The sequence below is a fragment of the Apium graveolens genome, chromosome 2 (genome assembly GCF_009905375.1).
Source record: "Apium graveolens cultivar Ventura chromosome 2, ASM990537v1, whole genome shotgun sequence".
In the NCBI taxonomy this organism is placed as follows: Eukaryota; Viridiplantae; Streptophyta; class Magnoliopsida; order Apiales; family Apiaceae; genus Apium; species Apium graveolens.
This window is the reverse complement of record NC_133648.1, coordinates 200,338,347-200,410,435: the sequence shown is the minus strand read 5'-3', so window position 1 is coordinate 200,410,435 and position 72,089 is coordinate 200,338,347. Positions and strand designations below refer to the sequence as shown.

The 72,089-nt window shown below is 40.1% G+C and overlaps 2 protein-coding genes and 1 long non-coding RNA gene across 3 annotated transcripts in view; 1 reads left to right on the top strand and 2 right to left on the bottom strand.

Moving 5' to 3' along the window:
* The first annotated feature begins 26,632 nt into the window (after positions 1 to 26,632).
* Positions 26,633 to 37,842, top strand: LOC141708063 (replication factor C subunit 1). Its single transcript, XM_074511534.1, has 23 exons — positions 26,633 to 26,756; positions 26,878 to 26,907; positions 27,032 to 27,133; positions 27,298 to 27,849; positions 27,935 to 28,002; positions 28,206 to 28,281; positions 28,369 to 28,430; positions 28,517 to 28,665; positions 29,099 to 29,265; positions 29,408 to 29,596; positions 29,703 to 29,824; positions 29,914 to 30,121; positions 30,789 to 30,842; positions 31,562 to 31,731; positions 32,392 to 32,482; positions 32,846 to 33,027; positions 33,103 to 33,142; positions 34,143 to 34,267; positions 36,466 to 36,538; positions 36,621 to 36,713; positions 36,795 to 37,035; positions 37,265 to 37,324; positions 37,441 to 37,842. Exons 2-23 carry the CDS (start codon positions 26,905 to 26,907, stop codon positions 37,575 to 37,577), a joined length of 2,964 nt encoding a protein of 987 aa, XP_074367635.1. The 5' UTR covers positions 26,633 to 26,756; positions 26,878 to 26,904; the 3' UTR covers positions 37,578 to 37,842.
* A 26,498-nt stretch (positions 37,843 to 64,340) lies between these two features.
* LOC141708062 (uncharacterized) lies at positions 64,341 to 69,421 on the bottom strand. The gene is made up of 4 exons (XR_012569349.1): positions 69,284 to 69,421; positions 67,647 to 68,088; positions 66,995 to 67,242; positions 64,341 to 64,801 (listed from the first exon to the last, which is right to left on the bottom strand). It is a non-coding gene; the product is annotated as an uncharacterized LOC141708062 (long non-coding RNA).
* Positions 69,422 to 69,813: 392 nt separating this feature from the next.
* The window catches only part of LOC141708061 (dnaJ protein homolog), a 2,585-nt gene continuing 309 nt past the window's right edge, over positions 69,814 to 72,089 (bottom strand). The window contains exons 1-6 of the mRNA XM_074511533.1: positions 72,048 to 72,089; positions 71,314 to 71,479; positions 71,040 to 71,181; positions 70,681 to 70,957; positions 70,392 to 70,590; positions 69,814 to 70,312 (exon numbers count right to left, since the gene is read on the bottom strand). The exon at positions 72,048 to 72,089 is cut by the window's right edge and continues 309 nt beyond it. Of these exons, the coding sequence (XP_074367634.1) occupies positions 69,990 to 70,312; positions 70,392 to 70,590; positions 70,681 to 70,957; positions 71,040 to 71,181; positions 71,314 to 71,479; positions 72,048 to 72,089 (1,149 nt within the window). The 3' untranslated portion in view covers positions 69,814 to 69,989. The remainder of the gene's footprint in view (positions 70,313 to 70,391; positions 70,591 to 70,680; positions 70,958 to 71,039; positions 71,182 to 71,313; positions 71,480 to 72,047) is intronic.

Below are 72,089 nucleotides of genomic sequence, written 5' to 3'. Positions count from 1 at the left end.
ACAGAGTTTTCTTTACTTCCTTTTATATCCTCTGTGGCGATTGCCTGTGTGTGGCGACTAAGACTTCTGTGAACACAGTCTTCCAGGCGGTGACACTCTGTGCGCGTGGCCGAATCGAAAGGAGACGGCCAGCAGAAGGCGCATTATTTTGTTCCCCGCGCGTGACACTGCAATCCACTTGTGTCTCCCTTTCTTTTTTTTGCGCGAACTACAGTTGAGATCAAGTGGATTAGATGCCAAACAAACAAATTCATGTGCGTGTAGTACTAAGTTCTACACAGGACATCAATTGGCAGCCTGTTACAACCAAATTTCTGATGAGGGTAGAACGTCCTTCGATTATGTGAAGCATCCTTCGGTCTGACCTGCAAGGAGAAGAATGCGAGGGTTTGTCCCCCCGATTCACCTCCGGTGTGAGAATCAGTAATCGGCCTTTCATGAGTAAGATGGAACGTACAAGTGCTATGATTGTACCAAAATTAGTGTATATGCCATTGTTGTTAAAATTGTGTCTATTTATCCAAACCTCGGATATAAATGTTTCGGCCGTTACATTTAGGAGGAACATCAATGTTGAAGGGGGTTACTTTTCTTTGATTTACTAGTCCAACGGTTGGCCCATGGTTGCCTTATGGGCCTTCGGCTTTTGGGCCTCATAAGTCGGGCCACTATAACTAACATGTCCCTGTCTATTGGTCAGACTAGTGTGTGGGTGATAAACAATGTGTGTGGCCCATTTTTGGGTAGTAACACTAAGGCCACTTGTCATATAACGCTCAGCCAAGGAGATCGAAGACAAACGGAAGCTGGGAGAGGATCTAGAACAAACCGAAGAGTGGTGTTTCCATTCGGATTTGACGATGCTGTTGATAAGGCTCGTGGCCTTTCCTGGAATCACGAGCTCTTTCTGGATGAAGTAATGGAAGATCTAGTCGCTCGTGCTATAGAAGACGGTCCTCGTGCAATTTTTTTTTTTTGGAGAGGATGAAGACCTTTCTGAATTTGATTTTTATTTTATCAATCTCCTGCCTTTGGGCTTGTAACTTCTGCCTTCGAGCTGTTATATTTTAATGCATCTTTCATCTTTTGTCAGCATTGTTTCTGTCTTTTATTTTAGCCGCGTATTCGGCTGACATTTACCTTAAAAAGTTCGGCTTTATTTATTCGCCATAGCGATTTTTAATAAAACGAACTGTATCTTCAGCTTTATCGTTTGCCTTAACAATTGCAATGAATCGCGTCTTCGACTTTATTCATTCGCCATAGCGATTTTAATAAAACGAATTATATCTTCGGCTTTATGGTTTGCCTTAACAATTGTAATAAAATGAATCGCGTCTTCGACTTTATTCATTCGCCATAGCGATTTTAATAAAACGAATTGTATCTTCGGCTTTATGGTTTGCCTTAACAATTGTAATAAAATGAATCACGTCTTCGGCTTTATTCGGCTGTCATTTGCCTAAGAAAGTTCGGCTTTATTCATTCGCCATAACGATTTTTAATAAAATGAACTGTATCTTCGGCTGAATCGCATCTTCGGACTTATTCATTTGTCGTAGCAATTTTAATAAAATGAATTGTATCTTTGGCTGAATCGCATCTTCGGCTTTATTCATTTGCCGTAGCAATTTTAATAAAATGAATTGTATCTTCGGCTTTATGATTTGCCTTAACAATTATAATAAAATAAATCGCGTTTTCGACTTTATTCGGTCATCATAGCGATTTTAATAAAACGAATTGTATCTTCGGCTTTATGGTTTGCCTTAACAATTATTCAATTTTCATCGCATCTTCGGCTTTCATTTCGCCTCAACAATGGTTCAATTTTGCATTGCATCTTCGGCTTTTATTTCGCCTCAACAATTTATAAGTTTTTAGCATCCATCTTCGCCCCAAGTGTTTGAAGTACTATGGCCATTGTTCGGAAATGATGTTAGCTTTGTTTGCCCCTTTTCCGAAAGATGGGTCATGTTTTTTAAATAGTTGTTGTAAATTTCATGGTAAGTATAGGCGATACAGAGACGAAGGACCTATTATCTTCGGGTAGCCCCTAAATAGGTGTTTCGTCCAGTTTCTAAATCTTAGAAAGGAGTGGGGGAATAGATGAACTATGTTCTTCGGTAGCCCCTATATAGGTGTTCGTTCGCCCCCTTTTTAGAGATAATGTCTTGTGTAATGTTCCCTTCGAACGAAGGAATATTGGGAGGACGAAGAACTTATCTTCTTCGGGTGGCCCCTGGATAAGTGTTTCGTGCGGGAGATAAATTTTTTAAAGAGGGACGGACGAAGGATCTATCATCTTCGGGTGGCCCCTAGATAGGTTTCGTTCACCCTAGCTAGTATAAAAAGCATGTTTATCTATAGATAATATAGATTTAATATGAAGCGACTTTGTATATGCCTTAGCATATTTCAAGGAAATTTTACGTTACTTCGGCTATTTTCATATCTTGATAAAATTTTCATCCTTTACGCTGCTTCGGCTACTTTGGTGCCTTAGCGTAATTTAGGAAATTTTATATGTGTCTTCGGCCTAACCTTCAAAATTGTCATTTTTGTCCCCGAGTTTTTAGGGGACTGAATAGTTCAGATTCAGAACTTCGATTTTTGACCTAGCATAATTTATTTTTATGCTTCTTCGGTCTCCATTCTATATTTCAATTATTTTACATTTTTTCGGTTTTAACATTTACCTTAGCGTAATTTATTTAATTGACACATCTTTGGTATGTTTATTAACCTTGGCATAAATTGTTTATTTTACTCATCTTTGATATTTAATCTAGAGTATTTTTTTAATTTACGCATCTTCGGTGTTTACCTAAAATATTTTTAGTTACGCGTCTTCGGTTTTTGACCTGGCGTAATTTTTAATTTTCACATATTCGGTATTTTACCTAGCGTAATTTTTAATTTACGCATTTTCGGTATTTAACCTAGCGTATTTAATCAATTTGTGCATCTTTGGTATTCGACATCGGCACAATTTTAAATATTGTTCGGAATTACCTTCTTTCGCCCCTAAGTCTTTAAGAGACCGAGCGTTTTAGATTCAGGACTTTCATTTTATTGGGTTGATTTTTGCCCCGTCCCGAATGTGATTGTTCGGTGTTTTAAAAACTTGTTTAAGCAAGTTCATCTATCTTATTGGGGATACTCCTCAAATAGTTACTTTTTTAAGTTATTTGTTTAATAATGTGCTTAATTCGAATAAATGCACTTAAACAAGATAATATACTTAATCCGCATAAATTTACTTCAACAAAATAATGTACTTAATCCGAAAAATTGTACCTTTGATGAGATCAAGTTTCGATAGAAATTGAGTCGAATCTTTTTAAATTCAACCAAGTTGTAAATCAGGAATTCACGACATGGTTTTCAACATTGCGGCAATTTTGTTGCCCATCCATTTGGAGCTTCTCCGTCTTATTTTCAATGATATTGTCCCTTCTCGCTGTTTATTTTACTGATTTTGAGCTGATTTTCGGTGCAAATTTCCGCAAATCAAGTAGCAATTTCCAGCAGATTTATAGGCAGAGTTTGACTGTTTTGTGCCTATTTACTGCATTTTTTGTCGAATTTCAGAGCTGATACAATTGATTTTCATAGTACATTTCATCTGATTTTCTGGTCTTTTTTCAGCACCTTGTCAGCTCATTTTTCAGCAGCGTTTCTGGACAATTTTCTGCAGGTTTTTCCAATAATTTTTTTTTGCAGATTTTCCGGTAACTTTTCTGCAACGCTTCTGATCATTTTCCAGCAGCTTTTCTGGTAGTTTTCTGCAGATTTCTGATCACTTTTCTGCATCGTTTCAGATCATTTTCCAGCAGCTTTTCTTGAATTTTCAGCCGCGTTCCAGGTTCTTTTTTCAGCAGCTTTTCTGCTTGTTTTTCAACAGCGTCTCAGCTTGTTTTCAGTAGCATTTCTGCTATTTTTTCTGCATGTTTTCTGCTGGTTTTAGACCCTTTTAAAGCAGCTTGTCAGGCCCTTTTCCAGAAGACTTTCTTGTAATTACAAAATATTTTCTGGAGATTTTCAGGCCCATTTCCCAGCAGTTTCTTCTAAACATTTTCCGAGCAGGTTTAGGCGAGTTGTCTCCTTCTTTTCCTGTGATTTTTCTACAGATTTTTAAGCTTGGAACAAGCAAAACTCATGCCCTTTGTCTCTTACTTTTCCAACAGTTTTTATTTTGCTTCGGGTTGTGATCTAGCCAATGTTGCTTCAGTATGTGTCCTTTTTTTGATCACAATGCCTTTAAGTTTTGGAAGTAACTTTTTAACAGAAGCTTCAGATTTAGATGTGACTTTCTCTGATTTAAGTCTGGCTTCTTCTTCCTTTAAACTTTCCAAGTCCATCCCTGGATTTTCTTGAAAAAATAACTGTCTTGACATTTCCTCATCAAGATCTAGAAGTTCATCAGAACTTATCCTTTTACCAGCAGCAGAACTTATTCTTTTCCCAGTATCAGAACTTGTTCTGTGACTAGCTTGTCTTGATGTAAACCTTCTACCTTGACTATGACCACTACCCATTCCAGAGTTTCCTTGGTCATCTTTTCCATCATCCTTTCCTTGCAGTGTCTTGTTGGTTTTGCATTTGGACTTAATTACCTTCTCCCCCTTTTTGGCATCAGCAGGTAATAAAAGAGAGATAAGTAGTTCCACTGAGGTCTGGATTTCAGTAAGTTGCGATTGCTGAGAAGCTTGATTTGTCAGAATTTGATCAATCTGAGCTTGTTGTTTCTCTTGAGTTTTCTCAATATAAGCAATCCTGTCAATGGTAGGTTGAAAGAACTTTTTCTTATCAATTTTCCAAACTTGTTCCTGTTTGATAAAGTTCTCCTGAATCTTGTGTAGCTCTGCATGAGTATTGGAATGAAGACCTTGTAGATGTTTAGTACTCAATGCAGTGACTCTAAGCTGGGTTTTAAAATCATCAGAATTTAACATTTCATCAGCTTTAGTCAAGTGCGCAGCAAGATGTAAAGCATTTGGAACACATGAAACTGAGTTCCATTCCTTAGTCCATTCCCGACCTGCAGGAGTTTCACTCCAAGGCACTAGTGCATCCCTGATAACAAACTCCTTTACCAGTTCAGACTTAGGAAGAGTCGGTGGAGGAGTATGTCCTGAAGGACCTGCTTCATCAGCATCTACAGTTGTAGCAGCTTCACCAGTATCTCCAACATTTGCAGCATCAGAACTTAAAGAATCAGTATCTTCTTGATAAGACAATAGTGTGAGTAGCAATGGAGGCTTCAGCATCCTCTAATTGCTGATCTGATACTAAGTTCTGATCAACAGCCATATCCTGATGCTCACCTAAAATCTGATCATCAGCATCTTGATGCAGAGAAGGTGTTATTGATAACTCTGGAGTTTGAACAGCATCAGTAACAGGTGTTGTGGAAGGATTATTTGTTGTTGGAGCTTCTAAGAAAAGTATTGTAGGCACAACCAGGTTCTGAATATCAATTTCAGCACTTGTGCCTGGATCAACAAGAGACACAGATGGTGAGTTAGCCTTGTCAGATACAGCTTCCTGAGATGGAGTTGATGGAGAAGAAGTGACTGGAGCAAATTCCTTGTCTTGTGAGATCAGAGATTCCTGATCCCCTTCCTTAGCTGCTTCCTCCTCATCATCTGAAACTGGCCTTTGTGCCCTCTGTTTCTTGTACTTCCTTGTTGATTTGGATTCCTTGGGAGTTTCAGGAACTATCATACGTCTAAACCTCTTGAGAAGCCTAGAACCCCCAATTTCAGAATCCTTCTGAGAAGTTGTTTTCTCAGCTTCAACCACCACAGGTTCTGAAGAAGGAATCTGTTCCTCAGAATCTGATTCATCTCTCAAAGTAATTCTCCTCCTCTTTTGAGGTGTTTGAGGAACAATCTTTGTTCTCTTTGGCTTAGAGGATGTAGGCTTTCACAGTAGGTGCTGAAGAAGAAGGTTGAGCAGTCTGTGAAGTGGAGAGATAGGATTTGAGATAAGTTCTGAGGGTAGGTTGAGTAGAATGAGAGGTAGGTACTGAGGTTGATGGATTTTGGGTGGTTGGAGGTGGTTGGACATCAGAGTAAACAGATCTATAAGTATCAGGATCAGCATTTACCAGGATCTGTTTCACAGACTTAGGAATCTGTAATGGTCTAACCACTTTCTTCTTAGTATCAGCATTTACCAGGTCATTAAAGTATCGTTTTGCAACCTTAAAAGGTGGGGTTTGAGTGCTGACTAAATGAGGTTCATCAGTACAGTAAGTGTAAATAAGTTGACAGAATCTAGCAAAATAAACAACATCTCGATCCTCTATCATCCTATCCCCAATAAAACCAATTATTCCAGTTGCAAAATCAAAATGAGTTTGATGGATAATAGCATACCCTATGTGCTGACTCAGAATTGGGATAACATCAAAATTTGAACATTTGTTCCCAAAAGCTTTGGTGATGCAATCAAAGAAGAAACTCCATTCTCTTCTGATATTAGCCCGTTTCAACTGTCCAAGTTTCGTCAGACTCTTTTCATATCCCAATTCAGCCATTAACTCCCGAAGGGCTGAGTCCTCTGGAATTGAGAAAGTACAATCCTCTGGAAGATGTAAAGCCCTGCGTACTGTACCAGGAGTGACTACAAAGGATGAATCACCCACTTGGAAGATAATACTGGGAGTTCCACGGTTACCACCATCATCAAAAACTCCAGTCCTCCAGAACCTCAGAACTTGTTGACTTGAAAATAATTCAGGCTGAGTTAAGGCGTACCCAACCTCACTATGTGCAAGAAGATCTTGCACAAAGTGCAATTCAGATGGAGCGTCAGCATGATCAAGAATTGCAGCATAGTTGTTTGGAACAAACTTTGCTCCATCAATGATTAAATCCTTTGGTGCCATGTGAAAAAAATATTGAGTTTCAAGGATGCCTGTGAGGTGTTTGAGATAATGTCTGTATGAAAAACCAACGTGAGAAAGAAGAGAAGGAGAGTAAAAGTAAGGAGAGAGATAAAGTATAAAGAAAATAAAAGATTAATGAAATCTTCTCTCTGTTGTACTTATACTCTGAACAAAAATGTTACCGTTGGACACCTGTCAGACATGCAGTAATAACGGACAGTTACTGGGCTCGAGAAAACAGGAATCATTACTTACCCAGTTGCCTAGTTTCAAGGAAAAACCGTTCCATTTATCAAGAGAAACAGTTTTAATTCAAAATTTAAACCGTTAGCACTGATTGAATTATTTTTCATTGCATCATTGAAATTCTGAAAATACATCACATGAAAATGACCAAGATAAATTAGATATATAAGTGCTGAAAATGAATCAGAACTTAATATAAAACAAAAGTTATATGGTCATCAGAATATCAATCAGGATTTATCAACACAAGATAAAATAACTCAGAGACAAAATCTTGAAGTAAAAACAATTTTCATTAATATATCAAGACAATACATTTATGAAATAAAAATTACATCAATACTTATACAAGATTTTCCCTAAGCTCCTAATCCTAACATCAACAGCTTTAGTCCTAGTTAAAAAGCCTGACAAAGCTGAGGATGAAGAAGAACAGGAAGAAGACGAGATTAAGTCATCTTCCTCTTCCTATCTTCGACGAACAAGATGGCGAGTCGTATGATTCGCTCTTGCTGACGGATAGCTTCCCGCCTTTCCTCCTCCAATCGCTCCAGATGGCGATGGTAATCCATATAGAAGAATAGAAGGTGAGTTAGCACCTCCTGTGGGACAGAATCCCAGATCTCCTCAGGAATGGCTGTTACATGCCACTCCTGCTGCCACTCGGCACAACTTAGCTCCATAGTGAAGGTTTGGTTGTTCAAAAACATGTTGTATCGAACCATTGTGTTTTTGATAGAAGAAGGAGGATAAGTGTGTGAGAAGAATGTGATGGAAAGACTGATGTGAAGTGGTTGCTTATATAGGCAAGAGAATGCCAAGAAACGCAAAGATATTTAATGCTGACAGGTAGAATTAATTCTACCTCGTCTCCCTAGACTTTGAAAAAGAATAACAGTCATTGGAAAGGGGAATCATGGTCTAGACCGCACAAGACACAAGAAACAGTGGACTGTTCAAGTACAAATACCATTAATCCTTAGCATAGTGACTATTAATCTTCCACTTCAACATATTCGAGTTCGAACTGAGACTGTTATCAAATTTTATTCACAGATAAGCCAAGTAAAGGATTAGACTGAGAAATCAGAACTTAGACCTATACCAGAACTTAACAGTCATCAGAACATAATTTCTTAACTCGAAAAAGGAATGCCCATCTTAGTAAATACTCATACAAGTTCTGAGTTATGGACGTCAGAACTTAATCATCAGGACGTGTAACTTAGAACTTGTCCTCAGAATTTATGCAATAATGACACAATGACTGTTTATCTAAAATAACATATACCACCACAGAAATTTTCATCATTCAGATGGAGTGATTAGTGTGTGCATTAAGCTAAAAACAGACAAAGAGTAAAGTCTGATTTACTTCAGTACATCTTAGAAATAAGGCATAACTAAAATTTTGCTAAAGATCTGTCATTGTCCTGAAACCTACTGATGAATGAGTTCATGCTAGAGTCCATCTCAACTGTTTTGTGCTAATTTTATGCATCTTTTGCAATTCTGTTTTACAGTGGCTTCTCAGTGTAAGTGAGTCACGACTGTTTATCAGAATTTATGCTATTTTCAGAGTATTTCTCCAGTAATCATAGAGTGTGAAAAGTCACCAAGAAAATATTTTGCTTTTCTGATGCATATTTACTTAATACCAGCAATGCACTTGGGTCGTCCCTTCCATATTTTTACTCTAGATCTCAAAGGAGTATCTGATTTTAATCTTTGATCTTTTTGCTTTTTCTTTTGATAAGAGAGGTCTATCAGCACTTAGTACATTCAGCAGTTTTACTAGTATCAGAACTTAACAGATGAGTAGCATTATTCTAATTTGTGACTCAGTAATAAGATATACAAAGTAAACTTAACTAAGCTCAGTTATCAGAATTTGCTAGTGTCATAAGATTTCCACTGAAATAATTACTTTTTCCATGGAATCATTTGTTTATTGAAGACTACTAGGTCAGTATCTAGCATAATTATCCTCATAGGAATGAATAGGTACTAGAACAAACATATCACTTATCATAGTTTAGAAACATATATCAGACAACAGTCAGTACTTAAAGACATTTATCAATTAAGCACAGAATATACAATGAGATTAATTCTGTAAATACTGAGCATAAAGTCTGATTCATAGAACAAGTCTAAGCAGATTTAGAGAAAGAACCTGAAACCATTCCAAGTTCATTTACCAATCTTGTAAAAGTAGCTTCACATAATGGTTTTGTGAAGATATCTGCCAATTGTTGATCTGTGGGAACAAAATGCAATTCCACTGTACCTTCATCCATATGTTCCCTGATGAAGTGGTACCTGATGCTGATGTGCTTTGTCATTGAGTGTTGAACTGGATTACCTGTCATAGCAATAGCACTTTGATTATCACAGTAAATAGGGATTTTGAAATATGTTAACCCATAATCCAGTAACTGATTCTTCATCCAAAGAATCTGTGCACAACAGCTTCCTGCAGCAATATACTCTGCTTCTGCAGTTGATGTGGAAATTGACTTTTGTTTCTTGCTGTACCAAGAAACCAATCTGCCTCCAAGAAATTGGCAGCTTCCACTTGTGCTTTTCCTGATAAGACACTAAAAATACTGCTTATAGCTGGGTTGCGTGTGAGAACAGATTTCTGGAAGCACCTGCAAGGGAAGGACCCTGTATCACTAGCTGACGTGCTTGCGCAGGCGGAGTCGTTCAAAGCAATTGAGCAGTCGCTTGCAGAAACAAAAAAGAATGACAACACCCATAAGTCCAAGGGGCGATCCAAGAGAAGGGACAGATCCTTTAGCCTAGATTATCGGCGAAATGTCAGAAGCTCTAACAGGGTGAACACCGTGAGCTCGCGAAGAGAATGGAGCCCACTGTCGAACTACGAGAGAAGGGTTAGCAATTATACACCACTGGCGGCGTCCATTGATCATATCTTTGAGGTAAATAAGGATAGAGGAATCTTCAAGAAGCCCGACCGTCTAACTTCATGGCAGAGCAGAGATAAAAAGAAGTATTGTGACTACCATGAGTCTACTGGCCATGACACGCATGAGTGTCGTCACCTGCGGGATGAGATTGAGGAATTGATCAAGGCTGGATACCTAGGAGAATGGATTGACAAGGTGAAGCGACGCAGGGGACTTGATGACAAGGGTAAGGATGAAAGACAGCCCCCGCGGGTGGAAAATGTTGAAAAAACAGCAGAAGTCAAGTTTCAGAGGGCTGGCAGCATCAGAGCAATTTTTGGAGGACACCCTTTTGTTGGCGATAGTAATCGAGCACTGGAAAGAAATGCGAGAGAAGCGCGACATCCACCACTCACCAACGTCCACAGCTTGGAAGACAGACCCCCGAAGGTCTTTAAGGGAGAGTCTGCTGATATTACGTTCAAGGAAAAAGAATCAAGGTGGGTGCATCACCCTCACAACGATGCGCTGGTGATTACCATGCTTATTGGGGCAATGAATGTACATCGGGTCTTCTTGGACAATGGGAGTTCTACGAACATCTTGTACTATAGCACTTACAAAAAGCTGGGTTTCCCGGATAGCGACATGTATTTCGAAGATGCGCACGTCTATGGCTTTACTGGGGAAGCAGTGAGAGTTATGTGTTCGGTCAGGCTTCCCGTCACACTCGGAGAAGGGGCTTTGTCAGTTACTCAAATGATAGACTTCAAAGTGCTAGATCAGGATTCCGCGCACAATGTGTTGGTCGGCAGACCTTGGTTGCGAGCGTTCAGGGTGATAACCTCGATACATCACTTAATGATAAAGTTCCCAATGCCAAACGGAGTGGGCAGTCTGAGAGGGTTGCAGTATGAGTCACGTGACTGCTATCACAAGGCTGTTAAAGAATTCCGCAGAAGAAGGTATGAAGGAAAAGGTCTGCCATTTGAGGATGTAGAAGATATTCATACAAAACCAAGTGGAGAGGACCATGCCCACTATTTCGTTGAAGGCCCCGAAGAGGAAGAAACCTATGTCTCTGGGAACTCTTTTTTGACGCTGGGACATGTTTCGAAGTTCTGTAGCGTGGAAGAGGTGGTGGTGAGCCATACAGAGGAGATCATATAGAAAGAGGTTAACGGGGAAAAGTTGGAAGGAAGAAGTGAGAATTTGCAAGGTCTCGGGAATAACTTCAAGGTGGATGCTCCTCAAAAGAAGGACGCGCCCTTGAGGCACGAAAATGGAATTGAGGTTGATGCTCCTCCGAATGAGGACGCGCCCTCTTCATCTGCGTTGCACAAAGCTATGCCCTGTCTTGAGGTGGATGCTCCCACTCATGAGGACGCGCCCTCAGATGCAAAAGTGGAAGTCGAAGACCCCCGAGATTTTGATTTCGATTTAGATCCCAGGATCCCTATGCCCGCCGAAAAGACGGGACCGACCGAAGACACAATATCTATTCCGGTTGATAAAAATGACCCGAGCAAGGTTTTGAAAGTGGGATCCCAGTTAGATGATGAAATGAGAGGAAGTCTTACCCGCTTCCTAATTGCAAATCTTGATGTCTTCGCGTGGAGTCATTCAGATATGATAGGAATCGACCCAGAAGTAATGTGTCACCGTTTGAATATCTTCCCGAATTGCAAGGGCATACGTCAAAAACGCCGCCCAGTAAGTGGAGAAAGGGCGATAGCATTAAAAGAAGAAGTAGACTGGTTGTTGGAGGTGGGGCTAATCAAAGAATCGTTCTACGCCGAATGGCTTGCAAATCCAGTGCTGGTGAAGAAACCGAATGGGAAGTGGAGGACATGTGTGGATTTCAAAGATCTCATTAAGGCATGTCCAAAGGATAGCTTCCCGCTGCCAAGAATCGATCAGTTGGTTGACGAGATGGCGGGACATGCGTTGCTGAGTTTTATGGATGCATACTCCGGTTACAATCAAATTCCGATGTATGGCCCTGATCAAGAACATACATCCTTCATTACTGATAGGGGGTTATACTGTTACATAAGAATGCCGCTTGGTTTGATTAATGCTGGCGCAACCTACCAGCGGTTGGTAAACATGATGTTCAAGGATCAAATCGGGAGAACTATGGAAGTGTATGTGGATGATATGCTGGTAAAGTCCGAGGTGGCGAGTGACCACATCAAGCACCTGATGGAGATGTTTAACATTCTAAGGAGGTTTCGTATGAAATTAAATCCACAAAAGTGTGTGTTCGGCGTGGAGTCTGGCAAGTTTCTCGGGTTCATTGTCAACCACAGGAGAATTGAGGCCAACCCCGCAAAGATCAAGGCATTGATGGATATGAAGTCACCCACCAATGTGAAACAGGTTCAGAGTTTGACTGGGAGAATCGCCGCGTTAAATCAATTTGTTTCCAAGTCGTCCGATAGATGCAAGGAATTTTTCAAGGCAATTAAATTAGCGGGGAAAGACTTTGTATGAATGTCAGAATGCGAAGAGGCTTTCAAAAGAATCAAGGAGCAACTGGGAAACCCTCCCATGTTGTCAAAGCCGTTGGATGGGGAATCTCTAATACTGTACCTCGCAGTGTCTGAATATTCGATCAGTGCAGTTCTGGTAAGAGAGGAAGATGGGCAGCAATCACCAGTGTACTACGTGAGTAAGCGGTTACACGACGCTGAAACTCGCTATACAAGCATGGAGAAACTGGTTTACGCCCTGATTCTTGCATCAAGAAAATTGCGGCCGTATTTTCAGGCCCATAGAATTGAAGTTCGTACAGCGTACCCGCTGCGACAGGTCCTGCATAAACCAGAGTCATCAGGAAAAATGCTGAAATGGGCTGTGGAGTTGGGACAGTTTGATTTGGAATATGTGCCCCGAACAGCGATAAAAGGGCAAGCCTTAGCCGATTTCTTGTTGGAATTTGATTCTGAAATTGATGATAAAGCTTTAGTAATGCTACATCCACCTCATGCTGAGGAGTCTTTGGAGGAGTTTCCACATCCTTGGTGGATCTTGCATGTGGATGGGGCGGTTAACAATGGAGGAGCAGGTGCGGGTATAGTACTTGTGTTTCCGGAAGGCCACCATCTGATGAGCGCAATTCATTTCAAGTTTTATGCAACCAATAATGATGCGGAGTATGAAGCGCTGATTAATGGCCTAAAAATTGCTTTGGAAATGGGGGTGCGAAACTTAATTGCAAGAAGTGACTCAGAGTTGGTAGTGAATCAGGTGAACGGGGGATTTCAAGCGCGAGGCCCGCGAACAGAATTATACTTGAGATGTACACAGTGCCTGATTGGAATGTTCAATGAAGTTAGATTGGAATGTGTTCCGCGGGAGAAGAATAGTAATGCAGATGCTCTGGAAAAAATGGGGTCGCAACAAGAGGCTGTGTTGTTAGGATCCATCCCTCTTGAAATCCAGGAGATTCCTAGTATCCCAGAGATAGATACTATGCAAGTGGATGAGGCTCCCAAGGAAATATGGATGACGCCCATTATGGCTTACATTCGCAAGGGAACACTCCCCGAGGATAATTTTAAGGCTCGCCGACTCCGCTATCAGGCTGCAAGATATGTGATATACGACGAAGTTCTATACAAGAGAGGGTTCAACCAACCTCTGCTTAGATGTGTTGAAGAAGAAGAAGGAAATTGTTAGATATATTTGATAATGTCATGGCTAATATGTTTTATGTTTAGCTTTCAGATCTTACATGAACAGGATAAATCAGTACTTAACTGTTGATCAGTACTTATACTGGAAGTCAGGACTTAAGGATATCAGTACTTATATTATCAGGAGATAATCATCAGAAGATAGATATCAGAACTTAAGTGCTGAAGGACAATCAGATAAGGACAGTAGCTGATTAAAGGAAAGAAGATCGAGATAAACATAAGAAGAGATATGCATGAAGAAGGAATTCCGTGAAGAATGGAATACTTGGAAGAAAAGATATCTGATTGATATATTTTAGGAAGCAGAATTATATTTCATATCAATTAGCGATTATCTTGTAACTGTGTAGTATATAAACACAGACATAGGGTTTACACTATAAGTGTTATCATTATTAGAAAAGATTATTCATTGTAACCCTAGCAGCTCTCGTGATATTTGTTCATCACTGAGAGGTAACAGTTCCATACTGTAACAGAGTTTATTGTTTCAATAAAGTTTGTTTTCTGTTACTTAAGTTCTTAAAGTTCGATTTAAGTGTACTATACACTGTATTCACCCCCTCTACAGTGTGTGTGTGACCTAACAATTGATATCAGAGCCTATCTGTTAACTTACATACAGTTAAAGATCCAAACACAATCATGTCGGACACAGAAACTCCAACTAAGCCTACCACAACTGAGGAACCACCAAAGACACAAATTCAGAGTCGGTATGAGACCATCAGAGTCCCCATACTGAGACCATCTGAATATCCCATATGGAAGGTAAGGATGACCATGTTCCTGGAAGCAACAGATCCAGAATACCTGGATAGAATCAAGGAAGGTCCTCACAAACCAACCAAACTCGCTGTTGCAGTTGCGGGTGAAGCAGCAAAGACCGTACCAAAGGAGAAGAATGATTATACTGCTGAGGACATAGCATCAATTGCTAAGGATGCTAAGGTACGACACTTACTGCATAGTGCCATTGATAATGTAATGTCAAACAGGGTAATCAACTACAAGACTGCTAAGGAGATATGGGATGCTCTGGAAACAAGGTGTCAGGGAACTGACACAATTAAGAAGAACAGGAAGACAATACTCACTCAAGAGTATGAACACTTTGACTCAAAGACTAATGAGTCATTGAATGATTTATATGATAGATTTGTCAAACTTTTGAATGATTTGTCATTGGTTAATAAAGAGTATGATCTTGAAGATTCAAACCTTAAGTTCCTGTTAGCTCTTCCTGAATGCTGGGATTTGAAGGCAACGACAATAAGAGACAACTACAATCTTGATGAAACAACTCTTGACGAAATCTATGGAATGCTCAAGACTCATGAGCTGGAGATGGAACAAAGAAGCAAGAGGAAAGGAGGAAAGTCAAGGACAGTTGCTCTTAAGGCTGAAGAAGAATTCCCCAAAGCAGCTTCCTCAAAGAAAGACAAGGGTAAAGCTCTTTTCATAAAGTCTGATACTGAGTCATCAAGTGCTGAGAGTGATGATGACTCAGATTCTGAAAGCTTGCCTGAGACTGATGCTTATGAGGAGATGATGAAGCTGTGTGCTCTTATGGTGAAAGGAATCACAAAGATTGCATACAGGAAGTTCAGGAAGGGAAAGAAGTTTTCCAGGAAAAGCATAAGTTCTGATAAGAAGAATTTCAGAAGATCTGAAGGCAGAGGAGGAAAGTCTGACAGAGGAGATTACACCAATGTTAAATGCTATAACTGTGGTGAGAAATGCCACATATCTCCTGACTGCAAGAAGGTAAAGGGTGACAGAGGCAAGGCTCTTATCACAAAGCAGAAAAGCTGGACAGACACCTCAGACTCTGAAAGTGAGGAGAACTATGCATTGATGGCAAATGCTGATAAAGAAAGTGCTGAGAGCAGTTCTGAAGCTGCTGAAACAAAGGTACCTCAGACTACTTATGCTTTTCATACTGATGATATTAATGAGTTGAGAAGATATCTTAAAACCATATTTGTTAGCTATAGAGACCAAACTTTAACATGTGAAAGATTAACTTCTGAAAATCTTGCATTTAAGAAAAGGAATGATTTCTTAGAAAAAGAGTTAGTCATGTTCCATCAAACTCAGAAGGATAGAGATGATGCTTTTTATGTTAGGAATGAAGTGCTAAAATTAAATGAATTTCTAAAAACTGAGTTAGAAAAGGAAAGAGAGATTATCAGGACTTGGACTAACTCTGGCAAAACAACTCAAAATTTGCTAAGTAGTGAAAACTGGAAAGAGGGCTTAGGTTATGGAGAAGATAAGAATGATAAAGGAACTGAAGAAATTAAGCCTGTTGTTAAGCAAAAGCCAAAGTTTAAACCTATTAAGTTTGTAACTGTAAAGTCTGAAAATGAGAAATCAGAAGATAAAGAGGAATTAACTTCTGACAAACTAAAACAGGAAAAGACAGCTGAAGTGAACATAGGCTTAATGACAAAGAAGCAGCTTAAGTATAAGCTGAAAGATGTCAAGAATGCAAACAAGGTAAAATCACATAGGAAAAATAGGAATGGAAAGGAAGGTGTGAATAAAAGCAATGGTTATAAACCTGTTCCTGATGCTCCTAGGAAAATATGTCATAACTGTGGAAGTTCTAACCATCTGGCTTCTTTTTGCAGGAAGAATAAGAATATTAACTCCTTACCTTCAAAATCAAGAGTTAAGAGTCAGTCTGTTAGATACAAACCACAAAATCCTTGTTTTCATTGTGGTAGTTTATGGCATTCCATTTATACTTGTAAGGAATATCATAGTTTGTACTATGATTATTATCAAATAAAACCTTCTTTGAAGAAAGTTTCCATTGTTCCTTCTAGTGTAAATTCTGATTCAAAGTCTGATAGTGTAAATTCTGATAAGAAAAATGTTAACATAAACTCTGATGCTAAATCCGCTGCAAATGTTAACAAACTTAATAAGGCCAAAGGATCCAAGCAAGTTTGGGTCCTTAAAACTAATAATTAGTGGTCTTTGTGATTGCAGGGCAACAGGAAAAATATTCTAGTTCTGGACAGTGGATGTTCAGGACATATGACTGGAAATAAGGCCCTGCTATCAGACTTTGTGGAGAAAGCTAGCCCAAGTGTTTCTTATGGAGATGGCAACATTGGAAAAACATTGGGATATGACAATATCAATCTGGGAAATGTCATAATTAAACAAGTAGCTCTGGTCTCAGGACTTAAACACAACCTACTGAGTATAAGTCAAATCTGTGACAGAGGTTATCATGTTGATTTCTTTGAAGAACACTGTGAAATTGTGAGTAAATCTAAAGGCAAAGTTGTTCTGAAAGGATACAGACGTGGTAACATTTATGAAGCTAAGCTTTTTTAACAAGTACTGATGGTTCTGTAATCTGTCTGATAAGTAGAGCATCAATTGAAGAAAGCTGGAATTGGTATAAGAAACTCTCTCATTTAAATTTCAACAATATAAATGAACTGGTCAAGAAAGATCTTGTGAGAGGATTGCCAAACACAGTATTTGCTCCTGATGGTCTTTGTGATTCATGTCAGAAAGCCAAACAAAGAAAATCTTCATTCAAGAGCAAGACTGATTCATCAATTCTTGAGCCTTATCATCTTATACATGTTGATCTATTTGGTCCAGTAAATGTCATGTCTATTGCAAAGAAGAAGTATGCGTTGGTCATAGTGGATGAGTTCACCAGATACACATGGGTGTATCTCTTGCACACAAAAAGTGAAACTGCATCTATCTTGATTGATCATGTCAAACAGCTGGATAAAATGGTCAAAGATTCTGTGAAAATTTTAAGGAGTGATAATGGAAGAGTTCTGCAAAAGCCATGGAATAAAGCAGGAATTTTCTGCTCCTGGAACTCCACAGCAAAATGGAGTTGTTGAAAGGAAGAATAGAACTCTCATTGAAGCTGCACGTACAATGCTTGAAGAAGCAAAGCTTCCAACCTATTTCTGGGCTGAAGCTGTGCAGACTGCTTGTTTTACTCAAAATGCAACACTCATTAACAAGCATGGAAAAACACCATATGAGATGGTGAAGAAAAAGAAGCCAAATCTGAAATATTTTCATGTATTTGGATGCAAGTGTTTTGTTCTCAAGATTCATCCTGAACAGCTATCAAAGTTTGATCTAAAAGCTGATGAAGGAATCTTTGTTGGATATCCACTTTCCACAAAAGCCTTCAGAGTCTATAATTTGAGAACAAAAGTGGTCATGGAATCTATCAATGTCTCTTTTGATGACAAGAAGATCACTGGTCTTAAAGATTTCATTGACCATGATCAACTGAGATTTGAAAATGAAGACTCATATTCTGATACTGAAAATCCTGACAGTCTAAGTCCTGATACTGCAAACTCTGATGGATTAAACTCAGATGTTATTGAAACTGTGGTGACTACGTTAAAGGAAGATGCACCTATACAGGGGGAGCATACTCAAGATCCTACCACATCTCAAGATACATCCGAACATGCATCTGGCTCTTCAAGTTCTGACTCGTCAAGTTCTGATAAGCCAAGTTCTGATAGTGCTGAAAATCTAAATACTGAAGAATCCAATTCAGAGAGCATAGTTTCAGGGGGAGCATCAAAAAATGAAAATGAAGATAGCATGGATCATGGGGGATCATCCAGTTATAGTGAAAACCTTCCATCTGCAAGGAAGTGGACAAAATCACATACACCTGATTTGATAATTGGAAATCCTGATGCAGGTGTCAGAACTAGAACAGGTACTTCAAATGAGTGTCTTTACAATTCTTTTCTCTCTCAGACTGAGCCAAAGAAAGTGGAAGAAGCTCTTCAAGATGCTGATTGGGTGCAAGCAATACAGGAAGAGTTGAATGAATTTGAAAGAAACAAAGTCTGGACCCTAGTACCAAGACCAAAGAATAGATCTGTTGTTAGTACAAAGTGGGTATTCAGAAACAAAACTGACAGTGATGGCATAATTACAAGGAATAAGGCAAGGCTGGTTGCAAAAGGATATTCTCAACAGGAGGGAATTGATTATGATGAAACATTTGCACCAGTTGCTAGGTTAGAAGCCATAAGGATATTTTTGGCTTATGCTGCTCACAAAAAGTTTACTGTCTTTCAAATGGATATGAAAAGTGCTTTTCTCAATGGAGAATTGGAGGAAGAGGTATATGTTGAACAACCTCCAGGTTTTGTAGATACCAAACATCCAGACTATGTCTACAGACTTGACAAAGCATTTTATGGACTTAAGCAAGCTCCTAGAGCATGGTATGAGACTTTAGCTCAGTTTCTTCTGGAAAGTGGATTCCATAGAGGGACAATAGACAAAACACTGTTCTACCTCAACCATGGAAAGGAATTACTTCTAGTCCAGATTTATGTTGATGATATCATTTTTGGATCTACAAATGACAAACTTTGCAAGAAGTTTGCCAAACTAATGCAGTCAAGATATCATATGAGTATGATGGGGGAACTTAGCTATTTTCTGGGCCTTCAAGTCAAGCAGAATGAGGAAGGCACTTTTATTTGTCAAACCAAGTACACCAGAAACTTGCTAAAGAAATTTAGAATGCAAGATTGTTCAAGTGCATCCACTCCAATGACCACTGCAACAAAACTGGATAAGGATACCGGTAAATCAGTAGATATTACTGACTACAGAGGTATGATTGGCTCTCTACTCTATCTAACTGCTAGTAGACCTGATATCATGTATGCTACCTGTCTTTGTGCAAGATTTCAAGCAGATCCAAGAGAACCTCACTTAACAGCTGTAAAAAGAATCTTTAAGTATCTTAAAGGAACAGCTGCTCTGGGATTATGGTATCCTAGAGAATCAGATTTTAAACTAATAGGTTACTCAGATGCAGATTTTGCAGGTTGCAAAATTGACAGGAAAAGCACAAGTGGAAGCTGCCAATTTCTTGGAGGCAGATTGGTTTCTTGGTACAGCAAGAAACAAAAGTCAATTTCCACATCAACTGCAGAAGCAGAGTATATTGCTGCAGGAAGCTGTTGTGCACAGATTCTTTGGATGAAGAATCAGTTACTGGATTATGGGTTAACATATTTCAAAATCCCTATTTACTGTGATAATCAAAGTGCTATTGCTATGACAGGTAATCCAGTTCAACACTCAATGACAAAGCACATCAGCATCAGGTACCACTTCATCAGGGAACATATGGATGAAGGTACAGTGGAATTGCATTTTGTTCCCACAGATCAACAATTGGCAGATATCTTCACAAAACCATTATGTGAAGCTACTTTTACAAGATTGGTAAATGAACTTGGAATGGTTTCAGGTTCTTTCTCTAAATCTGCTTAGACTTGTTCTATGAATCAGACTTTATGCTCAGTATTTACAGAATAAAGTCTATCATTTGAGTAACTGACAAAGCCCCTTCTCCGAGTGTGACGGGAAGCCTGACCGAACACATAACTCTCACTGCTTCCCCAGTAAAGCCATAGACGTGCGCATCTTCGAAATACATGTCGCTATCCGGGAAACCCAGCTTTTTGTAAGTGCTATAGTACAAGATGTTCGTAGAACTCCCATTGTCCAAGAAGACCCGATGTACATTCATTGCCCCAATAAGCATGGTAATCACCAGCGCATCGTTGTGAGGGTGATGCACCCACCTTGATTCTTTTTCCTTGAACGTAATATCAGCAGACTCTCCCTTAAAGACCTTCGGGGGTCTGTCTTCCAAGCTGTGGACGTTGGTGAGTGGTGGATGTCGCGCTTCTCTCGCATTTCTTTCCAGTGCTCGATTACTATCGCCAACAAAAGGGTGTCCTCCAAAAATTGCTCTGATGCTGCCAGCCCTCTGAAACTTGACTTCTGCTGTTTTTTCAACATTTTCCACCCGCGGGGGCTGTCTTTCATCCTTACCCTTGTCATCAAGTCCCCTGCGTCGCTTCACCTTGTCAATCCATTCTCCTAGGTATCCAGCCTTGATCAATTCCTCAATCTCATCCCGCAGGTGACGACACTCATGCGTGTCATGGCCAGTAGACTCATGGTAGTCACAATACTTCTTTTTATCTCTGCTCTGCCATGAAGTTAGACGGTCGGGCTTCTTGAAGATTCCTCTATCCTTATTTACCTCAAAGATATGATCAATGGACGCCGCCAGTGGTGTATAATTGCTAACCCTTCTCTCGTAGTTCGACAGTGGGCTCCATTCTCTTCGCGAGCTCACGGTGTTCACCCTGTTAGAGCTTCTGACATTTCGCCGATAATCTAGGCTAAAGGATCTGTCCCTTCTCTTGGATCGCCCCTTGGACTTATGGGTGTTGTCATTCTTTTTTGTTTCTGCAAGCGACTGCTCAATTGCTTTGAACGACTCCGCCTGTGCAAGCACGTCAGCTAGTGATACAGGGTCCTTCCCTTGCAGGTGCTTCCAGAAATCTGTTCTCACACGCAACCCAGCTATAAGCAGTATTTTTAGTGTCTTATCAGTTACACCCCTCACCAAAGTGGATTCTGCATTAAACCTCTTGAAATACGAAGTCAAACTTTCTCCTTCCTTTTGTTTCACATTAGCCAGTGTGGTAACAGGTGGTGTGTACTTCACTGCGGCTTGGAATTATGTCAAAAACAAAGTTTTCATCTGTTCCCAGGATGTGATCACACCTGGACCAAGTTTTTGGAACCACTGCTGAGCGCCCTCCCTAAAAGTGGCTGCCAGGAGACGGCATCGAGCCGAATCAGGTACTTGATATACGTCCATTTCAATGTTAAAACGCCCCAGGAATTCCACAGGATCAGAGTTCCCATGAAAACGCAAGTCATTGGTTGTGTTCCTGTATCCTGCGGGCAATTGCGCTTCCCTCACAGCAACAGCAAAAGGAGAAGGAGCTTGCACAGTCGCCGTTACTCTTCCTCCTTCAAGATGGTTGAGCAACCTCTTGAGGTCGTTCACATTAAACGTCCCTATCCCAGGAATGGTTTGAACATTAGGCTGTTGGGTTGCTCTGCGACTTGCTGTAATTCCCTTTGATTACCCCCCGGGTGTGGCGGTGGATCTCGCCGCCCCTCGCCCTGAGGCTGCGGCTGTACATTATTACCATCTCGGTTTTGAATATTTTCCCGCATACGAGGTTCCTCTTGACCGCGTCGCGGAATTTCATCATTATTTTGCATTCTTACTTGAATTCGACCGCCGTCCTGGTCATGAGGACGCGTCCCAGACCCAGTACCAGTAGCACTATGGGAAGCTACGGTAATAACGGCAGGGGCTTCTCCAGCGGAGGGTGCTCCACCTCTCCTACCATTGTAGGGTGCTCTTCCGTATTGATATCCCATTCTTCCTCGTCCATTCCTCTGATATCCCCGGTAGTAATTCCCGGGCCTTCCTCGCGGAGGGGCACGCTCGTGCTCGCGGTGCTGCACCCCGTCATCCCTTTGGAATGCAGGGGGCACACACGTTGTGTCACGGGGCCTCGCTTCTCCGGCGTTTCCTTCCTTTTGCCATTCTACCAGCAACATCCTCAAATCGTCGTCTTCCAACCTTATGCCAAGTCTTCTTTTCAAGGCTGAAAGATCCCTTCCTTCCTCATCTTGATTTTGAGGGTTCTCCGCACGACGACGCTCGTCCATCGTACGCCCAGACCTATGTGGGTATGGCACCACCTGGTTACCAAGGCGAGGCCTTTCCCTACCATCGGTGTCCTCATCAACAAACTCCACAATAGGCTCTACATCATCAGAATATTCCAAGCGTCGCAGAGTGATTCGCGGGTTTTCCCCGCTGCCCTGGGCGTCTCCTTCAAGTCAACTACAGGGGCTTTCTCCAAGACATGACCGTGACGGGGGAAACGATGACCTATCCTCGTCCTTCGACGCTCCACCATGTTCAGTCTTGAGTGAAAATTGTTAAGAGTATCCCCCATGCGATACAACTGCTCCAAGATATCAGGGTTGCTGATGAGAACTGGAGGTGTCCCCCCCACATCAGGAGCTCTTGGTGGATCCGCCATGTTTCTGGGAATGTAGGGTTCATGGCGAGTGTAGCCTCCCCCGCCTTCTCCTTCAGATCTGCTGTCACTTCCATCATAAGAACTTCCATCACGATTATAAGACATCTTTTCCTCCTAAGATTACGACCTTAATTAGCACCCCTCCTTCTAGCGCCAATTTGTTGACGGAGGAATCTGGTAACAACAAAGATTGAGGTTTCTCGCCGGAACTAAGATCTGTGACGGTGGTTCTTTGCCGGAAACTTAAGCGGTGTGTGGTTGATTGTGGTTGTTTTAGGCTGAGATTGATCAGAGTAAGTGGTGGCTCTCTTATCAGCTCTCAACTTCTTACCCTCTCAATGTGCCTACGTACCCTTTATATAGGGATCAAGCCTGACGTAGTTCTCATAGAACAAGAAGTCTAATGGACTTAGACTTCTTATTCCTAGGTCCAGTAGAAGCCCATCCAAAGTCCGTCTTCCGCCAGCTTTAGGAATGTCCAACTATGAGGCCCAACCGCAAAGGCCCAAGACTCGTCCCTAATCGCAGGACTTCACGGATAGTGCATCTTCCTGCGCAAGGATAACACTCCGCTACAACTATCTCCCTTGATTCACGAACGCGGGTATAGCCACGGTTCACCCCAAGTGCCAGACGCGTCTCTGTCCCCCGAATGAGGATAACCCACCAGATAGCAGGATAGGTGATCCCAAGCTCTTGGGTGCAAAGTGCAGGATGACTTCAAAGTTCTCCAACGAGGACACCCGTTGAATACAAGAACAGAGTTCCCAAAGCACACACCAAAGTTAACCCCGCATCCCCAACGAGGACACCCGTTGAATACATGAGGAGGCCTTCAATCATCAGGCATACCCCTGGAGGCCTTCAAACTTTTCACGGACATCCCCCAATGAGGGAATTCTTCAAAGAGTACCTGCAACAAATACGTTAGTAAAAATAACCTCCATTGCTTCTCTCCATACAAACTTTTCTATGAAGTCACCATTAAAAGCACATAAACCAATCACAGGACGCGTCCTGGTCAATTGGGCGCGTCCTCTCCTTCATAAATCTAATTCTGTTTCTTCATCAACTGTTCCTTATAGCGTGCCAAAACTACAGGACGCGTCCTGGTGGAGACAAGCGCGTCCTCCAACTTCCATTGCCACAAGATCACATTTACCAAATAATTTCCCCTATGTTAACGCGTCTACCACAAGTGGGCGCGTCCTGGTCCAAGCTTCGCTATCACCAGTCAATAAAATATCAAATCAAGTATAGGCGTGTCCTCAACTCAGTACCGGGTTTGATCGTATATAAGCCACATTTGACCCGAGTCAATCCAATACCAAATTTTGGGTATAACACATGTGTTCCTAAATTCAATGTTTGTAGCATATTTAAAAAGTAAAATAAAAGCTCATAGTATAATTGCTCCCAAGATCCATAGATATTTTTATTTCAATCTGTTTCCCATCCGTAACCTTCTTCGTCGTAGGTTTATAACCAATTTCTTTGAGAAGTGCAACAATTACAACTTTTTTGACATGATAGCTCAACAACTATAAGGGTTTTGATAATTTATGCAAAGTCGGAAGACTCTAAATTTTTATCAACTCGTGAAATTGACTGATTTAGACATTTATGTGGACCTCTCATCTCCCTGATTTTAAAGCAATTATTTGTTATATTCTTTTTTAGCCCGTAATTTCCATCGACAATATGCCTCACATCCCAATTTCATTGAATCCGATTTAAAAATTTGTATTTGTAGATGGCTTGTAATCTGAACCTTCTTTATTACACTCATAAACATTTCTTTTATTTCAAATAGCATCTCTCATGCTAACTCCGCTAGATTATGAAGTTCACTTACTTTGACCCATAAAAATGGGGTTAAATATCAAAATGATCACTCGACTGAACGCCATATATCAGTTTATTATTTGAATCACTAAAATCATAATAAATATCATATATATACCTCAAAATATGTGCTCGAAAATTAAAATTTATTTTATGGAGTTCTATATATTTTTCTTGAATCCTATTACAACCAAATGAAAATGTATGAATTCTAGTATTTTCTGTAATGTAATAAGATTTTTTAAAATTTATCTACTATTTATTTTTAATTTTGTAGTCATTTGCTTTATTTAAACAAAAATAATTAGTAGATAAATTTTTAAAAGTCTCAAAAAATCATCGAAAATACTATAAATTCATAACTTTTCATTTGGTTATAATAAGATTTTAAAAAAATGTTTAGAACTCCATAAAATAAATTTTAGTTCTCGACCACATATTTTGAGGTATTTGTTTGATATTTATTATTATTTTAGTGATCCAAATGATACCCAGTTAAGTTTGATGATTAAACTGATATATGAGTTTCAGTTGGGTGACCACTTTGATATTTAACCCCACTTTTATGTTTAGTGTAAACTATTAACTTATCATATTGTCGTATTTTGAAGTGTCTTACATTTGTGATGTTCGTAGAATCAATCATTAGACTTGACTTAAAAGGGGTTATCTTGATGCTAAAATTGTTTTTTGTACTATGTGTTTATAATCGGACTTGATGGGAAAAAAATCAATTATATATATATATAATGGTTATCAAAATCTAAATGTGTGATTGTACCCTTTTTTTGCCGACACAAGTCTGCCAATTTTTAAAAGAATGAGAGTCTTCCTATGTATTTTGAATAATAATAATTTATGTGATCTATGTGTACATATCATATTTTGATGATTTGCCGTGAATAACAAACTCTCACAATTGAAAGGTTAATAATCGGAAATTTTAATGCAATTTTCTCACTAATGAAGATCATTACAAATTTATACTATACTATAATAACAGGAATGAGTTATAATTTGATTTAATGGTTATTTCCTAATTTTGGTTATTAAAATAATAAATAAATAATGTTATATTCTTTGAATTACTAAATTATTAAACTACTAGATAGAGTATACTTATCCTACTAAACTACGACCACAATTAAAAAATAAATAGACAGTATTATATATACCACAAACTACTTTTTATATTATATTATAATAACCGGAATGAGATATAATTTGGTTCAATGGTTATCCCCTAATTTTAGTTATTAAATAATAAATAAATAGTGTTATATATCCATTAAACTACTAAATTATTTAAATACTAGACATAGTCTACTTATCCTACTAAATTACGACCACAGTTAAAAAATAAATAAATAGTATTATATAACCCCTAAACTACCAAATTGTTAAACTAATGGACATAATTTTAATTATAAATTTATGATTATTAAATATTTATATAAATATTTTAAAATTATAATATGATGAGATAAATAAAAATTTTAAATATTAACAAAACCCGTGCATGACACGTAATTTAAGCTATTATGAATAACATAAAACTTCATAAAAAGGCACGTGTTTCGATATTAATTAAAATAATACTTCAAAATTAAGTTTATTAAAGTTACTTAATATTGTCGAATAGTGAATATCAGAATAATAATGTTATTATGTACCCGGAGAAAGTCCGGAAAAAGCTTATTATATCTGCAGTGTGAAGTTCCTCATCCCCTTCTCATCTGTACGTGTACAGGGTGTTTAGGTTTGTATAATTGTTATTTACTAATTATTAGTAATATTTTTTTCATCCCACATCCATAATTAGTTATTTACCGATCTATCCTGACGATCAAACCATAAAAATGTACCATCAAAACTCCCTTACTCTAATTAAATATAGGATATAATATAATAATGCTGAATTTTTTAATAATTTATATATACATATATTAATAATTTGTATATTTATAAATATAAAAATTATTAGAAAATTCAGCAAATTCACTTTCTATAAACTCTTATTATAATTTTTTTGAAAAAAAATATAAAAAATAGCGAACGAAAGCGGATTCTACTCAGTTTGTAATTTTATTTGTTTTAGGGTAAAATCAGCAAAGGAGTTGAGATAGCAGCAGCAAGCTTAGGGTTAATAGAAGTGAAGAGCTGATTTTGACAAGTAAGCCACAAGCATAATTGTTCTTTATATCTTTTCATTTGTACGTATATTAACATACATAAATACATACTTTCTTGTTTTAACACTTCAATTTTGTTTGTGTTTCTTTATAATTCAACAGCGAGGAGTGAATCATCAGTACAAGAAAATGGTGAGTTAGGGCTTGCATTATTATTATTATTATTATGGATGGATATATGTTATGTGGGTTGATTTTATAGTGTGTTGTATTGGGGCTAATTTCAAGAATTTGTTTATGTATTGATTTGGAACAGTCTGGAGATATTAGGAAGTGGTTTATGAAGCATAATGATAACAAGGCTAATGACAATGCCGGCAAAGATAAACCCGAAAATCCTTCCCCCCAGGAGAAATCTGTGAGTATTGTTTGTTAAGCTTTTAGGGTTTATGTGTATGTAATTAGGTAAAATTTTTGTTTTTTTTTATAGACTGTTAAATTTAGATGCTTGGAAGAGTTTTTAAGAAAAGAAAGGGATTAGCAAGAAACCGTTTTGTTGTAATGTTTGCTTTTCCGATTCAGGGCCGTGGAAGTCAAGGAACTTCGGGTAGGAGGAAATGTAGCCCGTATTTCGATAAACAAAAGGTTAAAGATGAGAAAGAAATTGAGGAACCTAAAAGTGATACGAAAACCCCCATTAGGAAGAAAGTTGAGAAAGTTGTTGATGATGATGACTTTGAGATGCCTAGTTCGAAAAGGAAAGGTTTAGTTGAAGTGACACCCAACAAGAGGTCTAAGAGTGGGGTGGGTAGAGGAGTTGCAAAGAAGGCTATGGATCTTGATGAAAGTGATGAGGATGATTTGAAGGCTAAAGTGACCAAATCTACTCCAAAATCGGCTGGTAGGGGCCGTGGCAAGAAAGCTGTATCGGCTGCTCCTGCTGATGAAAGTGAAGATGATGCTGAAGCTGATGACAAAGATACAAAGTCTCCAAAGCCTGCAGGACGAGGTCGTGGTGGTAGAGGTGCATCAGCGGCGGCACCAGGTGGTGGGAGAGGCAGAGGTGGTGGTGGTGGACGTGGGGGTTTCATGAATTTTGGTGAAAGAAAAGATCCCCCGCACAAGGGAGAAAAGGTTACATGCTATCTAATGTGATTTGCCAACACAAAATTCAGTGATGGTAGTATCGGTGTTTTTAAAACAATAATTCAATTTGCAGGAAGTCCCTGAAGGTGATCCAAATTGTTTGGCTAATTTGACTTTTGTAATTAGTGGAACACTTGACAGGTACTTGTTTTACCATTCTGTTCCCTATTTTGTTAGCATTTGCAGATACATTCTTGAGATTGAGTTTCTCATCCTCAGTAGATAGTAGCTGTTGCAATCTTTTTAAGACAAAAAATTATCAAGGCCAGAAACTACAGTAAAAATACCTGCCTCACATTATGATATGACTCTGAATGAAGACTTGACTGTGTTTTCTGCATCAGTTTGGAAAGGGAAGAAGCTGAAGCTCTGATCAGACGACACGGCGGTCGTACTACTGGATCTGTCAGCAAGAAGACGGTAATTATGCATTACCTTTGTTTCTCCTGATTATAGCTGCAAAAATATTGCTAGTTTTTCACTAACAGTAACACTATTGCTGTGCAGAATTATCTCTTGTGCGATGAAGATATTGGGGGACGGAAATCCAGTAAAGCAAAAGAGCTTGGGTATGTACTGCATTAGATATAATTCCCTTTTATTTTTAGCTCTTGAAATACCCTAAAATTGTATGTGGTTTAATAATAATGTGCAGCACTGGCTTTATTACCGAGGACGGTTTATTTGATATGATCCGTGCATCAAATCGATCTCAGGCAACTACCCAAAATGAAACAAAGAAATTTATGGAAAATACAGTTGCATCTACTCCAAAGAGCAGTCCTCAGGAATCGGGAATTAGCAGTATGCAATAATATAACTCTGTTCTTATAAAATGATTTGCAGTTTTGCATTCTTGCTCTAGTTTTACCCTTATTTGAATCACTTATATTTTTCCAGTACTTTGCTAGCGTCTCCTGACCAATTTAATAAATTTCTTTAGAGGTTTAGTAGACCCTTTTGATTGAGGAGCGCCGTATAACTATATTTGTCAAAATTCTTGCGTCTTGCAAGACTTAGTTTTCTTTTTGTTGTTGGCTACTATGCTGGATTGTCATTTTAAATGTAAGATTAAAATAATAGCTATGATGATAGTAAAGTCTTTCTTTTTAATATCAAGATTAAGATAAAAGGTTTGCTACATCTCAGTTACTATTATTGCTTTTCTTTTTAAGAGGCGCATCTCATCTTTGGTCTTAGAAGTTGAAATGTAAAGTTTATGTTTTTGATTTTGTAGAAGAGCAAGCCAGGAACTCACCGGTAAAGAACCCAATAAATAAAGGTAGGGGCCAGGGTGCCTCTCCAACTAAGAAAAAATCTCAAACTACTGAGCATCCTTCTTTGTCATGGACAGAAAAGTATAAACCAAAGGTCCCGACTGACATCGTAGGGAATCAGTCACTAGTATGTTTAATCCCTTACTCTGTTTCCCCACATTATGTTATTATTTTTGGACGGCTGAATGAAAAGTATCCATGTACATAAATGTAGGTGATGTAAAATAATAGTTTTCGTCAATGTGACTTTATATTTGGTCAAATTACAGGTTAAGCAGCTGCATGAATGGCTGGTTCAGTGGAATGAGCAGTTCTTAAATACAGGGCACAAAGGGAAAGGTAAAAAACCGATTAATACCGGTGCTAAGAAAGCTGTGCTGCTGAGCGGTACACCTGGCATTGGAAAGACTACGTCAGCGAAGTTAGTAAGTCAGATGCTTGGTTATATAACAGTTGAGGTATAACTTCCACCAACGATTAGTAAGCTTGATGTACTGCTTCTTTTCTGAATCTAGCTGCTCCTAGTGAATCTATTTAGTAATTATTCTCATTTGTTTTGTTTAGGTAAATGCTAGTGACAGTCGAGGAAAGGCTAATGGAAATATTGAAAAAGGAATTGGTGGAAGCACAGCAAATTCTATTAAGGAATTAGTTAGTAATGAAGCCCTGAGTGTTAAAATGGATCGGTTAGTTTGCTCGGAGTCCATTGTGCATACATCATAAAGTACTTTGTTAATAATATTAAATTCTTGTTTTTTATGAAAAATTATTTTAGTCCGAAGCATCAGAAGACTGTGCTGATTATGGACGAGGTTGATGGAATGTCTGCTGGAGATAGAGGTGGAGTGGCAGATCTTATTGCTAGTATTAAGATCTCAAAAATTCCGATTATTTGCATATGCAACGACAGATACAGTCAAAAACTGAAGAGTCTCGTGAACCACTGCTTACTTCTTAATTACCGTAAACCTACAAAGCAGCAGGTTCAGTTCTTTTATACATACACTCATGTATTAGTTGAAATTCATGGTTAATCTTACTCTTCACCTTTAATTTGTATAGTATGTATGCTACTTGTGTTTTAGCTATTTTGTTGTCATATTGAGAAATGGAATGATATGTGATCTGATTCGTAGTACCTATATATTAATCCACATGTATTGATTAAAAAACTTAAGGAAAAAAAATAGAAAAATGCAAGTCCCTTGCTTTCCTTTCCCATTGAAGCTGTTGCCTTCCGATAAATGATAATTGAAATTGAAACTAATAATATCTTAGGTTGTGTTGCACTATAACAAGCCTGGGTTGGAAAAATATATGTTGGAGGGCTAGAATTCTTAGAGGCTGTTTTGCGGGGCTTTAAGCCCTGGACTTAAAGTGATTTGAGTTGAAGTTAAAATTGTTTGTGTGTGTAAGTCAAGAAGTAACTTTAAAAAAAAAGAGCTTAAAATGATAAATTTTAATCAAAAAGTCATGATTACTTTGTGCATTAGACTATTACTCCTTTTAGTGTATTTAGATGCCCCTTGTCTGCTCATTTGCATTCAACGAAAGAAAATTGAAATAAAGCAAATTGATTCCTATCTGCTTCATGATTAATGATTAGTGCATGACATTATATGTAACCCAATTAATTTTCACCTGTCATAGATGGCAAAAAGGTTGTTGCATATTACAAATTCAGAAGGTCTTCAAGTTAATGAGGTAAATGTTTGCTACAATTTTCATATGATTAAATTATTTTTGCTTAGAAGTATTACATTCTCCCAATTCACTTTTTGATACTAATAAAGTGTGTGATCATCATTCCTAGAAGATGGTAATCTCTATTTTCTAGTTTTCTGGGGTAAAAAAATATTTTTATTAGAGGTAGTAAGAGAGTTCTATAAAGTATAGGCTGAGAGTAAAATTTAGTGCAGTTAATTACAAGACACAGACACGGTAGACATTAGATATTTAATATGCTGTGAGCAAGTTATTAAAATTTTAAATTTCTACTTAGATCTAGAATTTATCTGCTTGTAGGCTGTAGCAATGTTTGCACTCTTTGTTATGACATGTCAAAATATAAAATATATAACACTGGTATATTTAATTGAATTAAAATTGGAAGTTCAAAATATTTAAGCAGTAGTTTGACCTCTGCTTTATTATAGACCGACAGTAGTGAAAAAACGTTTCCTGTTGAAAATGGATCCTGCAGAAACTAAATGGATATAAGTCATTTGCTAAACTTCCCTACTCTATAATGATATTTTTACCAACAATCAGCGGAAAAGCTTCCCGGACCTTATTATTTCTTTGTTTTTGTCTGCAGCTCCTAGAATTTTCAGTCCTTTGTGTCTCTCGTACCTTTTGTTTAGTTGATTTTAAGCATACTACCTGGATTTAATGAACTAGTGATCCTTGCCTCCTGTTCATAGATTGCACTTGAGGAACTTGCTGAAAGAGTTAATGGAGATATGCGTATGGCTCTGAACCAGTTGCAATATATGAGTCTCTCGAAGTCTGTCATTAAATATGATGACATAAGACAGCGACTACTCAGCAGTTCAAAGGATGAAGATATATCACCTTTCACCGCAGTTGATAAGTATGATCTTGAAGCACATTTCCTTTTATAGATATGGAACTTCTGAATCTGCTCTCTGCATCAGTGTTCTATATTCAATGAGGTTTTAATAAAAATAAAATACTCATGTCTACATAAGATATTTTTCTTTTAAACAGTACCTTTGTCCTTGGTCCTTACCGATTGGTAGAGTTTTTCATATGCTCCGATTTGATGAATTATGGTTGAGTACTTGGTGCCTAGATCATATCCTTTTTTTCTTTGAAACCTTAGTTGAACCATTAGTTGAAGTAAACTATTTTTTTATGGGCATCATTTACACTAGATGGTAGAGGGAAATTTTTTTGTCATTCTATCAACAATTGTATTTGTACTATATGCTTAGGATGAACAAAATTAAAATATTAATTTTATATGCAATTTATGTTTGTTGCATTATGATTTATTTGTAATAAAGGAATAATACTGTATTCTACATTTGAATTGTTGTCATTTTATTAACGGAGCTCTACTAAAACTTACTTTTCCAAATCAAGTATTACTAAAGATAATATTAATTCTTAACGTTACGATCCAGTGGATTTCAGCATATGACATTATGTTCACAGTTCTCATTGATCTTATTTAGCTTTAGATTAATAAAATGGTTGTAATTGGTTCAACCTTGCTTTGCTCTTGCAGGCTGTTTGGATTTAACGCGGGGAGGTTGCGAATAGATGAAAGAGTTGATCTAAGCATGAGTGATCCTGATCTTGTTCCTCTTCTTATTCAGGTATTCTACCAAACCGTCAGATTGGGTGGTATAGGGCAAATAGGGCATCTTTTCCTATGCATATTCCCACTTTCCATTAATCTTTAAAGTTGGATTACATGTTTGGGATGTAATGATCTGAAATCTACGCAACTTTTGTATCGAGACTGTAATGTGCATAATGCATAAAAACAGAAAGCATTTTTTCATGGTCAGTAATGTGGTTCGTACAGAACCCGGCCTTTCGTTCTCTCTGGTTATCTTTTGTTTCAGGTCAGCTTTTTGTGTTGGAACTTGGAATATCTATGGTTATACCAAGGAATAAGTGCATTTTATTTATATAGTTTCTATATGAATTCTAAAACTGCTTCCAATTAATGACAGGAAAATTATGTTAACTACAAACCAAGTTCGGCTGGCAGAGATGATGATGGGCTAAAAAGAATGAGCTTGATTGCACGTGCTGCCGAATCGATTGCAGATGGTGATATAATTAATGTGCAGATTCGGAGATATAGACAGTGGCAACTCTCTCAGAGTAGCTCCCTGTCATCTTGCATAATACCGTAAGTTTTATATATGTTGGTATATAGGTACCATAACTATGATGCAAGTCTAACGTGAATTATACTTCATACCAGCGCTGCTCTATTGCATGGGCAGAGGGAGATACTTGAACAGGTAAATGATGTAAATCATATTTAAGCTTAAATAATCTTTTTTAGTCTTTTGTCAAAGTTGTGTTCTGATGCTACTTGTATATTTGCCAAACTTCACAATGGCCTAGATTTGTGATAATATTATATAGTATGCAATTGTTTTTTAGACCATGTTGATGAGCTCTACTTGTATTCCATCAATGTGTATGTGTGTGATTATTGCCTCGTGTAGACACTTGCAACACACCAAGTGATTGCCTAAAGCAAGGTTATTTATTTTTCTGTAGCACAATATTGTTGGAAGTTGTGTTCCTTGCAGAATTCAGTAACTACTTTTTTTTAATTGTAAGATAGTATATATCACACAATTATTGCCTTCGTATTTTGAGTTTCTCTGTTGAGAATTCTAGTCGAAGCTCTCTACAGCATATAGTATACGTCTTTGGTTCCTTGTTTGTATATGATCTGTCTGTTTGACTAGTGACTCAAGTCTCATCGGCCTCTTTCTGCATCATATGTGGCTAGAATTTTTAGTGTTATTTGTATCATGTTGGGATGATATGTTGTGTTTTCGTTGAGCAGTCTCCTAGGTCAACATTGAGATTTATTGTTTATTTGCAATAAAAGACTGTCGAACAAAATGATAGAAACAAGAATTTTTCTGTTTTCTTTCTACATGCTTTTGGGTATCCATCACCACTTGTTATAGTTTCTTCGTGACTCCTGACTATGCAATGGATGTAATTCATGCATCTATGGTTCTTGATTTTTGATAAGCCATATTACTTATCATGGCTAACAGAATTTGATAAACAATGTACATCATTTGTATTCACTATTCAGCATCCTGCTCGGATTTATTAAGAAGTAGAATGTCAATGTTGATATTTAATTTTCTTTTATCATGTATAATGAACACAATGTGATTGCTTATCCAAGTTCAGAAGCATTTTCTTGCAAAACTTTATAAGTATTAACATTGTACTTGTTCCGCTGCATTTTAAGAGCTGGTGAAATTGCAGGGTGAACGCAATTTTAATAGATTTGGCGGGTGGTTGGGAAGGAACTCCACAATGGGTAAAAATTACAGGCTATTGGATGATCTGCATGTTCATCTTCTTGCTTCCCGTGAATCTAACTTAGGAAGGTCTGTTCTACATATGATAATGATGATTTTTCTTTTTATTGTGTCTAAGTGCAGAGTAAAATTTTATTATAATAGTTTTGTTATTATAATGATCATTACTATCATCTTACGTAATTTTATGAGATGATTGGCGCCACGAGATGTGTTATCACTACATAAAAAGCCACATACAAATAATTCTAATTTTAAAGATATCATCACAGGGGCTGAACGGACAACTTGTTTTTTCTCGTTGATCTGATGTAGCTTTTGTTGGTCATTCATCCTTTGTAATACATATCCCATTGCATGACAACAGTTATATGATTTATGTGAGATGCACGATTATTGCATGTCAAAACTTAGAAGTACAGTGAAAAGAAAATTGTTTTAATTGTTGATGAGCCTAATAGTCTTGCTTTAAATTGCATACATTATCCAGTGGCTGAAAAAAAGAGAAGGAAACCAATTTTTGTAAAAAAATTGTCAGTTTTGAAAGTGCAACTGGATACCTCCCTTCATCTTTTTTGTTGATTAGAGGCTTCTCCGATAATGGACATTTATAGTAACATAAATATAAGGTGATGAATCACAGAAGAATACGAACCTGCTTCCCCTGTAAAGATTTATACTAAACTTAGATACCATGCTTTTGATGGAATTCTTCTTTCTGGTCAATGTGCTAATAACCATTAAATGACAAAGCTGAATGCTAAAATATTTATTGTATGTACCAATATATTTGTTTTTGAAGTGACTTGGGTTTAGAAGCCACACATACAAAATTCCTCAAGTTGCTAAAAGTCCCAGACCACCTGTGTATCTGGACGAACAGGTGGACTAGTTTTAGTCCATTCATTAGCTTTTTTTGCCTAATCGAGTCCATTTATTTTACCTTTAAAGGCTCTATAAATAAGAAACCTAAACTGTTGGGTTGGTCCTTAACCTGACCCATTGTTACCCGGTTCGTGGGTCGACCCATGGATTCGTGAACTGGGTCGCTCGTACCGGAACACGGGTCGAAGTCGACCCGGATCGCCATGGGTCACGTACTAATTCGTGGTTTCCGGCGAACCCGTCTATTTTATTCCGGCGGCCATAAAAGTGAAAAGAGGCAAGCAATTGACTGTTGGGTTGTTCAATTTTTGTATTATATGATTGATAATTGTTTTGTTTTGAAGTTAAACAATACAGATATACACACGGTTGTGTGTAGATCTGATGTGTTGAAGAAGACGAAGTTGGGGGTCGGTGGGGAGTTATTGGGCCTCGGGAGTGGTTGAGTATTGGGCCTGGAAAAAGGACAATTTGCATGGGACAAAGATATTTAACAGTTTGTGACCATATTAAATGAACATATAAATTATGAACGTCCATAGTAGTAATTTTTATTATCAATGGGTCAGCTGCTCACCAACAACGTCCACGTCTTATTTTAGTATGCATTGCACTTCATCAACATTCAGACATTTTAATTTCAAAAGAAATAATATTTGTAAATTATTAATTTATAAAATTAATTATTAATTTTAATTGTTACAAATATTAATATTAATATTTTTCTTCAAATTTAGCTATTAAGACAAAAATATATATAATAGTAGCTGAAATATATATAATTTTTATGAAATATTTATGATAAAAAAGGGATCCTCAAATCGATCCGCTAACCCGATTCACGGCTCACAGTACCCGATTCACCCGTACTCGTATCACGTACCCGATCGACCCGCGATCCGTGCAACACTGATTTGACCCATTGGATGCCAGTGCTATGCAGCAATACATTTATGTCATGGTTGTATCTTGTTAGTTTAGCGACCTTTGTTTCTAAAATTTTAAATGTTTATCTGTTATATTTTTGTGGGTTTGCCTAAGCATTCTGGAAAGAAAAGGTTTTCCATGGATATTATTAACCGTGATGATGTTTTTAACCATTTCAGAGTCTCATTGGTCTCTAGCTAGTCTTGTTTCCCTAATTCTAAGATATTCTCAGGCTAATCTTTTTTTTATTGCCAAGTTTAGGCCAGTGTTTCTTTGTAGTCTTAACTATGTTAAGCATTTGATAACGTCAAAAAGAGGATTGTCCAACCCTGTCTTTGGATGGTCATAAAAATGCCAGTCTTAAGAAACATTTACTGTTGAACCTACTCTCTTGAAGTTTCTCTTTTAATTTTCATGGGTATCTTTGTATCCTTTCGACTGGTTGATATTTGCAGGACCACCTTGCGACTTGACTATCTTACCCTTCTTTTGAAGAACTTAACCGATCCACTCCGGGTGCTTCCTAAGGTTGAATAGATACTAAAATCAGTAATAGTTAATATTAACAGAAATTGTTCATACATGATTTATTCATCAAGCTGATCACCAGGATGAAGCTGTTGAGAAGGTTGTGGAATTCATGGATTCTTACTCTATTAGCCAAGAAGACTTCGATGCTATTGTCGAGATATCAAAATTCCAGGTCTTTATGTCAACACTTCTCATCCTCTTAGTTTAAAAATGGATCTGAATAATATAAGTTGAGCATTATTTTATGTTACAGGGGCACCCAAATCCTTTAGAGGGCATTCTGCCGGCCGTGAAAGCTGCCCTGACCAAGGCCTACAACAAAGGAAGCAAATCACGAGTAATTCGTACGGCAGATCTGATTACCCTTCCTGGATTGAAGAAGGCCCCAAAAAAACGAATTGCGGCAATGCTGGAACCGGTAGATGATGTCTCAGAGGAAAAAGCTGATGAAATGGCAGAAAACGAGGAAGGAAATTCTTCAGATGAGGAACTGGGTACAATTCTATATTAAATCTTGTGTGTAGGATCTGATCCACTAATATTTTTTTAAGGTGATGGAATCACATGCAAGCCTTCAGTATATCGTGGAAGCCACAAATAATATCTTGTTTCATTATGAATATTATTATGCTGTATGCAAAATTTGGCTTTTAGTTGTAGCTCTGCTAGAAACTGTGAATACATATAAGTTTTTATATTCAGAGTTCGCCTTTATTTTTGCAGATGACAAAGCCAATGGCAGTAAAGCTGTGCAGTTGGATCTCCAAAACCTTAGTTCAAAGGGTTTGTTTAACCAATCTTTAAATAGCTCACATTTCGTTTTTTTTTTAATATATGATACCTGGTTCAAACTCTGCTATTAAAATATATTAAATGTTTGTTGGCGGTTTTATCTTTAGGAATCCAAGTACAGATGGACTTAAAAGGTGCAGATAAAAAGAAGACGGGTGCAGGCAGGGGAAAAAGAGGGGCTTCTGAAGTAGTAGAAAAAGGTGGTGGACGTGGTTCTGGGTCTGCTGCCAAAAGAAAGAGATAAAATGAATGATACGGTTGAATCATGCACAGATTTCTTCCGTTGTAAATAAAACCGGTTTTTGTTTTAGTTCCTTGGGTGGAATGTCAGCAAAGACGTGGTGTTTTTAGGATTACCTTGTACCTGCCCTTGTTTTCTGTAAGAACATAAAAAATCTTGCTGTGTACACTACCGTTTTAGGTAATGTGCTTTCCTCGTTAAATTCTGGCCAGGCTGCTGGTTCCATAGTGAGATTCGATTAAAAATTGAAGGGCCTTACCTTTCTCGCGATTGTGTTTTTTTTATCTTTATACCGTATGAAGAGAGTGAAGAATAAAAAATCATAATTTTTGGCTACTCGGGGAGGGGTAGGAAACTTTTGACTCCTATAAATAATAGTTTGAAGGAAGCTAATCTTTGCTCTGATGGGATGCCAACCTTAGGGGTGACAACATATTGGGTCATGATTGATTAAATATTAACCTCAAACTAATTCGACCCAACCAAAGTTAAACAACTACGAGTAGTTGCAGTCAAACTTAGGTAGTAGTTGTGAAGTTAAGTTAGTGCTTGCTTGTGTTTTAGTGCCATAGGGTTATGTTTTCTTTTTTCACAAACTTTTTCTTCCTTCTTAGTAGATGAACCGTTCATATTTAGTAGATATCATGCTGCTGCAACTCGGAATGATTATTTGCATTATCTTGAATGTGTTATTTATTTGAAATCATCTTATTAAGAATAACTTGTTTATGGTAACTCTTATTTTTTAGTTTGACGAAAATAACACAATTAAACCAACCCTACCCGACCTCCTAATTATAAGGATGAGTTAGAAATATTTTGTAGGGTTAACAGGTTCGATATTTTATAAACTTAATATATTGGGGGGTTTAATTTTTACCGCCAGGCCGTGTTCGCCCCTAGCCATCATCACGCTGCTATAAGCTATAACATATAATGCCAGCAAAATATCATAAATATGTTTTTTATCTGATTTAAGAACCAACGATCATATGTTATCAGTTGTTTCCTGAACCACGATAGCAATGTGTGTACTAGTCTGCAATAGATGGGGGTAGTTTGTGTGAATCTTGAAACAAGTGCAAGAAAAATAAACAACTGCAAAAACTTTGGCCTAAATATCAAAACGCAGCATGTGTTATTTAACTTGTCATCAAGTGACTGCATATCCTCCAGGAAGAAAATTGACACTTTGCAATTGCGATGAAAAATGTAAAAAAGATAATTCACTTATTAGGCGAAGGTTGGGGGCTAATGCTACTCTTTCACTGGGGTGGGGGGTGGAGAATTACCGTGGTAGTTTCATGATTTGCATATTTCATATGGTTCACCTATAAAATTAACCTAACTATATTAGGACATCAATTAGCTGCTGGCTTGTGCATATTATGGATCAGTACCGTCTTGACCATAGGAGGGAACAAGTTATCACAGCCACAGCAGTTCCTGGGAGAGAGACTACCAGTAGTCCAAACAAATTTACTTTATTTCAATTACCCAAACAAAATAGACACCCTAGTAAAAGTAACATGGCTAGATCCCAACCCAGATCTAGGATAAGGCAGACTCAGCTGATGGACCAAGACCCTCTCACCCAGTGTAGTCAAGTGGAGAGACCCAGGTTCAGAGGCAACCCAGGACCTGGATCATCTCCCAGGCAGGATCCAACCCAGGACCTGAATCACCTACCAACCAAGATCCAGCCCAGAATCGGACCCGAGGGGGGTCCCGCCAAAAAAGGGTACGTGGGCATGTGACGACGACACCTATCAACAACTAACATATCAGACAAGCACAGCGCGTGTTAGTGTACCGTTGGGGCACCCTGAAGGTGGACCTTGCCTAGACATGTGTATGCAATCTACCCAAGACAGACGTCATCCGCCTTCAACAACGAACGACCCTGATCTATAGGTACCAACCCCTAAACCCTACTTTTGGGCTATATATATCCCCAAAGATGAAGGGTTTAGGGGTTAAACACATTTTTACACACACACTCTCTCACGCACAGGCATATACACACACAACCATCCCTTGTCCTATCTATCTTCATCTTCCCCAACCAAGCTCTTACTCTCACACCGGAGGCGCCGCGGGGTCAAAAACCCCCTCCGGTGTTGTTTTGCAGACGCCCCACAACAGCTACACCTCATCCCTGCAAGAAGGTCCAGGCACGGCGTCGGAAGGAGCCGCCCCACTCACCGGAGTTATCATTTGGTGCTAGAAGGAGAGCGCTCCATCCTTGGGTCTCGGTGCCCCTAGATTCACCTTCATCAGCAAACTCTCAAGAGAGTCCACTTCTCAAACCTGTAAGAACACAAGCAACCATACGCTCTCTTGAATATGAATTTTGTTCATTTAAGCCACGTTTGTGTGAGCTCGTTATTTTAGGCCACGTTTGTGTGAGCCCAGTTTCTTTTGCTTTTAAGCCTATAGATAGTTTTGGTTGTTTTGAAACCCAGATCTACTTTAGTTTGCATACTGTCTTTGTGTTTTAGAGCCCGCTGTCCTTGTTCGATAATATTGTTAGCAAAACCCAGAAAGTTTGTTTGGTGTTATTCTGAAATTTTTTTGCTATCTTCAAAAAAACAACCTAAGATCCACATTTTTAGCCTCAAATCTTGGTCAGTTGTTTGTACACTTGTGATAATGGCAAGAGCAGGAAAAAGTACGGCCGGTAGACCCTCCGCTAGTACCCATGTCCAGGATCAGGACCACTCTCAGGCTCAAGAACCTGGTGGCGACCGAGAGACCCTCCAGGAGCAACCATTGACACAACATACCCCGGTCCTGGAAAGGATAGTAACACCCAGAGATTCCATAAACATCATTTAGCTGAATCAATATAAGTATACCAATGTTTCAGTGGCAGAGGAGCATATGGCCCACTTAACAAGCAATGAACTGGCTGAAGCAATCAGGCTCTACAGAGATGAGCAAGCTCGGGCTCAGATAGAATATGAGCAAGAGGATGATCAAGAAGAGTTCGGAGACTCTCAATGATCCAGGAGATCTGTCTTCGACCGAATCGGAGCAAAGGGGAAGAAAAAATAGAAAAAGCAAAGTAAGAAAGAAACATAAGCAACCATAGAGAAGAGGTTGGAAGAGATGAGAGAGCAGATAAGGAGAGAAGAGAAAGTAAAGCTTGAGCTAAAGATTCAGATAAGAATGCAGCTAGAAGAGGATAGGCTCCTACCAAAGGCCAAGGGCAAGAGGACCCGGAGGGACCCCACCCCCGAGGTCATTTCTGATGATGATGAGGAGGGGCAGAAGGACCTGAAAGATATGATCTATGAACTTCAAAGGAAAATGAAGAAGGACTCTGGAATGGAGATTGGGGAAACTCTAACACCCTTTAGCCATTCTTTAGAGGTCATTCCCCGGAAGAGAAATCTCAAACATTACAACTTTAATTCTTTTGATGGATTGGGGGATCCAGAAAAACACTTAAATTATTTTGAGCAAATTGCACAAATATACTACTATAACGACTTAACAAAGTTCAGGTTCTTCGACTCCACTCTCAAGAGGGGGGACTCGGAGATGGTTTAGCAGGATCCCCTCCAGAAGCATCCAGAGCTGGAAAGACTTTCGCGGGGCCTTCCTCAGGAGGTTCCGAGCGAACAAAACACATGAGCTTCACATGTGCCATCTTGAAACCATACGACAATATGACACCGAAATTCTCTCTGCATATATGAGGCGCTTCCAGGAGGCAATAAACAAAATCTCAAACTTAGATGAGCAGGAGGTGCTAAGCATATTCCGAAGGAACCTGGATCCGGAACACAATGAAAGGTACATTGTAGAGCTGATCAACAAGGAGCCACAGAGCCTAACTGCTGCCTATTCTATGGCAGCAAGATTCATCAAAGAAACAGACGTGCTCCAGGCTATGAGGATGACCCGGAACGGCGGATCCATGAGCAAGAACTCTGATGACCGACCGAAAGGGGGTTATCATCAGAACAAGAATTTCAAGCAAAGCCAACAAGGCCAGCAGACCAATGTGGTGCAAAACACTCCAATATTTCAAAGACTGGGTCCTAAGACAAAATCTAAAAGTGACCCCGGGCCAACCAGGCAAGCCAGAGAGCCTAGGCAGGAACCAGAATGGACCCCACTGAACAGGGTCAGGGAAGAGATAATAAAGGAGATCAAAGGCAAGCCATTCTATTATCCACCAAGCCCATACAGACCCCCCCGGAGAGCCGACTTTACAATAGGCAATGCGATTATCATGAAACGCATGAGCACAAAACTGAGAATTATCTATCTCTTAAATACTTCATTGAAGACCAAGTCAAGAAGAGTAACCTAAATCAGTATGTCTCCCAGAATGTAAATCAGAAAGAAGAAAGACCAATGAGAGGAAAAAATGTAGTGAATATGGTCCTAGGAGGGTCCCACTAGCCTCCTAGGAGCCCCGGCTCAGGAGATGAAGTTCTCTCCATCCAATCCTACCCGGAGATGGTAATCTCATTCAGCAGCAAGGATTATGAAAGGGTCAATCTGAATCACAGTGAAGCTTTGGTAGTAACACTTGATATTTTTGATAATGAGGTAAGGAGAATATTAATAGACAATGGCTCTTTAGTAAACATACTCTTCAAACATACTGTGGACCGGATGAAGCTAGGGAGTGTGCGCTCAAATGAATGCCGATAGGACCCCCTCTATGGGTTCGGGAATAACTTGGTCCCGATCCAGGGAATCTTATACTTGCCATTGATATTTGGGTCATCTCCAAACCAAGTCACCCATGTGAGAAAATTCTATGTGATCAACACTCCCTCATCCTACAACGGCATACTTGGCCGCTCAACTCTAACCAGGATACACGCAATCACCTCAATATCACACCTCAAAATCAAATTCCCGAACCCAACGGGGATAGGAGAAGTTAAGAGAGACTATGAGGTCGCTGAAAGATGTTATAGCCAGACCCTGGTCATGGCCGAAACTCACCAAGACAACAAGAGAAAGGCCACAGTCCTTCGCAAACAGCAAAGCATTAAGAAACATCGCCCCCACTCAAGGGATGATGCAAGAAAGGAAGTCCGGGTTATAGGATCCAACCCGGATCCAAAAGCAACCAAGCCAGGCTCGCAAGAGCAAGAAAGCAACCAAGTCACAGTAGAGATTGAATTGAACCCAAGCCTCGTCCATGGCAATCCTACTGTGCAAGCAACCAACCCTGAAACAAGTGAAGTAAGGGAAAACAACCAACAAGAGATGACAACCCAGGGTTAAACCTATATGAAGAATAATACAGAAGCCCAGATCCAGCAATTGGTATCAAACCAGGATTAAGCCAAGATCAAGGATGTAGTAGAAATAGAAACAATTCTGATTGATGAAAACAATCCTTCCAAGAAGGTAAAAATAGGATCCATCCTCGGATCTATTTTCAGAGAAGACCTGGTGTCATTGCTCCGAGGGTACTCTAACATATTTTCCCGGATCCCAGGAGACATGCACGGGTTGGACGAATCCATAGCAATACATATAGCTTGGATGTCAACCCAGAGAGGAAACCAGTTAAGCAGAAGAGAAGAAATTTTTCCCTAGAGAGGCAGAAAGCAATAGATGAAGAAGTTGAGAAACTACTCAAAGCCGGGATCATATGCAAAGTTAAGTACCCGGAATGGCTGGCCAACGTAGTTATGATAAGGAAGGAAAACGGGAAATGGCGAATGTGTGTCGACTACACTGACTTGAATACTGCATGCCTCAAGGATCCTTACCCCCTGCCAAATATTGATCAATTGATTGACGCCACATCCGGGCACGTCATGCTAAGCTTCATGAACGCCTTCTCGGGGTATAACCAGATCAAGATGAATTCGAAGGAAATCTAGAAGACAGTCTTCATCACCCACAGGGCAGTCTATGCCTATGTCATGTTGTCTTTCGGATTAACGAATGCAGGCTCATCCTACCAGAGAATAATGAATAAAATCTTCAAAACCCAGCTCGGAAGGAACCTGGAATCCTATGTTGTTGACATGATCGCAAAGTCCACAAGCATCCCAGGTCACATAGAAGATCAAAAAGAATGCTTTGACAATTTAAGAAAATACTCATTAAAGCTGAATCCGGAAAAATGCACATTAGGAGTGGGAGCAGGAAAATTTCTAGGATTCATGATCAGCAACCAGGGAATTGAAGCCAACCCAGAGATGATAAAAGCAATCCGGGAGATGAAGCCTCCTAGGACCCAGAAGGATGTTCAGAAACTAGCAGGGTCACTGGCAGTGTTAGTCCCAAAGTATCGTGGGGGGGGTGAATAAGATACCTACAGTCTTTTTCGATCCGTTTCAAGTTCTTCGTTAAAATTACGGAATCAAAATAGACACGAAACAATTCGAGAAATATATCGTTTTATTATTATAAACCTTGAGGTTGCTACAATCTAATCAATGTATTGATTAGCTACAATAAATTCAGCATCATAACACTATGTTTACAAGGATAATAAATGAGAAGCTTTAATGGAGCTCTTGTAAATTAACTGTTCTGCTGAAGAAGATAACCAGATGAATAATGATTCATTTTGCTGTTTTGTAGTCTTCAAATATATTTGGACATGTGGCTTAATTTGAACCACTTGTTTCATTTGAATTTGATGCATTTTACTTCTGAAAAACCTCTCAAGTACCAACTAGCGACAAAGAGATTGTTAACCTGCGACCAGCAAATCTAACCTGCGACCAAAAACTTATCTTGTGAAAAGATCTCAACCTGCGACTAGACTTTCCAACCCGCGACTAATACATGTTAACTTGCGACTCTTTCCTTAACCTGCGACTGAGCTTCTACTTCTGCCGTAGACAAATTTTCTCACAGCTCAACCTGCGGCCAATCATGCCAATCTGCGACTATTTAGATCAACCTGCGACTGGCATGACAACCTACGACTTATATGTTAACCTGCGACTAGTATTTGCCTTAGAGAAATTTCTTTGTCTCCAATAGCTGTATCAATTATATATTTTCTTGTGTTGCTGAATTAAATCTGTTCTGACTTGTTGATGTTAAGTGCACTGGTCTGGTTCACAAACAACTAACAAAGAGTTGATATAATTTAGTTCCTTTTGCAATGTAAAATTGATACATCTTAGAAGGTTGTTTCTAGCTTTAATCACTGAACCCCTGATCATTAATACTTCAAATCAAACCATGTAACTGATACTGGAAGTCCTTTGATGTCTTATTCTTCATGGAGGCTTGAACATGTTAATGAACTTCTTCCCATGACCTGAATGTGGACTTAGAGAGTCATTTACATCTTTTGATTCTTTGTATGTATCATGTGTTAATCTTTAGGGTTCCTGTGCTTTACAGTTTAATATTGTTTATCTGTTTCTGTTTTCATGTTGAGTTATAATTACTCGATTACATGTTACATTACATTATGCTTTACAGGTAGCACTTAGAAGATTCATTTCAAAGCTAGGTGAGAGATGCCTACCTTTCTTTGACATATTGAAAGGAGCAACCAATAAGAGGGAAGTCAATTGGAACCCAGAATGCCAAAGCGCATTTGAAGAAATCAAAAGGTATCTCTCCCAGCCACCAATCTTAACCAAATCCCAACCCGGGGAGATGTGGGCATGTGACGATGACATATATCAACAACTAACATATCAGACAAGCACGACGCATGTCCGTGTACCGTTGGGGCAACCTGAAGGTGGTCCTTGCCTAGACACGTGTATGCAATCTACCCAAGCCAGGCGTCCTCCGCCTCCAATAATGAACGGCCCTGATCTATAGGTACCAACCCCTAAACCCTACCTTTGGGCTCTATATACCCCCAAAGATGAAGAGTTTAGGGGTTAGACATATTTTTACACACACACTCTCTCACACACAAGCATATACACACAACCACCCCTTATTATATCTTCATCTTCCCCAACCAAGCTCTTACTCTCACACCGGAGGCGCCGCAGGGTCAAAACCCCCCTCCGATGTTGTTTTGCAGATGCCCCACAACATCGACACCTCATCCCCGCAAGAAGGTCCAGGAACGGCATCAAAAGGAGCCACCCCGCTCACCGGAGTTATCAGACAGTACAAAAAGGGACCCACTTTTGCACATCAAGACTTCCAATTTTCTTTTTTCTTATTTTTAAACATTTTCTCCCTGACAATTAGGAATGAAAAATCTTCCCAATCAAGTTGCTATTAGATACATAATAATCTGAAGCAGAAGTTACAGCACACGAAGCTTTACAGTGCTCTCATTCAATCAAGTGTTGCCATTAGCCTCTCCACTGTACAGGTTGTTTTCAAGATACTCCATCATTCGTGATTTACAGATAACTTCTTCCCTAACTTCAGAACTTGAATCAGTTGCAGAGCTGTTGCGGGAAAATAATTTCTCCTTCCAACCTTTTATACTTGTCATAATTGACTCTCTTTATATCTATAAATATATTTAGTAACAAGAGACGCAAAGAAAGGGAAAAAGATAAAAAGGAACTAAAACAGCTTTACTTATGACCATAAAACAAAGCATACCTAGAACAACAGTCAGATTATATTAAGCAGAAGTAATTGAACTTACCTAGTTGATATTGTATTAAATTGAGATTTAAAAGATTCTGAAAATGACTGAAATTCAGAAGGCCTTGCTCAGTCCTGACTGATAACTCCGGTGAGCGGGCGGCTCAGTCCAACGCCGTTCCTGGACCTTCTGGGTATAAGTGAGGTGTAGCTGCTGGTTGGGCGCCTGCAAAACAACACCGGAAAGGGGGTTTGGCTCCCACGGCGCCTCCGGTGTAAGAATAAGAACAGGGCTTTGGGGATGATGAAGATGAATATATGTAAATGGGAGGGCTGCTGTGTGTGTGTATGAATATATGAGAGAGAGTGAGTGTGTAAGAGTGTATATTTTCTAACCCCTAAACCATTCACCCTTGGGGGTATATATAGCCCAAAGGTAGGGTTTAGGGGTGGTTACCTCTAAATCAGGGCCGTTGGATCTTGGGAGCAGAGGATGCCTGGTTTGGGTGGATTGCTTACACGTGTCCAGGGGAGGACCACCTCCAGAGTGCCCTAACGGCCTTCTGACACGCGTTGTGCTTGTCTGGTGTGTTGGTTGTTGATAGCTGTCATAATCACGTGCCCACGTACCCTTCCTTGGCGGGTTGTGGGATGTGCATGTATTTACTGGGACCCCCTCATGATTGTCTTAGCCTTGACCCGGATCCGGGTAGGAAGGTGGTCCGGGTCCCGGGTTGGGTCCGGATACGGGTCGTGGGATGGACCCGAGCCTGGTCTCTCCATCTGATTGTTCTAGGAGAGGGGGGTCTCGGTCCATCGATCGTGCCTGGTATCCTTTAGGTCCAGGTTGAATCATAGTCGGGTCTCTTATACCCTATCATTTGCCCCCCACTCCCTTATGCAGATTTTCTGGATGAGGGAGTAGAGTAGGATTACATAGTTGCCTTAGGAGAAAATTTTCTGCTCCTGGTTGCCCCCAATCCGGATCTGGTGTAGTAGATGCCAGTCCGGATTGAGGTAGAATGGTTGCTTTAGAATAATTTCTGCTCCTGGTTGCCTCCAATCCGGGTCTGGAGTAGTAGATGCCAATCCGGATTAAGGTAGAATAGTTGTTTCAAAAAAATTTCTGCTCCTGGTTGCCCCCCAATCCGGGTCTGGAGTAGTGGATGCCAGTCCGGATTGAGGTAGAATAGTTCTACTTTGAAAAAATTTGTGCTCTCTGAAGACCATCGATCCGGATCTGTTAGGAGCAGGATAGGTCTTACAGATCCGGGTCGAAGGGTTTTGATTCTGAAAAATTTGGGAATTTCAAACGGTTTTGGTCATTTTCCCCCCTTCGATTTTGAATTCCAGGAAGTTACCTCCTAAAAAATCATCCCATAATTATTATGGGTTTTAATGTGCTTTTATGTGCATATATATATGAATTTATATATATTTGGCTTTAATATTTTTGTACTGCTGCCCGGACCAGTCCTGTCACGCCACGTGGCAGGGGCGGTTTACCTCCCAACTCTCTATAAAAGGCTTGCTCCTCCCCCCTTTTTACTTTTTATTCACATCAAAAAATTTCAACAGTCTCTCTCTTTCTTTTCGAAAATCATTGAAGGGTTGTGCTGTTTTCTGAGTTTTCTCCACCGCCGTCGTTGCTCTTTGTTCGTTGGCTCTTGCTTTCTCCGATTAATTTGTAAGTCCTCTTTGCCTTGCTTTTTAGTTTGTCTTCTTGATTTGTCGCTGCTCTCCTTCAAGTTTTTTTTATGCTCCGATTTGGGTTCTTCTTCACGATTGGTAGTACAAATCAGCCCTTCTAGTTTGATTCCGTGTTGGATATGGTTGTTTTGGGGCTATGCATGTTTAGATCTGTGGTTTTTAGGTTGTTTTTTATTGGCTTTTGTACGATCTTTCTGGGTTTGGTTTCGAATTTTTGAGTTTTCTCCGTGGCTGTTCTTCGTGTTCTTGGTTAAAATGTATGCGTGTATAGGCAAAAACTTTAGGTTTTGCTCTTTGATTCTCGAAACAACTGTTTGTGGGTTAGGGTTTTTGCTTTGGACCCGGGTAGGGGGTATCCGATCCGGATCCGGTTTAGTATATTTGGGTAGAATTGCATGCCTTAGGATTTATAATGTGTTTCTTGTTGCTATGGGTCCGGGTACATGGGGGTTGTTTTAAGCTTTTATCTGTTATGGATCCGGATCTGGATATTTTCCGTCAAGATCCGGGTACATGGGGATTTTTATTTTTGGTTGCTACAGACCCGGGTCTTGGTATATGTCATCAAGATTCGGGTCCATGGTGGTTTTGCTTTTTGGAATGTAGTTAACATGATCCAGATCGTTGATGTTTTTCCAGGTTGGACTTGCATTAGGGGTCCGGATCATTAGGTTATGGTAAAATTGACATAACATACCTGATCCAGACCGCTTCGCAAAACAAATAAAATCTGTAGGGCCCAGGCTAACTGACCTTCATTTTAATAGGTATATGGTCCGGACCAAGGAGCAAGCTAGGAAAGTATATAACTGCTACCCCAACTTTTCCGACGAAGAGAGCGACCCAGATTTATCTGGGAGGGAACATATCCGGGGCGAGATGGTGAAGAAAGGGTTCGGATCTGTGGTGACAATCACGAGCTTCCGTTTCAAGAGGCTTCTAGAGAATTCGGTTATCTTCACACCAGAGGGCCGCTGGTCCGATATTAAGTATCATTTTGTCAGGAAGCCACCCGGGTTCGAAGATAGCATTTATTATGCCCGGATCAGATACGAGAGGCACGAGGATGGGCACCCGGGTGTGTACGACCAAGGTGCTTTGGAGGCAGCTTTTGCTTCATTTGGGATCAGTCGGGATCATTACCAGCTGAAGGATTTCTATGCTGAAGCCGACCCGGATGACATGGACAAGGCAATCCGTGCTGCCTTTCAGTTAACCCCTGATATCGCTTGGAGGTGGCCCGAGCCCCATGAGAGGATTTTCCATCACCCTTCGGACGGTTTTGTTCCGGTCTGGCTGGAGCATCTAAGATCCGAGTGGGGTCCTCGCTGTCACATATTTATCAAGCACTTGTGCAAGTATGTCTACAGGATATCCCCAACGCAGATAACTCCAAACGGAATCAAGTCTATGACCTGGTTCATAGCCTGCTGCAACAAGGCCGGGCTCCTGCCCACCTTCAAGTTGTTCTACCAGATATTTTATCTCTCTAGATCAAGCCAAAAACCATTTTATGAGCTCAGGTTCCGGGCAGCGGAGTGCGGCTTTGGTCCGGGTAGGTCTAAACCGGTTATGCACCAGACCTCGTTGAAATACTGGAACGGGGATATTTAGATGTTGAAGGGATTCGACTTGGAGTTTCTCCCTTATTTCACGACCGGGGAAGTTAAGACAAAGTTCAATCCGGAGATCTTAGAGGGGGAGGCTATAGATCAAATTAGGAAATTTTGTGGTAGTCTCGGGTTCCAGCCGACCCGGGATACTTTCATGAATCATAAATTGCTCTTCCAACTCGGATGTAAGTTTTTTTTTAAGCTGTGCTGCTTGTGATCCGGGTCCCTATCCCTGCTTGGTGATCCGGATTACGGTTCCTTTTTCTTTAAGCTATGCTGCTGTCTTTGCTTGGCCTTTGATCCGGGTCCTTCATTTTTCTGATCACCCGGATCAACGTCCATTCTGCTTTCTTATTTGTAGCTTTTTTGAATCGAATGTTTTGCAATGGTCCGGATCACGGTACATTTAGCTTTGTTCTCCCTTGACCCGGGTTTACTGTAGTATTTTCTTTCCGGATTTGGTCGTCTTTGCATATATATTATTCCTGTGCTGATAGTTTTCTTTTCCAATCTTTCAGGTTTGCTGCATTACAACCCTGCATCCAGAGCGATAATTTCTTCTTCGGCTTATGCAGCAACTTTCAACTCTCTTGGCCTGGCCTATAAGACAACTAAGGGGGCTCCTGGGACCGGATCCAGATCTGCGGATGCAGAGGGTGGAGCCGAGTCTTCTACCCCCCGGAATGTGGCTGATCCGGTCAATGCACCTTTGGTCGAGGTTCCGGACGTCCAGGAAATCTCTGATGAGGTCCCTCCTTCGAAGAAGAGGAAGTCCGCCCCGGGAAAGCCTCCCCGCGGAAAGGTTGTTATTGCTGACCGGGTCATTTGTGATTCGGAAGGGAAAGGCCCGGACGGGGGTCTCATCAAGATAGGGACAAAGAGCCTGGTTGACCTAGCCGGGTTCATGTCTAGCATTCCCTCCGAGGAAGACTGGGAAGAAGTTGAAGGCTACAACATGGCCGCTTCCTTGAAGAGGGTAACCAGTCAGTGGGGGCAGGTATTAAACTTTGCATGGTTTTAGTTCCGGGTTTTGTCCCCCAACTTATTATGTAAAATTTTTCTTTGTCTTTTCTCAGCTCGGGAGTGCCATTTCTATCTGTTCGGATGTTGCGTTCACGGAGATCCGGGAGGCAAATAATCGGACTAGAGCTGAGAAGTTGCGAGCTGATAATTTGAAGGATGAGCTGGATGAAGCCCGGGAGAGCTTCCAGACAGTGGAATCCGGGTTGAATGATAAGCTAAAGGATGCAGAGGACCGGGCTGAGGGACTTTCCAAGGAGGTAGAGAGGCTCAAGGCTGAACTCGCTGCCAAGGGGAACTTGAACAAAGAGGCTATAATTTCCGAATTCAAGGGCAGCGATCTTTATGATTTTGAGGTTGCTCGGGCCGGGGTTCCTGAAGTCCGCAGATCCTGGGTCGTTGCTGAGCGCCACATTAAGACCGACCCCTTGGCATCCTAGGAGAGCTTCATCTAGGAGTTCCTTGCTGCGAAGGCCGCAGTGGTGTAGGGTCAGGGGGAACCGGAACCCTTTGATGGTCCGAGCCCCAGTTTCCTCTAGATCCGGACCAGAATTGATAGGCTTCTCGGGCCCAGCCCTGTAATTTTATTTCTACTAGGATTTACTATTCTCGTACTTTGATTTGAACGATTTGTAATGAATGGATTTGTTCCGGGTTGGTGGAAATTCGGATTATATTTTTAATTTTGCTTTCATCCCCTTGACCTCTTAAATTGCAAAAAGTTCTTGCTTTAGTTTCCATCTACAGTTTTTGTTTTTATGAGTTGCCCGGATCCTTGCGCAAACGCTCTTGATCTGGGCTGTGGCTGAGGCCTCCAATCCGGGTTGATTTTGTTTTTGTTGTAGTATATCAATCCGGATTCGAATGCTTTATCATTTTAGATATTTGCTTTTGAAGTTGCTTTCAATCCGGGTATGATACCTACCCAGGTTGATGTTTTTGTTGTTTGCTTTATGTACTTAAAATATAAGTACATGATTGTTGTTTTAACCCGGATCTGAATGCTTATCCGGGTTGACTTTGCTTGTGTATTTTTGCTTTAGTCCGGGTATGATACCAACCCGGACTGCCGTTTGCTTGTTTGCTTAATGTATTTAGAAAATAACCCGGATTCGAATGCTTATCCGGGTTAGTTTTTGCTTTTAAATTTGCTCTCAATCCGGGCCTGATGCCTTCCCGGGTTGATGGTTGCTCTATTTACTTAGAAATTTTCTAAGCAAATAGTGGTTGCTTTTGTTTTTTGTTTTGAATCTGGATATTAGGCTATATCCAGATTGTTTTTTGCTTTGTTTTAAAGTAATAACTTTTCAGGAAAGGAAAATTCTTTTCATTGAATTCGAAATTTTCTTAATACAAAATATAGGACCATAGATTGGTTGCTTGCCATAGGCTACAAGTTTTGGCTGCTTTTGGTTGCTTCTTTTACTGGTAAAATTTTTTGAGCCTGAGTCCATGCCATGTGTTCGGTATCTCAGATTCATCCATGTTCATGAGCTTGTATGTTCCTGGCCTTAGAACTTCCTTGACTTTATATGGGCTTTCCCACCTTGGCATTAGATTCCCAGTGTTGGTGGGGTCTGAAGCTTCCGTGTCTCGAAGGACCAAGTCTCCAACTTGAAAGTTTTTGACCAAGGACTTCTTGCTGAAGTGCTCTTTGGTTTTCTCTTTATACTTTTCCATTTTTGCCACCGCCTCGTCTCGGACTTCATCAATTAGCTTAATATTTGTCCTGAGCCCCTCCTCATTTGCTATTTCATCAAAGTTGATTGCTCGATGGGAGGGGGATCCTACTTCAATTGCTAGCATGACTTCAGTTCCATAAGCCAGTTTGAAAGGGGTTTCTCATGTGCTTGTTCGGGGGCTTGTTCTGTACACCCAGAGTACATTAGGCAATTCTTCTGGCCATTTGGTTTTGCTTTCTCTGAGTCTTTTCTCGATCCCCCGGAGTAGTATTCGATTGGTTACTTCAACTAGGCCATTCCCTTGAGGGTAGGCTACATATGACTTCTTATGCCGAATACCCCGTTCTTGAAGGTAGGATTCGAATTCTGAACCAACGAACTGCGGACCATTATCTGAGACCAGTACTCTCGGGATCCCGAACCTCATTAGAATGTTATCCATGAACTTGATGCAATCTTGCTGGTTTATTGTTCTCATGGCTTTTGCTTCCACCCATTTTGTCATATAATCGATTGAGATTAGTAAGTACCTGAAGTCTCCTATGGCCCTAGGGAATGGTCCCATGATATCAATGCCCCATACAGCAAACGGGATTGGTGACAAGACTGAAGAAGGTAGGACTGAGCTCATTCGTGTCACATTGCTGAAAAGCTGGCATTTCTTGAATTTTTTCACGAATTATATTGCATCCTGGTGGATAGTAGGCAAGTAGTACCCTTGTCTTATGATTTTATGAGCTAGGGCCTTTGCGGACATATGATCCCCGCATATTCCTTCATGAACTTCCATAAGATAGTATTGTGCCTCTCATGGGCCTATGCACTTCAGGATTGGAGAGGAGAAGGTCCGGCGATAGAGTATACCCTCTTCGATGAAGAATTTTGAAGCTTTTGCTTTTAACCTTTGAGCCTTCCCTTTATCCTTCGGGAGCTCTCCCTTCTCCAGGTAGTTAATAAATGGAGTCATCCAATTCAGACTGTTGTCTATTTCCATGACCACTTCAGCTTCTATGCTTGGTTTCTGCAATTTTTCGAAGTAGACGGAGCAATCCAGGTCTGATGAATTTTGAACAAGTTTAGACAATATATCAGCCTCTGAATTCTCCTCTCTGCAGATTTGGATGACTTGGGTTTTTGGTATCAAGGCGAGGTAGCTTTGGACCAGAGCCGGGTACTTGGCTAGAACTGGATTCTTGACTATGTACTCGCCGTTTGTTTGCTTTACCACGATCTGGGAGTCGCTGTAGATTTTGAGAATTTGGATCCTGAGTGTTTTTGCTAGCTTCAACCCTGCAATCAAGGCCTCGTACTCTACCTGGTTGTTTGTTGCTGAGAAGCCAAATGAAATTGATGTTTGGATTGTGAATCCTTCTGGGCTCTTTAGGATGAGTCTGGCTCCTGATCTTTCATTTGTTGAAGAACCATCAACTTTGAGAGCCCTGGATCCTATGTCTTGATCAATGTTTCTTCCAGGGTCAATGCTCATGGGCACAGGCTCTTCTTCGAGGAAATTGCATTCTATGATGAAATCAGCTAGAGCCTGGGCTTTAATTGCGGTTCTTGGAATGAAACTCAAGTTGAACTGACTCAGCTCAACCGCCCAATTTACCAATCTTCCTGAGATATCTGGCTTGTGTATTATCTTCCTTAAGGGTTGGTTAGTTACAACCCGTATCTCCCTTCCCTGGAAGTAGTGTCTGAGCTTCCTGGATGCTGTGATCAAGGAAAAAGCAAACTTTTCTAGCCTCGGGTATCGGGTCTTCGCATCTTTTAGCACTTGGCTCACATAATAAACTGGTTGTTGTTTGCCGTTCTCTTCCCTGATCAAGGCTGCTCCAACTGCCAGGGCCCCTGCTGATAGGTAAAGGGATAGGGGCTCCCCGGGATGGGCTTTTGTGAGGACGGGGGGTTGAGAAAGGTACCTTTTGATCTCTTCAAATGCGCTTTGGCATTCTGGGCTCCAATTAACTTCTCTCTTGTTGGTTGCTTCTTTTAATAGGTCAAAGAAGGGTAGACATCTTTCAGCTAGCTTTGAGATGAATCTTCTAAGTGCTGCCAGTGACCCTGCTAGCTTCTGCACATCCTTTTATGTTCAGGGAGGCTTCATCTCCTGGATGGCCTTTATCTTTTCTGGGTTGGCTTCAATTCCCCGGTTGCTTATCATGAATCTAAGAAATTTTCCTGCCCCTACTCCGAATGTGCACTTTGCTGGATTGAGCCTGAGTGAGTATTTTCTCAAGTTGTCAAAGCATTCTCTTAAGTCTCCTATGTGACCGGGGATGCTTGTGGACTTTGCAATCATGTCATCAACATAGGTTTCCAGGTTCCTTCCAATCTGGTCTTTGAAGATTTTATTCATTACTCTTTGATATGTTGTTCCCGCATTAGTCAATCCGAAAGGCAGCATCACATAAGCATAGACCGCCCTGTGGGTGATGAAGGCTGTCATTAGGATATCCTTGGGATTCATCTTAATATGGTTGTACCCCGAGTAGGGGTCCATGAAACTTAGCATTACGTGCCCAGAAGTTGCGTCGATTAATTGATCAATATTTGGCAAGGGTAGGGGTCTTTGGGGCATGCACTGTTCAAGTCTGTGTAATCGATACACATTCTCCATTTTCCATTTGCTTTTTTCACCATTACTACATTTGCCAGCCATTTCGGGTACTTGACTTCGCATATTATTCCGGCTTTGAGTAGTTTCTCAATTTCTTCATCGATTGCTTTCTGCCTTTCTGGGGCAAAATTTCTTCTCTTTTGCTTGACTGGCTTCCTCTCTGGGTTGACATCCAAGCTATGCATTGCTATGGATTCATCCAACCCGGGCATGTCTCTTGGGGTCCAAGAAAATATATCAGAGTACCCTTGGAGTAGTGATACCAGGTCTTTTCTAAAATTAGTCTCGAGCCCGGATCCTATCTTTATCTTCTTAGAAGGATCGCTTGCACTGATCAAAATAGTTTCCGTTTCTACGGCGGCCTCTATCTTGGATTGATCCATATTTGATACTATTTGCTGGATCCGGGCCTCTGTATTCTTCTTCATATAGATTTGACCCTGGGTTGTCATCTCTTTTTGGTTGTTTTCCCCTACTTCAATTGTTTCAGGGTTGGTTGCTTGTAAAGTAGGGTTGGTTTGGCCAAGGCCTAGACTCAATTCAATCTCTCCTGTGACTTGGTTGCTTTTTTGCTCTTCTGAGCTTGACTTGGTTGCTTTCGGATCTGAGAGGGACTCTATGATCTGAACTTCTCTTCTCGCATCGTCCCTTGATTGGGGGTGATGTTTCTTAACACTTTGCTATTTCCGGAGTACCACGACCTTTCTCTTGTTGTCTTGATGAGTTTCAGCCATTATCAGAGCTTGGCTATAACATCTTTCAGCGATCTCATAATCTCCCTTGACTTCTCCTACCCCGGTTGGGGTTGGGAATTTTATTTTCAAGTGTGATATGAAGGTGATTGCTTGGATCCTTGTCAGGGTTGAGCGCCCGATTATGCCGTTGTAGGAAGAGGGAGTATTTATCACGTAGAACTTTATCACATGGGTAACTTGGTTTGGGGCCGATCCAAATATGACTAGCAAGTATAAGGTTCCCTGGATCGGGACCAAGTTGTTCCCGAACCCATACAGAGGGTCCTCTTGGCATTCATTGGAGCGTACACTCCCGAGCTTCATCCTGTCCACAGTATGTTTGAAGAGTATGTTTACTGAAGATCTATTATTTATCAGCATCCTTCTTACTTCGTTGTCAAAAATGTCAAGTGTTATCACCAAGGCTTCGTTGTGATTCGGGTTGACCCCTTCATAATCTTTGTTGCTGAATGAGATCATCATCTCCGGGTAGGATTGGACGGAGAACACCTCCTCTCCTGAGCCCGGGCTCCTAAGGGGAGAGTGCGACCCTCCTACGACCACATTTACTACATTATTACCTTTTCTTTGCCTTTCTTCTCTCTGATTTGTCTCCCGGAAGATGTACCGGCTCAGGTTGCCTTTCTTAACTTGATCTTCAATGAAGTATTTTAAGATAGGCAATTTTCAGTCTTGTGCCCATGGATTTCATGATAGTCGCACTGCCTGTTGTAAGGCCTGCTCTCCGAGGGAGTCTGCATTGGCTTTGGAGGATAATAGAATGGCTTTCCCTTGATCTCTTTCAGTATTTCTTCCCGGGTCCTGTTTAGTGGTGTCCACTCTGGCTCTTGCCTAGGCTCCCTTGCCTGCCTAGGTGGACCGGGATCGCTTTTGGATTCTGTCTTAGGACCCAATCTTTGAAATATTGGAGTGTTTTGTACAACATTTGTCTGCTGGGTTTGGTTGCTTTGTTTGAACTTTTTCTCCTGATGGAAACCCCCTTTTGGTCGGTCATCAGAAGATTTGTTCCTGGTTCCTCCATTCCGAGTCATTCTCATTGCCTGAAGGACATCTGTTTCTTTTATGAACCGGGCTGCCATTGAGTAGGCCGCGGCCAGGCTTTGTGGCTCTTTGTTTATCAACTCCACAATATACCTCTCATTGTGTTCTGGATCCAGGTTCCTTCGAAATATGCTTAGAGCATCCCTTTCATCGAGATTCGAAACTTTATTGATGGCTTCCTGGAATCTCCGCATATAAGTTGAGAGTGCTTCGTTATCATACTGGCGGATTGTCTCCAGGTGGCACATGTGCATTTCATGTGTTTTATTGGCTCTGAATCTTCTAAGGAAGGCTCCTCTGAATCCTTTTCAGGAGTGAATGCTTCTTGATGGGATCCTGCTGAACCATCTTTGAGCCACCCCTTTGAGGGTCGAGGCGAAGAATCTGGATTTGGTTAAGTCATTGTAATAATATATCTGAGCTATTTGTTCGAAGTAGTTGAGGTGCTCTTCCGGATCCCCCAGTCCGTCGAAAGAGTCGAAGTTGTAGTGTTTGAGATTTTTCTGTCGAGGGATGGCTTCTAGGGAGTGGCTGAAGGGCGTGAGGGTCTCCCCAACTTCCAACCCAGAATCTTTCTCCATTTTCCTCTGGAGCTCATAAATCATGTCTTTAAGGTCCTTCTGGCCCTCCTCTTCGTCATCAGAAATGAGTTCGGGGGTAGGGTCCCTCCGAGTTCTTTTGCCTCTTGTTTTAGCTAGGAGTCTCTCCTCCTCCAGCTGCATTCTTTTCTGAATTTTTTGCTCCAGCTTTGCCTCTTCTTCCTTTCTTATCTGTTCTCTGATTTCTTCTAACTTTTTCTTTCTGGTTGCTTCTGTCTCCTTCTTACTAGGCTCTTTTTGATTCTTTTTTACCTTAGTTCCGATTCGGTCGAAGACAGATCTCCTGGATTGCTGAGAATCCCCGGACTCTTCTTGCTCATCAACTTGTTCAAACTCTATCTGAGCCCGGGCTTGTTCGTCTTTGTAGAGCCTGATTGCTTCAGCAAGTTCATGGCTTGTTAAATTAGCCATATGCTCCTCTGCAACCGAAACATTGGTGTACTTGTACTAGTTGAGTTCTATGACATTTTTGGCATCCCGGGGTGTTACTAGTCTTTCCAAGATCGGGGTGTGCTGTGTTAATGGTTGCTCCTGGAGGGTCTCTCGATCTCCCCCAGGTTCATGAGCCTGAGAGTGGTCCTGATCCTGGACCTGGGTACTGGAGGAGGGCCTACCAGCTGTACTTTTTCCTGCAAACAAGCAAACGTCAATCCGGGTTATTTTCTAAATACATCAAGCAAACAAGCAAACGTCAATCCGGGTTGGTATCATACCCGGACTAAAGCGAAAATACACAAGCAAAGTCAACCCGGATAAGCATTCAGATTCGGGTTAAAACAAGTCCTTATATTTTAAGTACATAAAGCAAACAACAAAAATATCAACCCGGGTAGGTATCATACCCGGATTGAAAGCAACTTCAAAAGCAAATATCTAAAATGATAAAGCATTCGAATCCGGATTGATATACTACAACAAAAACAAAATCAACCAGGATTGGAGGCCTCAGCCACAACCCGGATCAAGAGCGTTTGCGCAAGGATCCGGGCAGCTCATAAAAACAAAAACTGCAGATGGAAACTAAAGCAAGAACTTTTTGCAATTTAAGAGGTCAAGTGGATGAAAGCAAAATTAAAAACATAATCCGGATTTCCACAAACCCGGAACAAATCCATTCATTACAAATCGTTCAAATCAAAGTACGAGAATAGCAAATCCTAGTAGAAATAAAATTACAGGGCTGGGCCCGAGAAGCCTATCAATTTTGGCCCGGATCTAGACGAAGCTGGGGCTCGGACCATCATAGGGTTCCGGTTCCCCCTGACCTTGCTCCACTGCGGCCTTCGCAGTAAGGAACTCCTAGATGAAGCTCTCCCAGGATGCCAAGGGGTCGGTCTTAATGTGGCGCTCAGCAACGACCCAGGATCTGTGGACTTCAGGAACCCCGGCCTGAGCAACCTCAAAATCATAAACATCGCTGGCCTTGAATTCAGAAATTATAGCCTCCTTGTTCAAGTTCTCCTTGGCAGCGAGTTCAGCCTTGAGCCTCTCTACCTCCTTGGAAAGTCCCTCAGCCCGGTCCTCTGCATCCTTTAGCTTATCATTCAACCCGGATTCCACTGTCCGGAAGCTCTCCCGGGCTTCATCCAGCTCATCCTTCAAATTATCAGCCCGCAACTTTTCAGCCCTAGTCCGGTTATTTGCCTCCCGGATCTCCGTGAAAGCAACATTCGAACAGATAGAAATGGCACTCCCGAGCTGAGAAAAGACAAAGAAAAATTTTACATAATAAGTTAGGGGACAAAACCCGAAACTAAAACCATGGAAAGTTTAATACCTGCCCCCACTGACCGGTTACCCTCTTCAAGGAAGCGGCCATGTTGTAGCCTTCAACTTCTTCCCAGTCTTCCTCGGAGGGAATGCTAGACATGAACCCGGCTAGGTCAACCAGGCTCTTTGTCCCTATCTTGATGAGACCCCCGTCCGGGCCCTTCCCTTCCGAATCACAAATGACCCGGTCAAAAAACAACAGCCTTTCCGCGGGGAGGCTTTCCCAGGGCGGACTTCCTCTTCTTCGAAGGAGGGACCTCATCAGAGATTTCCTGGACGTCTGGATCCTCGGCCAAAGGCGCATTGACTGGATCAGCCACATTCCGGGGGGCAGAAGACTCGGTTCCACCCTCTGCATCCGCAGATCCGGATCCGGTCCCAGGAGCCCCCTTAGTTGTCCTATAGGCAGGCCAAGAGAGTTGAAAGCTGCTGCATAAGACGAAGAAGACATTATCGCTCTGGATGCAGGGTTGTAACGCGGCAAACCTGAAAGATTGGAAAAGAAAACTATCAGCACAGGATTAATATATATGCAAAGACGACCAAATCCGGAAAGAAAATACTACAGTAAACCCGGGTCAAGGGAGAACAAAGTTAAATGTACCGTGATCCGGACCATGGCAAAACATTCGATTCAAAAAAGCTACAAATAAGAAAGCAAAATGGACGTTGATCCGGGTCATCAGAAAAACGAAGGACCCGGATCAAAGGCCAAACAAAGACAGCAGCACAGCTTAAAGAAAAAGGAACCGTAATCCGGATCACCAAGCAGGGATAGGGACCCGGATCACAAGCAGCACAGCTTAAAAAAAAACTTATATCCGAGTTGGAAGAGCAATTTATGATTCATAAAAATATCCCGGGTCAGCTGGAACCCGAGACTACCATAAAATTTCCTAATTTGATCTACAGCCTCCCCCTCTAAGATCTTCGGATTGAACTTTGTCTTAACTTCCCCGGTCGTGAAATAAGGGAGAAACTCCAAGTCGAATCCCTTCAACATCTAAATCTCCCCGTTCCAGTGTTTCAACGAGGTCTGGTGCATAACCGATTTGGACCTACCCGGACCAAAGCCGCACTCCGCTGCCCGGAACCTGAGCTCATAAAACGGTTTCTGGCTTGATCTAGAGAGATAAAATATCTGGTGGAACAACTTGAAGGTGGGCAGGAGCCCGGCCTTGTTGCAGCAGGCTATGAACCAGGTCATAGACTTGATTCCGTTTGGAGTTATCTGCATTGGGGATATCCTGTAGACATACTTGCACAAGTGCTTGATAAATATGTGGTAGCGAGGACCCCACCCGGATCTTAGATGGTCCAGCCAGACCGGAACAAAACCGTCCGAAAGGTGATGAAAAATCCTCTCATGGGGCTCGGGCCACCTCCAAGCGATATCAGGGGTTAACTGAATGGCAGCCCGGATTGCCTTGTCCATGTCATCCGAGTCGGCTTCAGCATAGAAATCCTTCAGCTGGTAATGATCCCGGCTGATCCCAAATGAAGCAAAAGCTGCCTCCAAAGCACCTTGGTCGTACACACCCGGGTGCCCATCCTCGTGCCTCTCGTATCTGATCCGGGCATAATAAATGCTATCTTCGAACCCGGGTGGCTTCCTGACAAAATGATACTTAATATCGGACCAGCGACCCTCTGGTGTGAAGATAACCGAATTCTCTGGAAGCCTATTGAAGTGGAAGCTTGTGATTGTCCCCACAGATCCAGACCCTTTCTTTACCATCTCGACCCAGATCTGTTCCCTCCCAGATGAATCTGGGTCGCTCTCTTCGTCGGAAAAGTTGGGGTAGTAGTTATATACTTTCCTAGCTCGCTCCTTGGTCCGGACCATATACCTATTAAAATGAAGGTCAGTTAGCCTGGGCCCTACAGATTTTATTTGTTTTGCTAAGCGGTCCGGATCAGGTACGTTATGTCAATTTTACCATAACCTAATGATCCGGACCCCTAATGCAAGTCCAACCCGGAAAAACATCAACGATCCGGATCATGTTAACTACTTTCCAAAAAGCAAAACCACCATAGACCCGAATCTTGATGACAGATACCAAGACCCGGGTCTGTAGCAACCAAAAATAAAAATCCCCATGTACCCGGATCTTGACGGCAAATACCCAGATACGGATCCATAACAGACAAAAGCTTAAAACAACCCCCATGTACCCGGACCCATAACAACAAGAAACACATTACAAATCCTAACGCATGCAATTCTACCCAAATATACTAAACTGGATCCGGATCGGATACCCCCTACCCGGGTTCAAAGCAAAAACCCTAACCCACAAACAGTTGTTTCGAGAATCAAAGAGCAAAACCTAAAGTTTTTGCCTATACACGCATACATTTTAACCAAGAATACGAAGAACAGCCACGGAGAAAACTCAAAAATTCGAAACCAAACCCAGAAAGATCGTACAAAAGCCAATAAAAACAACCTAAAAACCACAGATCTAAACATGCATAGCCCCAAAACAACCATATCCAACACGGAATTAAACTAGAAGGGCTGATTTGTACTACCAATCGCGAGTAGCGACAAATCAAGAAGACAAACTAAAAAGCAAGGCAAAGAGGACTTACAAATTAATCGGAGAAAGCAAGAGCCAACGAACAAAGAGCAACGACGGCGGTGGAGAAAACTCAGAAAACAGCACAACCCTTCAATGATTTTCGAAAAGAGAGAGAGAGAGAGAGATTGTTGAAATTTTTTGATGTGAATAAAAAGTAAAAAGGGGGAGGAGCAAGCCTTTTATAGAGAGTTGGGAGGTAAACCGCCCCTGCCACGTGGCGTGATAGGACTGGTCCGGGCAGCAGTTACAAAAATATTAAAGCCAAATATATATATAAATTCATATATATAAAAGCACATTAAAACCCATAATGATTATGGGACGATTTTTTAGGAGGTAACTGCCTGAAATTCAAAATCGAAGGGGGGAAAATGACCAAAACCGTTTGAAATTCCCAAATTTTTCAGAATCAAAACCCTTCGACCCGGATTAGTAAGACCTATCCTGCTCCTAACAGACCCGGATCGATGGTCTTCAGAGAGCACAAATTTTTTCAAAGCAGAACTATTCTACCTCAATCCGGACTGGCATCCACTACTCCAGACCGGATTGGGGGCAACCAGGAGCAGAAAATTTTCTGAAGCAACTATTCTACCTTAATCCGGATTGGCATCTATTACTTCAGACCCGAATTGGGGGGCAACCAGAAGCAACTATTCTACCTCAATCCGGACTGGCATCCGCTACTCCAGACCCGGATTGGGGGGCAACCAGGAGCAGAAATTATTCTGAAGCAACTATTCTACCTTAATCCGGATTGGCATCTCTACTCCAGACCCGGATTGGGGGCAACCAGGAGCAGAAATTATTCTAAAGCAACCATTGTACCTCAATCCGGACTGGCATCTACTACACCAGATTCGGATTGGGGGCAACCAAGAGCAGAAAATTTTCTCCTAAGGCAACTATGTAATCCTACTCTACTCTCTCATCCAGAAAATCTGCATAAGGGAGTGGGGGCAAATGATAGGATATAAGAGACCCGGCTATGATTCAACCTGGACCTAAAGGATACCAGGCACGATCGATGGACCGAGACCCCCCCTCTCCCAGAACAATCAGATGGAGAGACCAGGCCCGGGTCTATCCCACGACCCGGATCCGGACCCAACCCTGGACCCGGACCACCTTCCTACTCGAATCCGGGTGAAGGCTAAGACAACCATGAGGGGGTCCCAGTAAACACATACACATCCCACAACCCGCCAAGGAAGGGTACGTGGGCACGTGACTATGACAACTATCAACAACCAACACACCAAACAAGCACGGCGCGTGTCAGAAGGCCGTTAGGGCACTCTGGAGGTGGTCCTCCCCTAGACACGTGTAAGCAATCCACCCAAGTCAGGCGTCCTCTGCTCCCAAGATCCAACGACCCTGGTTTAGAGGTAACCACCCCTAAACCCTACCTTTGGGCTATATATACCCCCAAGGCTGAAGGGTTTAGGGGTTAGAAAATATACACTCTTACACACTCACTCTCTCTCATATATTCATACACACACAGCAGCCCTCCCATTTACATACATTCATCTTCATCATCCCCAAAGCCCTGTTCTTATTCTTACATCGGAGGCGCCGTGGGAGCCAAACCCCCCTTCCGGTGTTGTTTTGCAGGCGCCCAACCAGCAGCTACACCTCACTTATACCCAGAAGGTCCAGGAACGGCGTCGGACGGAGCCGCCCGCTCACCGGAGTTATCATTTGGCGCTAGAAGAAGGGGGCTCCATCCTTGGGTCTCGGTGCCCCTGGATTCATCATCATCAGCAAACTCTTAAGAGAGTCTACTTTTAAGCCTGTAAGAACACAAACAACCAAACCCTTTCTTGAATATGAATGTTCATTTTAGCCACGTTTGTGTGAGCTCGTTACTTTAGGCCAGTTCCACTTGGTGAATAGTGCCTCGGCTCGGTTGAGTCATTTTGTTCGCTCGGCTCGCAGCGGACTTGTTCTAGTGGAAAGACATTTCTCTTTGGGAAAAAAACATAAAATTTGTTCGCTAGAGCTCATCACTGAAGAATGGTGGCTTTACTTTTTGGAATTAGAGAAGAACTTCTTCGCGCGGGCGGCGTACGTACAAGGCTGTTCGGACTCCCTCCCTCTTGTATGAGGTGTGTTGCCATCGTCTCTTTCCCGCCAGGTTACGCGGCAACCAAAAATTTACTTTTAATTACAACAATTATAAACAAAATTTATTTGAAATCCTGGAGGAAATTCCTATCAATCATTATCTAGAAAAGGGCGATATTATGTATATGCTTTTTCAAGCGTGGAAGCCCCGGAACTAGAAGTAGTAGGATTTATTCTCATAATATAATAAATAAAGTCAAATAGGTCGAAATTCTTTTTGCGAAAATGATCGAATTCAAAAAAAAATGTCCGATAGCAAGTTGATCGGTTAATTCAATAATTTTAATTAAATAGGGCTCTAAATATAACCAAATGAACTCTGCCGCAGAGCTTTGCACAAGCAAAAAGTAGTACCTACAAAATTCCCTTACCTAATCTGTAAGACTATAACTATAAGTTAACATGATATTGCATTTACTCTACCGATTTCGTTTTCTTCTTGTGAACCCTTTAATTTGTACTATTCTTTTTAACTCCTCGCCCAACATTATATATCTAATATTATATTTATTTTAGTGGTAGGAAATGGATGTGTTTGTATTCACGTAATAATAATAATGTTTGAATTTCAACTTTTTTAACTATTATAAAAAAAATTGTGATTACTAGATTGACATTTTTAAATAAATTGAGTTTCTGGCAAAAGTTTTTTTTTTTTGCTAACATTACTCTTTCAACTTGCAATGCGTATACCTGCCAAAAAAAATGTATTAATGAGTATATAATGATCATAAAAGGGGAAAAAACTCTAATATACTCGGAGTAGACATTTGTATTTTGTAATAGTATTATTTATGAAGGAGCATTATACAAACATAAAACAATCAGCATCCAGCGGCCGTACAGGCAGCATTATCAGGTAGTATCCAAGTCCTAAACAACTCTAAAAAAGCTACATTTCACGCAATCACATCAGCGGTTAGTATTCACCTCTACGCTCAAGTCCATGATCCCTATAACCGCCAGGAAATCGCGCACATTCTCTGTAAGAATCGTACTGTGGCCTCGATGTGGTTCAGCACCAGCGAGTGATATAAGGGGTACCCGTTCCACTGTTGAGGTAGTGATCTAATACTATCTGCTGTTGACGTGCTTGAGTTTCCCTCTCACGGAGAGTGGCCTTTCGAGCTCCAAGTGCGCCAAGCTGCTCCAAATACTTAAATTTGATGTTGCTTATGCTCTCTGAAAAACAAAGTTCCGTATTTGTACATGCTTCAGAAATTCAATTTGCTAGACAAAAGGTTCAAAAATTCAGTATAGCCCATCACAAGTAATTTATCATGTGCTGATAACGAGCATTTATTTTGGACATAATTCATTACTTTAATTACATGGCAGTGTTTCAGGCATTCATCTTAAAAAAGAGTTGGGGGCCCACTACTCGAGCAGGACGTACTTTATTTGTACTCAACTTAATGTATCTTTTTTTTATGCTACACCCTCCATCCCTAAAAACGTTTCCTCTTTGTGTTGGACACGTTTGCCAATACACACTTTTGATAGTTAATATCTTTAAATTCGTATTAATATTAAATATAAAAATTTCACTGTATTAAAGTACTGATAAATACGAATTCAACGAGATCACTCATGACTATGTTTGATATTATAGATTAGACGTAAATTAGTAGTCAAACGCTTACCGTGAACAGTACTGAAAGTCAAAAGAGGAAACGTATATTGGGACGGAGGGAGTACCAGCTAGGCCTGTCAATGGATCGGGTTTGGATCGGATCGACCTAAATCCATATCCATATCCATTTATTTTTTCGGATTCCGATCGGATCGACTCCGGATTTTTTATAGGCCGATCCATATCCGGATCCGTTCGGATCACGGATTTCGGATCGGATATCCGCTCCATTTATGTATATTTATTTTTTAACTTCAATTATTACAAAATCTTTTTAAAATCAATAATTTCGAAAAATATTAAAATAAAAGTAGAAGTAACGAAGTCCAAAGATAAATTGTAAACTAAAATTCGCTTTTTGAAACAAACATACTACTGAGTTGTACAGTATTTTAATTCTAACAATGAAAAAAATTGATGCTGCAAAATGAAAGTTTTATATGAATTGAGAGTTTGGTTATACGGCTCTAAAAGGTAAAAGAACTAGGGTTATAAAAATGGACTAGACTATGGAGATCGAACCGAACGAAATATAGATAATGAGACTTGACTCGAGGATAATGGGACTTGACTCGAGAATAACGGTACTTGACTAAGAAATAAAAGTGTTATATGAATTGAGACTTGGGTTATGCGGCTTTAAAGGTAAAAGAACTAGAGTTATAGAAATGGACTAGACTACAGAGACTGAACTGAACGAAATATAGATTATGGGACTTCACTCGAGGATAATACGTTTAAAATTAGAATTATTAAAAAATATTTTTATTACATTATATATATATACCGGATCGGGTTATTAACGGATCGGATCGACCTAAATCCATATCCGCTCCATTTATAATCGGATTTTTCTTATCGGATCGGATCTCGGATCGGATTGTTAATAGGTCGATCCATATCCACTAAAATGGTCTCGGATCGGATCGGATCGGATTTTCGCTCCATTGATAGGCCTACTACCAGCATTCATGTTTTTTTTAAACCGCATTTGCTCTCAAACTCAGGAGTAGTAACACTCATGTTTAGAATAATACTAGATTAATTCCCGGGCAAATGTCCGGTTATATTATAATTCTTTTATTAAAATATATTTTGTAATAGTTTAATTTTAGTATGTGTTATAATTTATGTCTTTTTATGATTCTGAGAAATAGTATAAAATTATAAACATAAATCCTTAAAAATAGTATGACAAAAATTATAATATTTTTTATTGATTATAAAAATATATAATAAATTGATAAATATTTAAATTAGTGGAAGAGAGAATTAGGGGAGATTTTATAAAGGAGAAGAGAGAAATGAGAAATAAGGAAGAGAGAGAATGAGTGGAGATTATAAATAAAAGAGAGACATTTAAAGTGTAATTAATTAGAGGAGCATGTTAGTGAAAGATGTTAGTGAAAGATGACATTATCAAATTAATATGAGTTTGACACATCAGCTGAAATCACATCAGCTGTACTCCATGAGGGACTAGAAGTGTAATGCACAATAACCAATCTAGTCTATGTATATGATGCTGCATTATCATCATGAGATTAATTTCTTTAAGATTTTGTCTAGTGCGAGGATCTCTACTTAAAAAGTTTTAAATCTGATAATTAATTCAAATATAAATCAGAGAATCAATCCAGCATTTTTCTATTTCAATTCCTTTTTCACTTATTTTAAAACCCCTTTTTTTCTGGAATTAAATATATTACAGAAATTAGTAATTTTATTAACTCATAACTAACCTCCCTGTGCCTAGCATTTTCAGCATCCTCTGCATCATTCAGTTCTTTGACTAGTTTCCCGAGTTCATCCAGAAATTTTTGTTCAAGACCCTCAAAGGTCTGCAATGTGGGTTTATCCTCATATCCAATATCCGTATCTTCTTCACCAGGATTAGATCTGGGATCACTGTTGCCTTGTCTCTCTGGAATCGTTCTTGGATCTCACTTCCGCCCCTGGTAGTAGGATCTAGGTACATCACCAGCTAGACCTACAAAACAAGCAACCACATCTATGTAAATTCAGACTTTATACAAATTAAGATAACTTTTGGTTGACCCATACATCATATATAAGAGTATTAAGTTGTAAGTGCAGAAGCTGTCAAGGCAACACATCCAGCATGTTTAATTAAATATAAAAATATGAAGTGGCCCAGTTCAGCATATAATTACCTAACTAATTAATTACTTCATAAATTTAAATTTAACATTTCGTAAGGTCATATTGACAATTTCTCCATATATTCAGTTTATCCCTATGACTACGGTCACGAGAATGAACGAGTGCTCCTAGTGTTAAAAGAGGTGATAAATTTATGTTCTTACATATCAAAACGAGAACGACAGAAATATAGTAACATGACTGCGAGCAAAGACATTGAAGTTTAATTACTTGGGATGTAGGCTCCGCCAGAAAATGAAGATATTAAGAAAAAATTAGATAGAGCCTGGATCAAGAATAAGATGTTTCAACTAGTTGCTACTTTCCACTCAGCTCAGGGAAGCCTCGCCTTTCAATTTTCTTTGTCGGCTGAAGAAGAAGAATCGTGTGGTAGCGCTTGCTGGTCTGCGGCAGAGTTGACCGCAGCAAACATAGTAGAAATGTATCGTACTTCAAGACCGCCATTAGTCTGCCTCCATCCAGAGGGGACTAAAACACAAAATAAATTACAGAAGGTATCAAATTGATTTTCAATGGTTTCTCGGATGTCAAGAATTCTGGCCGCCCTCGATAATTATAAAATTTGTGTTCCATTCCCTGGTCAGATATATGTTGCATTTGTGCAGAAACATATGCATTCCCACCTGGATCTCCATAACTCGAAACAGCAGCCCTTCAGTGATAACATCAAATCAGAAACCAGAAAGAAAGAAAACAATGACATAACTTAATGTTGTAGATAATTGTGCTTCACCAATGCATTATGCCAAGCCCAAGCAAGATTTGGTTCCCAGTCACCTAATTTTTATAACAACTATGTATATTTAACTTTACACATATTCCCTCTATAAAAAATCCATCTCGCCAAGTATCAATTTATCCTATTCTTGCACGCACGTGTAGGTGTAGCTCCTATTAACCAAAATACGACCTATCTTTCAAAGTTTTCCAACTAGAACGATATCATATGCCACCATCCAAAAAAAGAAAATGTTGTGTAGGGGGGGGGGGGGTGCCTCATCTGTAGACTACGTTCATGGAGATCATCCATGGAAACAACCGAAAAGAACACCACTTCACATTTGTAACACAACGCCAAAAAGCTACCACCTTCAACATCCCCATTGAAGTTTCATTCGGCACAACTCTCCCAAAACTCTATTACATTGCACTTCATCTACAAAACCAGGATGCTCACTATACATGGGACCCAAAAGAGTATCATTGATTCAACAACAAACAGAAACAAAAACTATTGCCTCCAATACAAAGTCTACTAGAATTTGAAAACACAGTCGTTCAAGAATCCACAACAAAAATTCAATCCACTTGACACTTCAAATCACAAAACCATATTCTAAGAAATTGGCAAAGCAACATTTTTCACAACTCACTAAAATCATCTCACTTATTTGGAATAGGTACCTCACTCGGAAACTACAAGGTTTCTTGAAGTCAATAATCCAGACATAAAGTAAATGAACTACGACTAATAAAATTCCATAAAGCACGAAAACCATATAAAAAAACTGGCAGTCTCTAGGATCCAATAGGCTGATATACATGAAATTACATTCCGAACGCACAGTATTAAGCTTATCTAGTCCCATTTCCTATTAATCTTTTAGTTCATTAGGATGGGAACATGGTACTCAAGCATCGGGCAAGAATAACTAGAAAAAGACTTGTTAATTAGGGATTAATTGTTATAATCCTTGAATTGAAAACAACCATAGCCCTATTTCTTAAAACTAGAGTAACATATTCGTAATCCCTGCATACTTGATTAACTAGTTAAATAAAAAAAAAAACTTAATATGTAAAAGATTAAAAGATTTACTGATATAGCAGGGGGAATCGGTAGCTACCTGGTATAAATGTACAGTGTGTATATTTCTACTGTTGAGGTTGAAGAAGCAAAGAAGCACGTGGCACTTGAGAGAGAGAGAGAGAGAGAAAGAGAGAGAGAGGTCATGTATATTCGGTTATTTGATACACATTCTTTCTTTCTGGACTTTGGTTTACATGTCTTTTTGAGACGGTTATGACTATTTTCTTCAAAAAGACAAAATTTCATTAAATATAGAATTTTTATTTGACATTTGTAAAATAGTAAATCTTTACAAAAAAAATACTATTTTTTTCAAAAATATAATCCAAAAAGATTGAAAAGGTATCTATAACAATCTATTCATACACTCAACCAATAGTATAAATATTAATATTGCTAAACATATTATGTAATGATTGTATTGTTTCTGATATTTTTTTCAAAAAAAAAAAAAATCATGTCAAAATTCAGATAATTTTTTTTCATAAATTGGAGGTCAAAGACAAATACAAACCAGCAGCAGCAGTTTATAAACTGATCAAAGCATGACTGAGAAGGGGCAGGAAGACAGTAAATAATTTAAAGGTTTCCCATAGCAAAAAGTTTGATACTGCTGTCTCAGTGAAATCCAATACAATTCGCATATAACTACTTCCCAGAAACACAGTAGCCTACTGCCCACAACATAAATATCCCCCCCATCCAATAAATATGCTATTAGTTTTAACTCTCCCCATAATTCCCTACTGCTGTGCACATTGCACTCTTTGAGCTCCACCAGGCATCTCTTCGTCTTCATCATAGGCCTCCTGCTTTGCCTGGCTCTGCTTCCTTTGCATCTCCTCTTCAATGTTCACATCATGCAAAGTTGTCTCTTCACACTCATCCAGCTCCATGTCAGTCATCTGTGGGTTTGACCCTGGGGGGAACACGGCTTCCAACGCTTTCAACTTGTCCGCGCTCAATGAGTCAGGAAACTCAACTTTGAAGTGGATGTAAAGCTGGCCCTTAATGAAGGGCTTCTGGTACATTGGCATGCCCTCATTACTTATGGCCTTGAATTGATCTGCACTCAAACAAATAACATTATTGAACCAAAGTGCATCAAATGTGGCTCTAATGGAAAATCAATTTTGATGGGTTACCAGGCTTGACAACTTCTCCAGGATTAGACTTAATTAGCAGATGCCTGCCATCCAAATGAGTCAAGACAAACTGGTAGCCACACAGAGCTTCTGTCAGTGACAGTGTGTGCTCCACAAATAGGTCATCCCCCTTTCGCTTAAATTTAGGATGTTCTTTCTGCTTCAATACAAATACAATATACCCAGTGACAGTATCAGGCTGCAAAATAACAAGACATACGGGTCAGTAAGAAATGTCAATGTACAAAGAAACCTTTCGTCCTAATAACTATTACAGCCAACACCATACCGCTTCATCAGCTTCACCAGCATAAGTAATCTTCTGTCCATTCTTCATACCCTTATCCACAATAACATTCATAACTTTTTTCTCTTGAACTACCTTCTCTCCCTTGCATTGGGAACAACGATCCTTGTCCCTTATCTTCTCTCCTGATCCTTTGCATTCATCGCAAGGATGCTGCATTTGCTGATACATAGAAGGTCCAAGCTGTCTCATGGATACCTTCCTACCAGACCCATGGCAACCTGAACACTTCATGGATGCCCCGGATTTTGATCCCTTACTGGCATAGAAAATACACATATATCAGATGCAGACTAAAAATAATACATGAAAGCAAGAGAATACAGAATTAACACACTCACCCTTTGCATTTGCTGCAAATCACATTGCGGGAAAGTGAAAGCTTCTTTGAGGTACCACTATACATATCTTCCAGAGAGATCTTAAGGGGATGCACAACATCCTCTCCTCTCTTTTGTCTCTGCACCCTACCGTTACCATGACCTGATAAACAACAAGGCGATTAATACTACATCTTCAACGGAACAATGTAACAGCAACAAAGCACTTATACAATCGGAAAACAAAACAGAAATAACAGAACATGAACATTTTATATGATATATGCCAACTAACCAAATGGGCTTGCACCATTAAAGAAAGAGTGGAACATTTCAACCGGGTCATGCATCTCACCCGGACCACCCATTCCTTCCTTGAGTGCATCTTCACCATATTGATCATATATCTCACGCTTCTCTGGATCACTAAGAACCTCATAGGCATGAGAAATCTCCTTAAACTGCAACAGAACAACAATGTATCTTGTATTAAACTAACTGATTACCTTATTAATATTCACAACATAACCATAAGCATAAAGAAAACATTTGTAAAACACAGTCATGGTACTTCAATTCCAACAACTATTCTTAACAAAATATCAGACATGTAATTTAATATTAATTACCCAATTACGCACATACACACACATGCCAAAATAGAGAAAACTCCTAAAATTAAAAAAAGAGAAGCAACGTATTATGAATAAACCTGAGTTACTATAATCTAAGGGAATGACAACATGATATGCTTTTCGAAATAATGAGAAAATCGTAATAGTAAGCATACAAAACAACCATGTAGCACATACATGTTAATTTAATTCCAAAAGATAATCATGCTTCTAATTTATCACTAAAAGCTAATTAATCTTACATTCCAAGCCAAGCATATAATTGCACAAACACCCACACTGCGCATAAAAGAAGCATACATGTTTTCTGAAATGAACCTCTCTCTATATATAACACACCCACACACACACACAATACCCACTCTCTTACACAAACTCTCTCAAAACAGATTACCTTATCAGAATCGCCGCCTTTATCAGGATGATTCTTGATAGC

Excerpts from the sequence above, each read along its gene's own strand:
- LOC141708063 (XM_074511534.1), top strand. Across the intron at positions 28,666-29,098 it reads TCAGGAATCGGGAATTAGCA|AAGAGCAAGCCAGGAACTCA; the intron begins GTATGCAATAAT and ends TTGATTTTGTAG. Across the intron at positions 30,843-31,561 it reads AAGGTCTTCAAGTTAATGAG|ATTGCACTTGAGGAACTTGC; the intron begins GTAAATGTTTGC and ends TCCTGTTCATAG.